The 69,303-nt window shown below is 49.0% G+C and overlaps 3 protein-coding genes and 1 long non-coding RNA gene across 10 annotated transcripts in view; 2 read left to right on the forward strand and 2 right to left on the reverse strand.

The window, feature by feature from the left end:
* TBC1D9B (TBC1 domain family member 9B) overlaps positions 1 to 12,660 on the forward strand; it is a 41,662-nt gene extending 29,002 nt beyond the window's left edge. For 2 of the 3 annotated variants that reach the window (XM_024764792.1, XM_024764802.1), the window contains 11 exons: positions 737 to 1,022; positions 2,758 to 2,887; positions 3,018 to 3,116; positions 3,892 to 3,960; positions 4,967 to 5,207; positions 5,622 to 5,687; positions 7,363 to 7,434; positions 7,698 to 7,748; positions 9,512 to 9,571; positions 10,152 to 10,258; positions 11,363 to 12,660. In XM_024764792.1, the coding sequence (XP_024620560.1) occupies positions 737 to 1,022; positions 2,758 to 2,887; positions 3,018 to 3,116; positions 3,892 to 3,960; positions 4,967 to 5,207; positions 5,622 to 5,687; positions 7,363 to 7,434; positions 7,698 to 7,748; positions 9,512 to 9,571; positions 10,152 to 10,258; positions 11,363 to 12,049 (1,868 nt within the window). In that variant the 3' untranslated portion in view covers positions 12,050 to 12,660. The remainder of the gene's footprint in view (positions 1 to 736; positions 1,023 to 2,757; positions 2,888 to 3,017; positions 3,117 to 3,891; positions 3,961 to 4,966; positions 5,208 to 5,621; positions 5,688 to 7,362; positions 7,435 to 7,697; positions 7,749 to 9,511; positions 9,572 to 10,151; positions 10,259 to 11,362) is intronic. The other variant, XM_024764799.1, reaches the window with a different exon arrangement.
* A 3,482-nt stretch (positions 12,661 to 16,142) lies between these two features.
* MRNIP (MRN complex interacting protein) lies at positions 16,143 to 34,200 on the forward strand. Of its 4 annotated transcripts, none has more exons than XM_024764730.1 (8): positions 16,143 to 16,484; positions 18,552 to 18,611; positions 24,583 to 24,671; positions 28,855 to 28,930; positions 30,243 to 30,400; positions 31,662 to 31,749; positions 32,024 to 32,125; positions 33,469 to 34,200. In XM_024764730.1, exons 1-8 carry the CDS (start codon positions 16,419 to 16,421, stop codon positions 33,952 to 33,954), a joined length of 1,125 nt encoding a protein of 374 aa, XP_024620498.1. In that variant the 5' UTR covers positions 16,143 to 16,418; the 3' UTR covers positions 33,955 to 34,200. The 4 variants fall into 4 exon arrangements, with proteins under 4 accessions (XP_024620498.1, XP_024620513.1, XP_024620521.1 ...); XM_024764753.1 differs by having other exon boundaries at positions 16,415 to 16,484; positions 18,552 to 18,874; positions 33,469 to 34,123; XM_024764738.1 differs by having other exon boundaries at positions 16,415 to 16,484; positions 18,552 to 18,823; positions 33,469 to 34,123.
* SQSTM1 (sequestosome 1) lies at positions 34,146 to 46,550 on the reverse strand. 2 transcript variants are annotated; one of them, XM_024764711.1, is made up of 8 exons: positions 46,287 to 46,550; positions 44,121 to 44,216; positions 43,040 to 43,269; positions 42,803 to 42,944; positions 41,920 to 42,000; positions 36,480 to 36,694; positions 36,016 to 36,211; positions 34,146 to 35,010 (listed from the first exon to the last, which is right to left on the reverse strand). In XM_024764711.1, the coding sequence occupies exons 1-8, from the start codon at positions 46,489 to 46,491 to the stop codon at positions 34,853 to 34,855; spliced, it is 1,323 nt and encodes a 440-aa protein (XP_024620479.1). In that variant the 5' UTR covers positions 46,492 to 46,550; the 3' UTR covers positions 34,146 to 34,852. The 2 variants fall into 2 exon arrangements, with proteins under 2 accessions (XP_024620479.1, XP_024620488.1); XM_024764720.1 differs by lacking the exon at positions 46,287 to 46,550 and adding an exon at positions 46,023 to 46,192 and having other exon boundaries at positions 34,149 to 35,010.
* Positions 46,551 to 66,101: 19,551 nt separating this feature from the next.
* LOC112413348 (uncharacterized) overlaps positions 66,102 to 69,303 on the reverse strand; it is a 19,935-nt gene continuing 16,733 nt past the window's right edge. Inside the window, exon 3 of the long non-coding RNA XR_003005959.1 lies at positions 66,102 to 66,340. This is a non-coding gene — a long non-coding RNA (uncharacterized LOC112413348). The remainder of the gene's footprint in view (positions 66,341 to 69,303) is intronic.

Consider the following 69,303-nt stretch of genomic DNA (forward strand, 5'->3'; position numbering starts at 1 on the left):
ACCGCTGCGGCCTCTCCCGTTGCGGAGCACAGGCTCCGGACGCGCAGGCCCAGCGGCCACGGCTCACGGGCCCAGCCGCTCCGCGGCACATGGGACCTTCCCGGACCGGGGCACGAACCCGCGTCCCCTGCATCGGCAGGCGGACTCTCAACCACTGCGCCACCAGGGAAGCCCTGGTTTGGTTTTTTTTTGTTTGTTTTTCATTTTTTACTTTTTCTTATTATTTTATTTATTTATTTTTAACATCTTTATTGGAGTATAATTGGTTTACAATTGTGTGTTAGTTTCTGCTTTATAACAAAGTGAATCGGTTATACATATACATGTATCCCCATATCTCTTCCCTGTTGCGTCTCCCTCCCTCCCACCCTCCCTATCCCAACCCTCTAGGTGGTCACAAAGCACCGAGCTGATCTCCCTGTGCTATGCAGCTGCTCACTGTTTACTTTTGATGCCCTAGAGAGAAATTAGTGTTTCCCAAAAATAAAATCTAAGTATAGTGGAAGAAATTGTTCTTTTTACACAGCGATTTGGAAGTAGTAGAAAGGAAACTTACATAATTTTTTCCATTCTTGTTTTCTCCACCCCACCTGCCCCCCTCCAGCCCTCAGTTGTAAGCAGAGCTGGCTGGGGACCAGGTGAGCTTCTTGCAACTCAGACCCTGGGGTCCCACATGAGGGCCTGCCTGAGTCAGGGGTGTGAGCTCACCATTCAGACTCCTTCGTTCTCTCCCTAGGGGCCCTGGTGGACCAAGGCATTTTCGAAGAGCTCACAAGAGACTTCCTGCCCCAGCTCTCCGAGAAGATGCAGGACCTGGGGGTGATTCCCAGCATCTCGCTCTCCTGGTTCCTGACCCTCTTTCTCAGCGTCATGCCCTTTGAAAGCGCTGCGGTCATTGTTGACTGCTTCTTCTACGAGGGCATCAAGGTGATTCTGCAGGTGGCCTTGGCCATCCTGGATGCCAACATGGAGCAGCTACTGGGCTGCAGCGACGAGGGCGAGGCCATGACCGTCCTGGGCAGGTGACTGAGCTGGCCTCCCTCCTCCTGCTGGGGAGCTGGCCAGCACTGACTGCAGCACCCCACCCCTCCCCAGCCCTATGTGCTTCTTGGTCAGCATCCTGGGACTGTACCTACCAAGTGCCCAGACAGGGCTAGACCTGGGGATACTCCAGGGGGGCGGAGAGAGCCTCCTTTCTGGAAGGAGACAGAACAGTACTGGAGTAGTAATAAGTGCTGGGAGAAGGTAAAACAGGTAGTGGGCCAGAGCACACTGGACTGGACGGCTTGGTGGGCAGGAGGCAGCTGGAACAGCAGGGCCTCCCTCCTCTAGCGAAGGTTGGGTGTCTGTTATTCCCACAAAGCACTCCTGGTCGTGCCTTTCCCAGCTCAGTAGCATCACTGTCGCCCCGTCACCTAGACAAGGGCCCATGTTGGGCCTACTGTAGCTGCTGAATGAGCTGATATCCACCAGGCACACCTAAGGCCCAGGGTCATCCTGGCTGCCTTGTCCTCTGTCAGTCCACGCATCCCATCCTCATGGACTCTCTCTGGGGTCCAGCCCCTCCCCTCAACCCCTACAGCCTCAGGGCAGACCCATGACACCCCTGCCAAGGGCCCTGTGTCTGTATCGTCACAGTTTTCCTTGTTCCAGTCTCATCCACCAGCATCCCACAGGGCTCTTCCTGATCAGAATCTGACCCTGTTCCTCCCTTGGGATATGGGCACTCCCTGTGCCACTGGTGGTTTTCTGGACAAAGGATCTAAGTCCCCCAGCCTGGCCTTCAAGACCTTTATAACCAGGTGCCTTCCTAGGGGGTCCTCACTGTGGCCCAGGCCCTGAGCTCTATATATACAGCCTTGCCAGCCCACGTGCATGTACTTGCCCAGCCTGGAATGCTCCTGGCCACCCGGGACAGCCAAGGACGCTGCCACCTGCCTGCCGAGCCAGCCCAGTGCTGACTGGGAACCTGTAAGGGTCCCAGGCTGGCAGAGTTGTTGCTTCTCTGCTATGGACCATGCTAGCTCTTTGTCCTCAGTGATGACAAGATACTCAGCCCATGGCCAGAGTCGGCAAGTGGTTTTCATGCCCATTTCCCACACCAGACAGATGGGTCCCCTCCTCAGCAGCAGGGCCTGACCAGGAACGGTGCCAGAGCCAGTGGGTGTGTCCCACCTGAGTGTCAGGCCGAGCCAGAGAGCCTGGGAGAGTGTGAGGTCCTGGCTGGCCTAGTCCAGCCAAAGTCAGGCCCTGTCCCGAGGCTGTGTTCCTCGGACACCCCCACAGCAGGGCTCCTCCCTCGCCTTCCTCCTGGGACACTCCTTTGGTCCCTGATTCTTCCTGGCCAGGCAGGGAGTCCTCACATCTGGCCCAGTGACCCGCCAGATGGAGGAAGCATGTCATCCCTCCAGCTGGGACAAACCTCTCTCCTGGTTTGGTAGGGTCTGGACTTGTAAAGGTCCCCCCCGCCGTGAGACCCCAGTGGACAGCCTAGCTTTCTCAGAGTTAGTGCTCAAGCCTCTCAACTGCCTCCAGGGGGCATCCCTGATTTGCCAGGGTACCCATCCCTGATTTGCCTCTCTCCCTCCTCCCTGCAGTGGCTCATCTTTCTCTCTCCTGGAGGATGCCTGACCCTCAGCACACTCACTCATTGATTGGGAGTCTGGGCAAATTAGGTCTCTCCACATCACTTAGCCATGGGTAAGACACCCCTGTCACCTGTGGGTGATCTAGATTTCTGTCCTTTAATCCTTACAGATACCTGGATAATGTGGTCAATAAGCAGAGTGTCTCTCCTCCTATCCCACACCTCCATGCCCTGCTGACGAGTGGAGATGACCCTCCTGAAGAGGTGGACATCTTCGACCTCCTGAAAGTGTCATATGAGGTCAGCACTCACTGGGGGCTTCTTGCCCAGACCACTCCCTTGGGCCGTGTGGGTGCAGTTGGCCATGGTGGGTGGCTGTCCTCTGCTCTGTGGTTCCACCTTATCTCACTGAATCACCTCTGACTGGTAGAAATTCAGCAGCCTGAGGGCCGAGGACATTGAACAGATGCGGTTTAAACAGAGGCTGAAAGTGATCCAGTCCTTGGAGGATACGGCCAAGAGGAGTGTGGTACGGATGGGCCCGGGCTTCCATGGCCCCAGGGTGCAGGCTGGGAGCTAGGGTGGGGATGGTGACCAAGTGGGCTGCTCCTGCCGAGCCATCTCCAGACTTCCCTGAGGAGCAGGGTGCAGAGTCCCCTAGCACTGTCTTGTGTGGGACTGAAATCCAGGAGTGAAGGGGCAAATTTAGGGAAGTGGGGAGAGGGCTGGGTCACAATTTTCTGCTTGTGGATTGGTCACAGGGAAGCTTCTCTGATGCCTCAGTGCCTAAAGGCTAAGCATGATCCCACTCTGGACTGAGCCCTCAGGCCTGGCTTTAACCCCTGCCCCTGGGTAGCGACACTCAGCCACCCAGCCCTCCATCCACTCAGCCCGCTGACCTCTGCTGCAAGCCTTTGTCCTCCTGTCTCTGGAGGGAGAAGTAACTGCGAAGTTCTAGGTCACCTTCCAAAGTGCCAGTGCCAGGGCCTTTCGAGGGATCCAGATAGCAGTGTCTTGATCACCGCCCCTCACCCTGTGTCCCTGACTGGGTGTTCAGAACAGAAAGGCACCCCCAGTGCCCACCAGGAAGGAGCTCAGGGAGTGTGAATTGAGTGACAGGATGGGTGATGAGGGGTAGGAGTGTAGACCACACTTTCTTTCCTGAATGGACTACCCTCATGTGCTCGGCCAGCTGGCAACACCAAGAGGGCAGTTCGTGTCTTCGCCCTCATCCACATGGGGATTCTCTCAAAGAGCAGGAACTTGAGAATTCATTAATACATCCTGTTTCTCTTTCCTTCTAGGTCCGAGCTATACCTGGGGACATTGGTTTCTCAATTGAAGAGCTGGAGGACCTTTACATGGTGTTTAAGGTGACAGCCAAGAGCAAGGGAGGACCACTATCCCATCCTAGTCCCCTAAATTCATCCTCAGGGTAGCAGCCTCCTGCCAGGAGAGAAATAGGTTTAAAAGCATCCTCAGATGCAGTTACTACAAAGTTCACATGGTAGAATTTAATCCTTCTTGGAGTTTAGGCAGGACACTCTTTTAAGTGGAAGAAAATCCACTCAAGTCAGCTTATATAAAAGGGAATGCATTGGCTCATGAAACTGAAAAGTCTAGGAATGTACAGCTTCAGGCATGACTGAATCTAGATGTTCCAACATCCTGTCAAGCTCCCCTACCTCAGATATCACCTGGACTGCTCTTCCTACAGAGTGGCAGGACTGTTGTCAGCATCTCCAAGGTCATCCTGTCCACTCAGTAACCCCAGTGAAAAGAAAATTTTTCTTTCCAAGTGGTTTTAGCAAAAAGCCTAGGGTTAATTGTTGGAATGACTCAAGTTAGGTGCTGTGGCTACAGGAGGGTGTTTGCTGCTGACCCAAAACTGGGCCACGTGCCCACCCCATGGCCTGAGGGTGGGACAAGAGGGGCTCTCCAGGAAAAGTTCAGGTGCTGTTAACAGAAGAAGGGGAAAGGGTGTGAAGAGCAGGCAGAAACAGCCATGTCTACAATGCCTTTCTGATCTCATTGTCGGGTCCCATCTGCCCCTCCAGCTGCCTCTGGTTCAGCCCCCAAGATAACCACCCTGCTATGGCCTTAAGGTCAGAGCAGTCCAGCCAGTGCCACCTCTCACTCGCTGTGGCCGCCGTGGCTAGCAGTCCTAGGGCCCTGTCTTGACTCACACGGCTATAAACTAGGGACTGATGGTACCAACGCAGGAGGTTCTGCGAGATGCTCTGTGTAGCTCAGTGCTCACTATCCAGGGCTCTGCAGACTTGGATGGAGGAGGAGGGTGAACACACCAACCAGCCTGGTAATCCTAAGCGCCCAGGGGCCAGGAGGCCAGGCCATCTCACCAGACTATGCCCCCTGCAGGCCAAGCAGCTGGCGAGTCAGTACTGGGGGAGCAGCCGCCCTGCAGCTGTGCGTCGGGACCCCAGCCTGCCCTACCTGGAGCAGTACCGCATCGACACGAACCAGTTCCAGGAACTCTTTGCCAGCCTAACACCCTGGGCCTGTGGCTCCCACACATCCGTGCTGGCGGGGCGCATGTTTCGGCTCCTGGATGAAAATAAGGACTCGCTGATCAACTTCAAGGAGTTCGTGACAGGGATAAGTGAGTGGCTCCGGGGCCTGCAGGGGCCTTTCCGTGCCCACGCCCTTTCTGAGGAAGCCTCCAGATGCCAGCCCTGGCCAGTCTTCCCACTGCAGCGAGCTGAGGGCAGCCTGGAGCCCTTGACCCTTGATAAAAGAAGTGCAGTTTTCCCACTGGAGATACATGGAGGTCCAATGGGAGCCCTCCCTCCCCTCCCCTCCCTCAGTCCACTGCTGGAGGCCGGGTCTGCAGGTCCCAGAGAAGGGGCAAGCCAGAGGCCTGGTGCTCACCCCCAGGGTCCTCTCCAGGAGGGAGTCAGGTGGTGAGGAGGGTCCCACCAGAACCCATTGGAAGGGGAGGTATTCGAATATGGACTGGCCGTGGGACTCTTGTGCCCTTTTGCCAGCGTGCCTCCTTGCTGGCCTTCCTCCACAGGTAGGATGTACCATGGGGACCTGACAGAGAAGCTCAAGGTGCTCTACAAGCTGCACTTGCCTCCAGGTGAGAGCCTTCCGTCCCACTCCCCAGCAGGGGCTTCTCATGTGTCCAGAGCTGGAGGTGCAGCATTCCATGGCACAGGCTTCTGTGGAGTTCTGGGCCTTGCGGCAGCTAGGGTCCCAACATAGTGGAGGCTCGCCCGTCCTGACAGAGAGAGTGGAGGAGCCAGAGCATGGGGGCTGAGGCCCAGCCCAATCTTGGTCTGAGAGCAGGGCCATGACCTGAGTGACCTGGGAGGGAATGTGCGGGAGTCTCAGGGAGGAGTCTGCCCACAGGCAACGGCCCAGATGGAGCATTATGCCACTCAACTAGAACACCCCCTCGTGAGGGGGACTCACAGGAGTGGATATTCAGGTTTGAATCTCTTGTGTTCATTAGCTTATCCTTAAGTCTCTCAAGGGTTCCTGTTTCTCACCAGAGGAGTGGCCTGGGGGTGCCAAGGCCAGGGAGCCCTGTTGTATGGCTGCTCTCCTCTGGTTTCTCTAGCAGTGCCGGGCCTGCTGGGACACTGACAGTGGATTGTCCGCAGTAGCTGGTCCCAAAGCAGGGGCTCTTGCTGCTTCATGAGCCTAGCTCACCTGGCTCAGCAGGGGTGGCCACTCAGAGTTGTCCAAGTGCAGTGGGGGAGGGCTTCCCCATTTTCACAGGAGGGAATTGAGATGGGCTGGTGAAAATTTGGCCCCAGGGGTTCTGCTCTGGGGTGGAGCTGTCCTGGGTTCCTGCTGTTGTTCATGACCTGCCCCTAGGAGTCAGCAGCTGCCTCAGAGTTAGCCTGAGTGATTTTTCATCCCAGAGGCTCTCACTTGATTGGCCTGGGGCGGGGTCCAGACTGTAGTTTTAAAGCTTCCCCCAGGGTTGTTCTCTGCATCCAGAGTTGGAGAAACAACTGCTCCTGACACAGATATTCTCACCTTTGGCTGGTTGTTCCCTGTAACGCAACAAGGAACACTTCCATGGAAAGACTGGTATAGGCCACCTCTCATTCTGCTGAGAGAGAGGCCTGGGCTGGGCAGACCCCACTGTGCCGAGAGCCTGTCCATGAGGGCACATGTGGCCAGCGCTGCCACTTCCAAGCCGCCTCTGCCCGCCTTGCTTCATCTAGGGCTCTAGTGGCGACCCACACCTGCCACCTCCCCTTGTGCCACACACTGTTAAAACTCACTCACTTCCTCCCCCTCTGTACAATGGGGAATAAGCCCCCTGCACAGAACCAAGTGGATCCGACACCCCAGAGACTACTTTATCGCAAAATGAGGCAGGCCAGTATGTGCTGGTGTGGAACAATGCCCAAGTGTATAAAGTGAGAACAAGTCACTTGTGCCTGGCCTGTCCCTGCATATGTACCTGCAGGAGCATAAAACATCCCAAAAGAATCCTCTGGGCTGCATCATCGTGGGGTAGGAGAAAGGATGGCCGCTCAACCATCTCCCAGCTGCACTGACTGGATTTTTATCTGGGATATGTATATATTACATTTTCAAACACAATGCACGAGTCAACCAGAATCAGTCGTCAGCTGTTAACACTATGACCATCCACCATATTGGTGGGGCTGGGAACTGTGGAGCACACAGTGGCAGGTGCAGCGAGAGCCCTTGTCCAGGACTCAGGGAGGTTTCGTTTGGTGAGAATCATGTTGTTCCCTCCTGCCCTCACTCTTCTTTTGCTCCGAGCACAGCCCTGAGCCCAGAGGAGGCTGAGTCAGCCCTGGAAGCGACCCATTATTTCACTGAGAACAGCTCCTCAGAAGGTGAGCGCTCTGTATACCACTGGCCTCGGACCCTGTGCCAAGCAACACTGCTGTGGGGCGCATGCAGGTGGCCTACGGCCCTCCATGGGCTCGGGGAGTGTGCTGCGTGGGGAGGTGCAGAGTGAGAGCCAGGGGAAGCTGCCTCTCTCTCTAGGGCCAGGCCCCCTTGTGGTGTTCTCACTCCTGTTTCTCTTGTCTCTGCCATCCCGGACCCGGGCTTCTCCCTCCCTCTGCCTCTGCTCCTCCTCTGCTGTCCCTTCCAGCATCTCCTCTGGCCTCCGACCTGGATCTTTTCCTGCCCTGGGAGGCTCAAGGTCAGTGCCTGGGGGGCAGGGGCGCCCCCTTTGCACTTGGCTTCCCCAGGGCCTTGGGTTTTATCTCCTGAACTCTCCCCTGCATGGTCAGGAGGCCTGGAAGCATTTAGTTCCAGAGACGCCTCCTGTGTGGCTAAGTTCCGAGGAGGACCCAGAGCCAGCCGTGGACTGGGGTGGAGAGAGGCAGCTGCTGTGCTTGCGTGTGGGCAGTAAATGAGGACACACAGTATAGTGGGTGTTGCACAGGCACTAGGGTGTCACCTCCCCAGGCACGTGCAGAAAGTATTCTGTCATCATGGTCATAGGAAAAACACAAAATGCTATCATTGCAAAGCTGTCATTGTGAAACAGACAAAGCACAGATGAGCAGAGGTGGAGGAGAGTGGTAGATGCTTTCTTTGGAAACATTTTCATGTTCCACACAACTTTTTTGTTGGGGAAAAATACGTATGTTGAGTGCCTATTAGAAGTCATCCCTGTGCTACACTTAAAACCTGTTGGGAGTACTGGGTACAGGGTGATGGGGCATTCTGGGCCTGGGATTTGACAATCAAGCTGGTGGTATGTAATACACCTAGAAAACCAACCAAAACACCACCCTATAATTTCTCATGGGGGATAGGTAATAACACACCAAGGATAATACACACTCAAAAGTGAAAGTAAAAGGTACTATCAAGGTATTATCGGGCTTCCCTGGTGGCGCAGTGGTTGGGAGTCCGCCTGCTGATGCAGGGGACACAGGTTCGTGCCCCGGTCCGGGAGGATCCCACGTGCCGTGAAGCGGCTGAGCCCATGGGCCATGGCTGCTGGGCCTGCGCGTCCGGAGCCTGTGCTCCGCAACGGGAGAGGCCACAGCAGTGAGAGGCCCACGTACTGCAAAAAAAAAAAAAGATATCAAGACACCCAAAGCAATCCTGTTGACAGTGCCAAAGTCTTACTTAACTTGACTATGAAGCTTGAGGACCTTGATTTCAAGTATACAAACTAAAGAAACAGATGTATCTTCTGTTTTATCAAGGATGCTTTAGGCTTGTCCCAGGCACTTCCAGGAGACGCCAGGGACTCGGGGTACAGATCCCTGTCCTCAGACCTCACATAGCCTCCAGGCAGCAGTCCGTTCCCTGGTGAGAAGCCTGAGCCTGGAGCGCTGTGCCCTTCCCTGCCACCACATAGCTGCCAAGGGCCATTCAGAGCTGGGACACTGCCTTTTCACCTGAGGTCCCCCCACCGGCCACATTCTCTCAGGGAACAGGTCTGCAAAAGCTGGGCAGCCTGCTTGCCCCAAGTTTATGGTCACCATAAGGAGCACAGTGTATGCAGACTCCAGCAAATATGTCACTTTAAGAAATACAGTGCTGAGTGCAGGATTCACGTACATAAAATTCCTCATCAGCTAGTGTGGCAGTTGCAGGTTGAATTGGTAATTAGGACTCCCCTGAGTTTGACCTTTATCAGCAGAAACTATAGAAATCATTGGTCTCAGACTTCTTGCCCATAACGTGTGCCATCGTTCACTTAAGAACTGTATGGTATGACTTGTATTCTTTTGAAAAGAGGATGTGAGGGTTCAGTGGCTCTGTGGTTCAGGTGGAGTGAGACAGCCCTTCTCAGAGAAGGCAGAGAAGAAGCAGCATCCAGGGCCCAGGGCCAGGTCCGCTTCCGCAGGAGAGCACAGACTAGACCGACCACTCAAGGACCTTAGTGGTTTGGAGTCATAACAGAAGAATGTTCTTGTTCTTTTTATTCATCCCATTGTCCAGAAGCACTACAGCAGGAAGAGCAAGAGGGAGCTGGAAATGACGTCCAAGAAAAAAGAAGAGGTGTATATTTAGGCCAACATCTGCTGATGCTGGTAGAGGTCTCAGGGTGGGTGGGGTCTGGTTGCCCTGTCACTGCAGAAGAGCCCCGTACCCTGGGGAGATGGCAGATGCATGCCTGACACCACAGCTCTCCTTGAGGTGAATGCCCAGCCCATCAGCTGTCCAGCTGTCATCAGCCCCAGGCCTGAATCTCCTGTAGCTGTGAACACCCCCAGCCATCACCGCCTCCCTCTGGGGGTGCCTGCTTCCTGCCAGGACTCCTCTAGGTGCCCAGCTGGCCTCTCCTCATGCCACCCTCTCTCCAGCCTCCACATGGTTCTGTCACCATCTTGGGGAAGACAGATTGGGGCCATCCTCATCAGCTTAGCTCAGACCTACTTCAGCATAACTTGGGAGACCCATGAGTGTTCTAGGGTGTTTTTTCCATCACCACCTCCCCAAATGCCGGGGTGTTTTGTAATAGGGCCCAGGTAACTCCATGCCAGACAATACTTAAACCCACTTACCCCCTGCTACCAGCCCCCAGCCCTCTTTCTCTCATTTGACAGATGGAGATTAATTTTTTTCTCCCAACTCGCAGAGGAGAAGGGAACCAGCCCTCCTGACTATCGGCACTACCTTCGAATGTGGGCCAAGGAGAAAGAGGTTCAGAAGGAGACGATTAAGGATCTTCCCAAGATGAACCAGGTAGGCCCAATCAGAACACACAACAGATGTTTCTGGAAAATTCTGACCAAGGCTGAGCCCTCCCACCCAGCACCTCACCACCGTCCCAGCACCCCCTGGAATGTAGGGATTCTCCTGCCTACCTTTAGAACCTCTAGTCAGGCAGCAGTCAGGGACTATTCTAGTAGGACAAGGGGTCAGTTGCTTCAGGGCCTTGTCCAGAACACTCTGCTGGTGATGACTTGCTTTGGTTTAATTGGTATCCGTGAACCAGAGGAGCACTGGGGAAGGTTAACCTCAAAAGGCAGAGACTCACACCACCATTTATGAGACAACACCACAGCACTTCTGCTCCCTCCCATGCCCCACTCGGAGCTGTGCACACACAGGCCCACTCAACCCACCACCCAATGTTTGTTTGCTGGTCTCTGCATCAGGACCGTGGCATCTTGCCAAGGGTCTTACAGCCAGGACCACAGACATCTAACCAAAGGCAGTTGTTGAGCTGCAGCCTGACCACGGTCTGCTGTGCCCGAAGGAGAACCTTGCAATCTGGGTGATCTCTCATCCATAGCCTGAAGAATGGGGTGCCCGTCGAGGGAGGTTTCATCCCATTCTCAGGCCAGGAAGCCTAAATATGGTTTCAGGACCTGGAACCTGACCTCTTCACCCTTCTCAACCAACCCAAGTTACCTTACCTTGTCATCACTCTCTAAAGAGCTTCATAAAGGAGAATTGAAGGCGCTTCTGATTAAAGATATAAAAAATTCAATGTGATTCTAAAACACAGTGAAGAAGTACCTGTAGTCACTGGATTTAGAAAGATATGATAGAAATAGGTCTGTCTCTGCTAACAGAATGGACGTAGAGACAGGGAGAGACTCCAAATGTTCCTATATGTGCTGAAAGAATGGCAGCTGGAAAAGAAAGCCCTTTCCCTCTCTGCACCTCAGTGTCCTAATCTGTGAAATGGACATATCAAGACACAGGTATACAGAGACAACTAATGGGACAACACCCTCACACCAATCATAATGGCCAGCACTGTGAGTCTGGATGATCTGAGGGCAATCTGACCCATTCTTTACCATCTCCCTGCCCTTTTTCTGTTTTTCCCCTTAAAAGGAGCAGTTCATAGAGCTGTGTAAGACGCTTTACAACATGTTCAGCGAAGACCCCATGGAGCAGGACTTGTACCATGCTATCGCCACGGTGGCCAGCCTGCTGCTCCGCATTGGGGAAGTGGGGAGGAGGTTCTCTGCATGGTCGGGCAGAGAGTCCAGGGACAGTGCCCCTGAGGAGGGCGAGCCGCCAGCCCCACACCCCCCTCAAGACGTGGCCCAGGAGCTTCAGCCGCCAGCTGCAGGGGACCCCCAGGCCAAAGCGGGTGGAGACACCCACCTTGGGAAAGCACCGCAGGAGAGCCAGGTGGTGGGCGAAGGGGGCGGCGGCGAGGGGCGGGGCTCCCCCCCCCAGCCTCTGTCTGACGATGAAACCAAAGATGACATGTCCATGTCCTCGTACTCAGTGGTCAGCACGGGCTCCCTGCAGTGTGAGGACCTGGCTGATGACACAGTGCTGGTGGGTGGGGAGGCCCACAGCCCTGTGGCCACCACTCACAGTGGGGGTGCCGTTGATACAGACTGGTGCATCTCCTTCGAGCAGATCCTGGCCTCCATCCTGACGGAGTCCGTGCTGGTGAACTTCTTTGAGAAGAGGGTAGACATTGGACTCAAGATCAAGGACCAGAGGAAGGTGGAGAGACAGTTTAGCACCTCCAGTGACCATGAACAGTCTGCAGTTTTGGGCTGAGGGCTCCAAGGCCTGGGGGCTGGCCTCTCTCTCCTCCCTCCCTCCCATTCTGTTTTCTCTTGAAGGACACACCCCTCCAGTTCTCCCCAGAAGCAGTGAGTTGTAAATGGAAAGAAGGCTGAACAGTCGCAGTTGGGATCTAGGCAGGGGCTCCCCACCCCCTCGTTCTGCCTTGGACCTCCTGGCCCCTGCATAGTGTCAGGGGCTCTCTGATCTGCCTTTGCTTGCCCTGCACTGTGGCCAGGCCACACCCTGTCCTCCACCTCCTCTTCTGCAGCTGCGTGCTCTGGGGGCTTTCCTGCCACTTGGCGCCAGGTAGGGGGGTCGAGTGCCTATTGGGCACCAAAGTGGTGAGAACTTCGAGATGCTCTCCAGAAGCCCTTGAGCCTGCGCTTCTGGCTGGGGGACATGGGCAGAAAGCATCTGCTGCACCAGGGTGGGTGCCGCCTGCACAGGCGTTACTCTCAATTCTCTTTCAGCTCGTCATCCTCACCATTAACCTTAAAAGCATATCCCTCAGGTCCTGATATATTTCCTTGTATTCATTTCAGTTGGCTAAAAATCACACTATGCTCAATGCCTTAATAAATCCCTGAAAGAACTAAAAACTACACTGTGTATAGAGAATTAATGTGACCCTCAACCACTGCTTTGGCCTCCTGGCTTCTTCCCAGGCAGGTATGAGGCCCAGGCCATATTCCAGAGGTTCCCAACACTTAGTCTCTCACAGGAGGTGGGGGTTCAAGACCCCTAGGGAGGATGGGGACATGGAAGCTGCTGATGCAGGCTGGGCAGGGCCTGTGAAGACCTGCACCAGCAGAGGAAACCTGCTCTGCAGGTATAAACAGCCTGGGTCCAGGTGCAGGACATGTGTGCTCAGGCCTGGGCTGCAGCAAGCCTTTGGGTTCAGAAAGCAGACTGTGGGGACACGGGCAACAGGCTGAGCCATGAGGACCCCTTAGCTTTGCAACAGGAGCTGATCATCATGTCCAGCGTTTGCCCCCAACACAGGACCACTCTTATTTGTACTAAAAGATAACATCTCTGTGGCTGTTGTTTGGTTTTAAACTTAATAGCTTTATTGAGGCAAAACTTACATACCATAAAATTCACTTGTTTTAAGTTATAATTCAATGATTTTTTAGTAAACTTAGAGTTGTGCAAACATCACCACAATTCAACTTTAGAATATTTCCATCACCCCAGAAAGACCCCTCCTGCCCATGTGCTGCCAATCCGTGTACCTTCCCCCAGCTCCAGGGAACCACCAATCTATTTTCTATCTCTTTAGATTTTATGGATGGTTTTAAAATAATCTCCGTGATTTTACCTTGTTTACAGCTGCTGAATCACTTCTCGATAAGTGCAGCAAAATAACATCAAGGAAACGGAACAGCTGTTTTCTTTCTTAATGACAACAACAACAAAAAGTAATTTCCTTTCTAGTATTTACACAAACTGACTACATGCTTTCTCATAAATTAATTTCAAAGAATTTATTGCTAGAAAGCCTACATTCTTGGGACTTCCCTGGTGGTCCAGAGGTAAAGATTCCGCCTTACAATGCAAGAGATGTGGGTTCGATCCCCAGTCAGGGAGCTAAGATCCTACATGCTGCGGGGCAACTAAGCCTGCCACCACAACTACTGAGCTTGCATACCTCAACTAGTGAGCCTGTGTGCTGCAAACTACAGAGCCCACGTGCTCTGAAGCCCACGCATCCTGGAGCCTGCGGGCCACAACAAGAGAAGAGAAAACCCGCAGGCCATACTAGAGAGATGCCAACGCGCCGCAACGAGAGATCCCGCATACCTCAACAAAGATCCTGTGCTCCACAACTAAGACCTGATGCAGCCAAAAAAAAAGACTATGTTCTTGGTCATAATAAAATTAAGTAAAGATATACATAAAAATTACACAAAATTGGCAGAGTCAAATTGATTGTAATCAATTAGAAAGATTTAAATGACTTGGAATTTTAAAATATTTATTTGGCTGCATCGGGTCTTAGTTGTGGCACGCGGGATCTTCTTTGGGACATGCGGAATCTTTCGTTACAGAGCGCGGGCTGTTCGTCGCGGTGCACGGGCTCAGTAATTGCAGCATGCAGACTTAGTTGCCCCATGGCATGTGCGATCTTAGTTCCCTGACCAGGGATCAAACCCTTGTCCCCTGCATTGGAAGGCAGATTCTTAACCACTGGACCACCACCAGGGAAGTCCTGGAATTTAAATAAATGTTTTATATGCCATGTAGAAGTATAAATTTGAGAATATACCAAAGAAAGTAAACAACATAAAAGAGGACATTATCCTTTTTACGTGATAAAAGAAGGTACAAAAATGTACAATAAAATAGTACTTTCATCCATTAATTATTTAACCTCGCATGATAAAATGTTTAACAAGAGCAGTAACACTAAATAATAAATGGATAATAAAAATAAAGTTTTAAATATATTTGTGTTCTGTAGTAAACATAATTGTATATTTTAAAACTCCTTACCAAGTGATATGTTGTACCAAACCATTCAAGTCATTCTTATAATTTCCAAGAAAAAAAATACGTATATGAATTTTTAAAGGATTACAGAAAGGAGGAAAAAACAGAAAAGTAGAAAAACAATTTTTCCTTGTATTTAAGACTACTAATTATTTTGGTGTTTTTTCCCTATATTTGTCTTTTTCAAAGTTGAACTCATACCACGTGTGAAATTTTTATTCTTCTCTTTTCATTAACCACAAAACGTTCTTTGTAGTTGCCAGAAGCTCAGCCACAATGAGACACGTAGAGATAAACAAAAACCACCCAAATGAGAACAGGGACCATTTATCCAGAGCTTGCTATAGAAAAGAAGTCAGCCACCATTACTTGCGTTTGGCAGAGACTAAAATGTAGTCAGAAGAGTGGGAAGGCCTTATGGTGAAAGCAAGGGAAGGCTTCAGGTGTGCTCTGATTAGAGGCTGCTAGGGGGGAAACAGGCTGGCTAACCTGAAGCAGGATGTTTTCTGTAATTGGTTTGGGGAGCATAATTGGCGTTCTCTTGGTTGGTCCTGAGATGAAGTGGGCAGGTGCAAAAGGGAGGGCAACTGGCAGTCATTGCCCAAGTCCTGACTGCTGCAGAAGTTGTGGTTTGGGGTGTGATGAGGGAGTCTGGTCACTCTCTGTTTGCATATTCAGTCTCAATCATAATTTTTTAAATTAATTTGGTTTTTTCTAATATATGCTATTGTGCAAAATTTGGAAAATATTAAAAATTTTAAACCATTTATAACCCTTGCCCGTGCACATCTGGAAATAAATAATGCCTGGTTTTACCTGATATCATGTACACTTTGTAACCTCCTTGCTTCCCAACAATACACATGCCAACATTTTCACTCCAAACTCTTTGTAATGGACCTGCATAATGGTCCATTCTTTAGAATACTTATTTCCATTTTTTCCTGTTATACTTAACACTACTGCATAAACAATAAATCTGCGTGATTCAGATTATTAGAATAGAGATAACTGCCAGATTGTTTTTTCCTTTTACCGTTCTATCAGCATCCTTGTCAGGATTGGGCGTTTTAAATTTTCTTTTAACAAGATTATTTATGTTGTCAGGCACGTGGGAATGTCTTGGCGGGCTGGCGTTAAGGTGAGGTTGGGACATGAGGGGTGCAATATTTTTCCTCTATGCCCAGACTGGGACTTGGGCTCCACCTTTTAGAGCGGGTCTTCCTCCGGACTGCAGTAAGGACTGATTTCGTTTTCAACCACCAGGCGTCTCCGTTTCCCTCTCTGAGAAGCGTACGGTTGGTGAACTGCCTATTTTCCCAGGATTCTCGGTGCTCCGGCTCAAACGTTAACTAACCACCTCTGACCAGAGGTCCTGAAAATGCCTACCGTGGGCCCCAAGGAGTGGGCCCGAGCAGGGAGGCGTCCTCCGGCTCCCTCTCCCCGACTTGAAGAAGCAGAAGAAACTGTGCCAGCAAAGGCCGGACCCCCAGCGGCGGCTGGAGACCCAGCCCTTGCAACTTCAATCTTCCCAGGGAGCCCAGGCAGAAACGCTGGTTTAGATAGAGGCGGGAACTGCTTCGGGCTGAGACAGACAGCCAGTGACCTGACTGACGCAAAGCCCAAACAACGCCCGACTCAGCAGCAGTGATACGGCCCGAGTCCTGAGGTGGCCCGGGGTCCCAGCTGACAGCCAACTAACGCTAAGCTTTCCGGTGGCCCAAGAGCGCATTAGGGGCGAAGCTCGAGTGGGCCGGAGCGCAAGGCGCACGCTCTCCTCAGGCCAGAGGGTCCCGAACGCCTGAAGCGGGCGGAGCCAGGGCGGACAGGGTAGCGCGGCGCACGCGCGGCGGCGACGGCCGTCGCAATGGCGCCTCCGCAGCGGGTTAGGGTGTTGCGGTGCTCCTGTTGCCGCCTCTTCCAGGCGCACCAGGTGGGGCCTCCTCCTCCTCAGAGCACGGGGATGGCGGGCAGGACGAGGTGGGGTCGCTGGGGGGGCCAGACCTCCTCCCCCAGGCTGGGCGAGGTCTCGTGCGGTTGCGGGGTGTATCTGGGTCCCGGACAAATGACGATGTCTGTCCTGAGAACTAGGTTTTATTGATGTCGCTTCTCGATAACGTTGTTCTGGGCTTTTTTCGTTTTTTGCTTGGTGGTTGTAAGATTCGCAGAAACCAGCCAATGGTTTCTGCCGAGGCGGCCTCGTGAATTCTATCTGGCCGGTGGTCGGGCACACCAGGTTGAGGGTAGAGGATAGCCTCCTTTATGCAGAGCCTAGCCCCCAAAATGGCTCCTTCTTCATTTAAATACAAGGGAAATGATAGTTTTAAAAGCTGAGGCACGACTGGGCACCCCTGCTGGCACTCTTTGGCTCTGACCGTAGTGAGGGCCTCGACGCGTATTCAGAGTGTAAATAATCTCGCACCTTTAAACAGGATAATCGAAGTTTCTAAAACGTAATGCTTCCCTGACTCAAAACGTAAAATAGGGGATGTCACTTAACCTGTTCTTTCCTGAATCACGTTCCGTCTCCCTGCTTGATGCCGTCAAGGTTGTCATTGTATCCGCTTCTGGTAGTCCCCTGCTAATCTGCTGTGCCCTGAAGAAGGGTAGCATCAAATTGCATACAAAATGTATGTACAAACATACAAAATATATGTTTAAAAGCCAGTAAGAGGCTGGGTATGCACCTGGAAGTTCGCTGTGACTTTGTAAGGGTCATTTTAGGGGCTTAGAAACTTTTTACTTCATTTTTTTGGTTCTAGGAGTTGAGAATAAATGGGAATCATTTCCACTTTTAAATTATTATATATATAATGTAGTTCGTGTTCTCATGGTCACTTTCAACTCTGAAAAGTGATTTGAAGCCAAGTGGGAAAAGAGGGTTAACAGTTTAATTCCAAGTCGGCTGTGTATCAGGCAGTTTCACACATCTCATTTAATTTCAACAGCTTCTGAATTCTGTATCTTCATTCCCCAGAGCTAGCCAGTTACTGTGTGTCCTTCCAGAGCTTTTATTATTTTTTAATGCATTTCTTACTTGCCTATGTACCTGTAGAAGATACACAGTATTTTTATGGTGTTTGAAGGTAGATGCTGAGAAGTAGAATCTTAGGATATACCCACTTAAATTTGTAATAGATGCTGCCTGTCCTCCTTAGAATCCTTTTAGGTACTTCCCCAAAAGCCCTGATGGTTTTTGTATTAGGATCATATTAATCATGTTAATTTTTATGAATCAACCGAGACATCTTTGTGATGTTAAGCATGGCATTTCATTCCGTCTCTTAAAACAGTTTTGGTGTCCCTTGATAACATTTTCTTTGTTGCCTTTACAAATGGATTTATTTCTTTAATTATCTCTTCTAAGTAGACGTTTGCTTATAAGCTATATTAATTTTTGAAGATATATTAATTTTCTACCTAGCCCCTATATTAGATTGTCTTACTGGTTTTAGTAGTTTTTCATTTAGTTATCTTGAGTTTTAAAGAAAGAAATCATATCATCCATAAATAAGGATAGTTTTTTTTCCTTTCCATTTTCATACCTCTTGCTATGTCCTCTTTTCCAATTCCATCAGTTAGTACATCCAGAAAAAAGTGGTAAATAATAGTGCAGATCCTTGACTTGTTCTTGACTTTCATGGGAATGCTGGTGGTGATTCTGCAGCTTTAGAGCTAGATATAAGGCATTTTATTATGTTAAGAGAGAATCCATCTAGTCAGATTTATCAAGAGTTGAAATATCATGGAATTTTTTTTTTGAGAATCACATATAGTAGAGATCTAATTTGATTTTGTTTCATATGGATAGCCAGTTTTCCAGAACCACTTATTAAATAGTCTCTTCTTTCTTCACCTTTATAATATACTAAATTTTCATACATGTGTTGGTTTGTTTCTGGACTCTTTATTCTTTTCCACTGATCTCTTTATTATTTCTGATCTAGTTCCACCTGTTTCAAATAATTACTTTAGCTATAATTCTGAAATTTCATTGTAGGTGAAAAAGAGTCTCAAATGGACATGCAAAGCTTGTGGAGAGAAGCAGTCATTTTTGCGGGTGAGTCCCAAGCAGCAAAGTGTCTAATACCCATACCAGGAAGCAGGTGGGACCCAGCCCTGCGGAAACATATTTCTCACGGAACCCAGTGTTCCATTATTGGCTCAAGTTCATTGGATATAGCGCTCCTGCTCTCTAAGATCATCTTCCTTCAGGAAGCGAAATGAATGGAGCAGTGCCTGGAAAGTTACCTTCCTTTTTTTATTCAGTCAGTAAGTATTTACTGAGTAACTTCTGCATGCAGGCATGGGACACAATGGAAGGTAAGACCATGTTGTTAATTGCCTTCACCGATCTGCTGTTGTGGAACAGGATGAGAAACTAAAACACACACATGTAATTTAAAACTAGACTGAGCAAAATGAGAGGAAAGTACAGGGGTCTGTAAGAAGATAACTGAGTAATCAGACCTAACTGGGGACGGGCAGACAGCTGTTGGTAGATGCAGGGGTATGAGAGGGGCCAGGCAGGTTGTGAAGGTAGTCAGGAGATGAAAGAGCATGTGGACTGAGGGGAGCATGTTGTAAATGCTCTTATTAGCCCAGTTTTTTCACCCAGCATCACAGTTCTTTTCAAGTCCATACTTAGCGACCCACTTGATCTCTATCACAGGGTCCTCATTGAGCCCCTTGTTCACCTGCTCCAGCCCTTGATGCCACCTCTCCAGCCTCATCTCATCATTCTCCTCTTTCAGCCATAGGGGCTTTTCCTTCTGACCTTGAAACAATCCAAATCTGCTTCCCTCTTAGGGCCTTTGTGCTCATTGTTGGGGCTTCCCCTAGTTAATCTCATTACCCTGATCAGAAATATAGGCAAGTATGTTTATGTGAGTATTGTCCATCTGAGACTGTAAATTCCATGGGAAGAGAGGGTTTGCCTATTTTACTTATATACCCTTTTTTAAAAAATTGAAGTATAGTTGATTTACAATATTATGTTAGTATCAGGTGTATAGCAAAGTGATTCAGTTATACATATTTTTTTTCTTATTTTCCATTATAGTTTATTATAAGAAATGGAATGTAGTTCCCTGTGCTATACAGTAAATCCTTGTTGTTAATCTATTTTATATAGTGTGTATCTGTTAATCCCATACTCCTAATTTTTTTTTTTTTTTTTTCCATACTCCTAATTTATTCCTCTCTCCCTCTTCCCCTTTTGGTAACCATAAGTTTATTTTCTATGTCTGTGTGTTTCTGTTTTGTAAATAAATTCACCTGTATTATTTTTTTAGATTCCACATATAAGTGATATCATATAATATTTGTCTTTGTCTGACTTGCTTCACTTAATACGATACACTCTGGGTCCATCCTTGTTGTTGCAAATGGCAATATTTCATTCTTTTTTATGGCTAATATTCCATTATATATGTGTGTGTGTGTGTGTGTGTCTATACACACACACACACATACATACACCCCATATCTTCTTTATCCACTCATCTGTTGATGGACACTTATATACCCTTTTTTGTATGTTTTGCTGATGTACTCTTGGCACCTAGCACAGTGCCTGTCACATAGTCATTGCTTGCTCAAGTAATGTTTGTTGAATGAGTTAAGTGACAAACCCCACACTGATGGGCATTTAGGTTGATTTTAGTTTTCATTGTTATGAACAACTCTGCAATGAAGCTTCTTAAAAATACCTCTTTCTTCACTTGACCAATTATTTCCTTAGGACAAATTCCTAGAAGTTAAATCAGAGGAATTCTTTTGACCAAGGTTCTTCTAGTTACAAATAATAGGAAAAAAACACTTCAGTAAAATTTAAAATGTACTGGCAAGGTAATGGGGTATCTTGGGGGGATCCAAGGAAGGAGCTTCATTCTTGACCCCTTGAAGAACCAACCCCAAGAACTGAAAAGCTGCCAACAACACAAGCATCATCTTTTCCCTCCCTTCTCCTCCCTTCACCCAGTTTCTCCCTATACCTTCCTCCCTCTCTCCCTATCTCCTCTCCTTTCCTTCCTCTCTGTTCCCAGTTCAAAGTAACATACTCCACTCACAGACCACAGAATCTCATTTCAAACCAACTGGAATAGCTGAGTCCCAATTATAAACTCCTGGGAGAAACAATCTGATTGACCTGGTTGATTCAGATGTCCACCACTGGTCCAGTCAGTTGGGATGGGTGGGAGTGGGGACAATTTGGTCATCTGTCAGTAAGTGTAGCTGCTGAGGCCTACCTTGAGATTGGGTCTCAGAAGGCAGGGGCTGGCTCATAGCTAGTGACTTCTGCTTGTTTTAGATGTCAGCATGTATTTCTGAATTCCTGAGGAAGCTTTGCCTTCCTCTCAGCACCCCCATGCTTGTGCAGTGGTATATGGCTTATGACTGACTAGGCCACAGTAATGAACAGACACCAAAATTGTGGTGGCTTAACGCAACAGAAGTTGTTTCTCTTGCTCTTGTAACACTCCTGGGAGAGATTGAGATCAGCAGGACAGCTGTCCTTGGTATGGTCATCCGGGGACCGAGGCACCTGTAATCTTGAGGTTCTGTTATTCCCTGAGGCTTGTCTCCCACTGCCTCTTGCCCCGCAAAGGAGCAAGATCAGGGAGGAGCTACCCAGGAAGGATCTGGAAGTGACTTACATTCCACTGGGAAGAACCTAGTCTCATGGCCACACCTGACTGCAAGGAAGGCTGGAAAATGTAGTCTAGTCTGCTCCCAGATGAGGGGAGAATGCATTTCAGTATTCAGGCAGCAGTCTCTGCTATGCAGGAGAGCATGCACCCTACCAGTTATGCCAGACATAAGTTGTCAGTCATTTTAGAATTTTGTTTTTCAATTTATTGTGTGGATGTATAGTTGAGTTACAATGTTGTGCTAATTTCTGTTGCGCAGCAAAGTGATTCAGTTTTTTATTTACATATATGTGTGTGTGTGTGTGTGTGTGTATATACACACACACACACACACACATACACATCCTTTTTCATATTTTTTTCCATTATGGTTTATCACAGAATATTGAATGTAGTTCCCTATGCTATACAGTAAGGCCTTGTTGTTTATCCATTCTATATATAATAGTTTGCATCGCTAATCCCAAACTCCCAATCCATCCCTCCCCCAGCCCACTCCCTCTTGGCAACCATAAGTCAGTTATCAGTCTTTTTAAACTTTGCCTTTCCCCTCTCCAGTTCCTTTCCTCCCATTCTCACTTGAACTTTCCCCAGACGGGATTTCACTCCCCACCAGTCCACTAAAATTGCTCATGTCAAAGTCAGCAGTGGTCTCTGTGTTGCTAAAAATAATGGTTGGTTCTCAATCCTCAAGTGACTTGACTTATTGGTGGCATTTGTCAGAGTTTGTCACTTCCTCCTCCTTGAAGCATTGTCTTCACTTGTACTTCTAGTCATCCTGCTCCTGGTTTTCCTCCTATCTTCCTGGCTGTGTTTCAATCCTCTTTGCTAGTTTTTTCCCATCTCCTCATCTTCTAAACCTTAGAGTGCTCTGGCACTCAGTTTTTGGACCTCTTGTCTAGCTACACTCATTCCCTTGGTCATCTGAGATGAGACAATCTGACAATTCTCAAATGTCCATCTCAGACCCCAGACCTGCCCCTGAACTTGTGTATGCTTCCAACCACTTACCGCTCTCCTGGATATCTAAGAGGCATCCCAAACCTATATCCCAAAACGAAGCCCTCACCTTACCCTCACCAACCTGCTCTTCCCACAGTCATCCCCAACTCTTAAGTGCCAAGTCCCTCTTTCTAGTTGTTTGGACTAAAAACCTTGAACTCATCCCTGACTTCTCTTTTTCTTTTACACTCTTCATCTGACCCATCAGCAAATTTTGTCAGCCCTACCTTCAGGATATACCCAGACTGTGCCCACTTGCTACCACAGTGGTCTGAGTTGCCTCAGTATTTGCTGCAACCTCCTGACTGGTCACCTGCTTCTGCCATACAGTCTTAGCACCACAGCTGCAGGGTCCTACTGAAACATATGCAAGATCATGTCAGACCTCCCAGGTTAGAGCAACATTCATGCTCCTACAGACAGGGCCAGGTTGGGACAGGGGACCCCTTTTCAAAAGCAGGGAAAAAAATGCTATTAAAGGTACTAGAATATTAAGCTTTTCCTTTCTTTCATGGTCTCCTGACTTTTCCTGATGTCTTTTATTTACTAGTTTTAAAATTTACTATTTAATATCTTCCTGTTTCAAGAAAAACTAACATTTAAAATTGTGCAACACCATTTATATTGTGCAACACCAGTTATAAATGCAAAGAGCATTTAGTACATATGTGGAACATATGCAGAATAATATAAGAGCATTTGGTGTATACGTAGAATCATCAAAATTGCACAATTTGTATTTTGTAGCTCATACATGCCTACATATTTCATTCCTACCAGAACAGTGGAGATGTTGCACAAAATTAACTATTTTTACTTCACTGCTTGATACACGCACATTCTACCCATACTCTCAACCTTTAGCTCACTGATGAGTAAGGAAGTACTGAGAGGAAAAGGAACTGGGAAAGATTGCCCTATCTTTCACTTTTTTTTCTGTGTTATTATTTTCAGCATAGGCTATTCCAGGGAGGTAACAGGAGTAAGAAAAGATATGACACGTTTCCTTGGTTGTTCATGTTTTTTAGAATACCCTTGCCTCCTTTCTGCAACTGAAGCAAGTTCTGATTCCAGTGGAAAGCCTGGCCTCTCAGGCTGAGGTTGCCCCCCACGTACTTTTGTTGTACTTTACTTTGTGTTGCTGTAAAGAAAGTTCTAATGAGGAAAAAAATAAGTAATATATGTTCTCTTTTTGGGGAAAAAAAAAGACTTGTACACACCATCTGAACTTGGAGTCTCACTGAACTCCCACACCTTGTGAGTTCACTGCAATTCTGTGCTCCTCAGTCATCAGGCATGCTGTATGTAAAAGCAGTGACGAGAAACAGTGGACACATTTGGTGTCCACGACTCACAAACATGCTTCATTATCTCATCAGACTTTACTTACACAATAAAAGTTCAATGATTATTAAGAATTTCAAGATGGAGACAGCAGAGCAGATCTCATGCCTATAAGGCTGACTCTGCCTGTAACGGGGCCTACACTCTCAAACCTCATCTCCTACCATCTTCCCCCTAGACCATTCAGCTCCAGCCACTTGGCCTCCTCACCGTTCCTCCAAAATGCCAGGCTCAGGGTCTTTGCACTCCTTTCCGTTTCATTGCTTCTGCTGAATGTTCTTCCCCTATGTATCTACATGGCTTGTTTCTGCCTATCTTCCTCTTTTGTGCTCAGATGTCACCCTCTCAGTGATCCACTCCTTGACTTCTTGAACACACATATAAAATTGTCTACTGTGTCCACACTCTGCCCCACCCCGCTTCATTGCCTTACTTTCCTCAGAAGCACTTCTCACCATCTGATGGACATATAGGTGACTTATGTGCTTATTATCTGTCTATTCTCACTACAGTGTGAGCTCCATAATGACAGTAGTGTTTGTCCATTCCTGTATTGTGTTGTCCTTACCTAGTTCAGGGCCTGGCATATAATAGGTGCTTAATAAATATTTATTGAACAAATGAGTGACTGCTAAGTGAAAAAATGTATCTCATCTATTTTATATTATTTTGATTATGAATGAGTGAGGTGTATCATTTCATATGTTTATTGGCAATTTGCGTTACTTCTCTTCTGAATTTCTTATGTTCATTAACCAATTTGTGTGGGATTTTGGGTTGAGTTTAGCTTTGATATATAAAGTTCAGGGTGATGGTGGGCAGCCAGATAGACTGAAACTATTAGTCCCTGAGACTGTTAGTTTGTAAATCACTGCAGAAACAGCAATCATTGTTTGGGTTCCTGCATGGTGCTTTGGGCCTTGCGAAGTACAGTTTTATCCTCCCTGGGTTGCAGCTCTAATGGATCTATTTCTCAGCATTCTATCAACACTTTTTAAACTTGATATTTTTGTTTGTTTGTTTGTTTCTCAGGCTTACGGTGAGGGCTCTGGTGCTGACTGTAGACACCATGTCCAAAAATTAAATCTGCTGCAGGGACAGATTTCAGAGATGTCACTCAGGTATAGTAATTTGAGGGAGGCATGGTTATCTTGCCCTGTTTTTATCTTGATTGGATGGTGGAAGTCTATGACGGAGAAATTCCTTAGAGTTCCATGTCTTACAATATGGCAATTAGATATTGAACAATCTTCCCACTGAAATTAATTTAAAATGCCAGCCACCGCTTTTTGTTTTTTGGTGTTTTTTTTTTGCGGTACGCAGGCCTCTCACTGCTGTGGCCTCTCCCGTTGCGGAGCACAGGCTCCGGACGTGCATGCTCAGCGGCCATGACTCACGGGCCCAGCCGCTCCGTGGCATGTGGGATCCTCCCGGACCGGGGCACGAACCCGTGTCCCCTGCATCGGCAGGCGGACTCTCAGCCACTGCGCCACCAGGGAAGCCCCCAGCCACAATATTTTAAGTGCACTGAAGAGATGACAAGAAGGTAAGTAACCATCAGAGGCCAAAAATGAAGCAAAAGCCAAAATCCAGAGAATAAGCAGCTGGGCTGCTGAGGCGATTGAAACCTGTTGCCCTTCAGCTTCCATGCATCTGGGAGGGAAGCAGGAGACAAAGACAAAGCCGAGGGTCTGTTCACTGTGGGAAGGTCCATAGGAGACCACCACATAAAGCTGAGTCCCCAAAGGACTACACCCTCAGCATTCAAATGAACTAGAAATGCACCCCCTCCATAGCAGGGACCCAGCCTGTGTTGACCTTGGCACTGACTGAAGAAGGGAAATACTGCTCCAGGATTTTATAAGCACAAGGAATCTGTCACATGGCCTTTAAGCCTTTTACACATGCTGTGTGAAAAGTCTCAAGCTGAGAGCTTATTTTTAAATTGTCCCAGGAACAGAGGTAAATGCAGCTCCTTTTTGGAGCAATACATCTTCAACCCAGGTATCAAAGAATTCCCACATATAAAGTTCCAAGGAGCATATACCCAAAGTTAAAAATCATTTAACTTAAGGAAGTATGTCACCATGAGCAAAAGACAGCAGAAATGACAGAAAAGTCAGACCCAAAAAGAGTTCAGAATACATAATATTTCATGTTTAATATATTTAATGAAATTAAAAGAGGGGGGTTGCTAATATGAGGAGCAAGAGACTTTTAAAAATAACCAGTTTTTTAAAAAAAACAAAAAGTTTGTAGAAATGAAAAGTATAGTCATTGAAATTAAAAGTTTAGTGGACCATTAAACAGATCAAGTGCAACTGAAGAGAGAATTAGTGAAATGGAAGACCAATCTGAAGAAATTAATCACAGTGCAGCACAGAAAGACAAAAAGGTGGAAAATATAAGTTCAGAGACATGAAGGATACAGAGAAGAGTTCCAGCAGGAGGTAATAAAGAGAAGGGGACAAAGGCAATATTTGCAGGGAAATGAACAGAACATTTTCCAGAATCAAAGGGCTTACATTCTTAGATTAAGGAAACACAGTAAATCCCAATCTAGATGAAAACATTGTGTATGTAGGAAATCCTAATGAGCCTATCTATACAAAAGCTACTAGAACTAATAAGTTAATTTAGTAAGATCACAAGGATACATGGTCAACATACAAAACTAAATTTTATTTTTATATAAATGCAGTGAACAGTTGGAAAATAATTTTAAAAATCAAATACCATTTATAATACCATCAAAAAATAAAGGGGCTTCCCTGGTGGCGCAGTGGTTGAGAGTCTGCCTGCCAATGCAGGGGACACAGGTTCGTGCCCCGGTCCGGGAAGATCCCACATGCCGCGGAGCGGCTGGGCCTGTGAGCCATGGCTGCTGAGCCTGCGCGTCCGGAGCCTGTGCTCCACAATGGGAGAGGCCACAACAGTGAGAGGCCTGCATACCGCAAAAGAAATAAAAAATAATAAAATAATAAAATGAAATAAAATACATAGGGATAAACATAACCCAAAAATGTGCAAGAAATTTTCAGTAAAAACTATAAAACATTGCTGAGAGAAATTAAAGAAGATCTAAATGAAGAAATATGACACGTTCATGGATTGGAAAACTCAATATTGTTAAGATGTCAGTTCATCCTAAATTGATCTGTAGAGTCTGCCATTAGGTTCCAATCAAAATTCCAGCAGTTTTGGGTTTTTTTTTAAGAAATTGACAAACTGATCCTAAAATTTATATAGAAATGCAATTGCCAAAACAATGCTGATAAAGAACAAAACTGGAGGACTTCTACAGCCTGATTTCAAGATTCACTATAACACTATAGCAATCAAGATTATAGTGTGATTTTGGTGAAAGACTAGATATATAGATAACATCAGAAGGCAAATGAAGGAACTTCCCTGGTGGTCCAGTGGTAAAGAATCCGCCTTATGCAGGGGACATGGGTTCGATCCCTGGTCAGGGAACTAAGATCCCACATGCCGTGGGACAGCTGAGCCTGTGCACCACAACTACTGAGCTCACACGCCTCAACTAGAGAGCCTGTGTGCTGCAAAATACAGAGCCTACATGCCCTTGAACCTGCGCGCCACAGCTAGAGAAGAGAAAACACGCACACCACAACTAGAGAGAAGCCCACGTGCCACAACTGAGACCCAACACAGCCAAAAATAAATAAAATAAATAGATTCAATGAAGGATGAAAGAAAAGGCAAATGAATAAACAAATAGTGGTATTTCCGTACCATAGAATACTACTCAGCAACAAAAACAACATGGGCAAACCTCAAAAACATTGCTAAGTGAAAGAAATCAGACACAAAAGACCACATACTATAGGGATGAGTGGTATTCTGGGGAGGGGGAATCACCTACAAAGGCATATAAGGGAACCTTGGGGTGATGACAATTTTCTATATCTTGCTAATTATATCTCAATAAATTTTTTTTCTATATCTTGATGGGAGTAATAGATTCAAAGATAAAATTTACCAAACTCATCTAATTGTACACTTAAATTGTTACATTTTAGTGTATATTAATTATAAATTATACCTCAATAAGTTAATTTTAAAAGACAAAAAAAATCTGCCCTTAGACACAACAACATAATGAAATTGCAGAACATGGAAGACAAAGGGAAGAGTTGAAAAGTAGCTGGAGAGAAGAGAGATCACCTACACAAGAACAGTAGACACCCAGCTTCTCAGGGGTAACATTAGAAGTGAGAAGACAGACCATTAACCTTCATATTGCTGAGAGATGTTCTGGAGTTGATGGAGTTGAGTTCCTGAATCATAGTACGGTGAGCAGAGTTCTGGCTAGTAGCTGGTAGGACACTGCTCAACTGGACATTGGAGTATCGACCATGTGGCACAGTAGGCAGTTCATATGCGTGATCTTATTTCATCTTCCTCATCACCCTGTGAGGATAATTGGCTTCTGTTTACAGATGAAGAAACTGAAGTAGAGGTGCCCACATTTGGTAGAGTTGGGGTTCTCATTGTAGTTCTCTAGAGAGAGCTCCAATCTGATCATGTGATGTAACAACCCTGTCTGACATGGGTGGATGTGGCTTTGGTGCTAACCTTCAGTCCTTGCACTATGAATGTTTTCACTGGCCATCCAGCCCTACTCGAGGCTGCAAAGGTTCCAGCTCCTCAGTCTGCTTTATGTGGTAAAAGAGCCCTGCTGTCCCTGGGAGGCTGGATGAAGTCACTATGACACATCAAGCTCAGTAAAATGCCTTCTCTTGTAGTGTTTGAGATATAATACAACTGTAAAGACACTCATATGACCCTATGCAATGGGGACATCTCCATTGCTAATGGGAGGGACTCTGTGCTGTCAGAGTTCAGCTGACATTAGTCTCTGTGTTCAGGCACTGAGCAGGGCACATGCACACGTATTGTCTTATTTATCTTCACAGTGACCCTTGCAATATTATCCCCATTTGTAAATAAGGAAACTGGGATACAGTGATATACCCAGAATCACAGTCAGTGACAGCCAGTCATTGGCAAAGCCATGATGCAAACTCTGGTCCTCTGGGTTAAGAGTGCCACTTCTGCCCTGTGTCACTTTTCCTCTTGCTCCAAGTAACAGATGGTCCCTCTGCCTTCTGAACTGCTGGAAGATTACAAATCACATCAAAACAACAGAGATAAGTTCTAAGTTCCCCTAAACAGGCTTTGATATCCACATCAAGTTCGTGCATCTTGCCGTTCCCATCTTCATTGTCCTTCATCTTCCTGGTCATTTTACAAAAGACAACTGTACAATCTTTCCCTAAGGTCTCTGGAAGAATCCATAAATGCCGATGAGGAGGAAAATGCATGTCCTCGGCAGGCTGTGCCTGCAAGCCTGCAGGTAAGCCAGCAGCACCATCTCGGCCCAGATGCCTGAGCCAGCTCTGTCACAGAGGGGGGTTCCATTTATTCATTCATTCCTCATTTCTTCAGCAAACGCTTGTTGATGTTACCGAATGATGAGCACTTGGCTTAAAGCTACAGGGAACTCAAAAATGAATAAACCTATCCCTTTCATATGTGTGGAGACAGCAGTGTAAAATAATTACAATACTGTGAAAAGAGCTTTTTCTTCTGGCCACTTGGTGAATTCTTCTGAACTTAGCTTGAACTTCACCTCCTGTGCTTCTCCCCTTGTCCCACAGCACTCTCAGCGCACTTGTGGTAGGGAAGGCATGCTGTTGTAAAGTGCCTGGGTTTCCATGTTCCCTTTCTCCAGACTGAGCCCCACAGCAGGGCTCACATCCAGTTGTTCATTCCCAGGGCCTGGTTAAAGTAGGTACTCAAACAGTGTTTGGATGGGCAGTTGCATGTAAGAGCTTGAGTGACTGAGTAGGTGACGCCATTGGTACATCCAAGATGCCATGGGTACATGGAACACTGTGTCCTGCCAGGGACGGGGGGGAGTGGGAACAACTGACAGGCTCCCTGGCAGAGCCCCACCTCTGCTCACAGAATCACACTGGCAACGCCCGCTTTCCAGGTGCTCTTCATATTTTTATTACATCAATAAATAGGGGAGATGCTGGTAAGCACACTAACACATCAGCTCTTGCGCATTTGGGTCTATACTTCCAGTTTCTTTACTTACAGACTTAATCTTTCATCATTCCTTCTGTAAGAAACACTTGTTTGCATCCTGGAATTTTCACTTACATCATATCTTCTATGTTGCTATATAGCTTTCAATTCTTTTCATTTCTAAAAAGTACCTACAGGGACTTCCCTGGTGGCACAGTAAAAAAAAAAAAAAAAAAGTACCTACAGAATATAGTGGATATGACAATATTTATTCCCTTCTTATTGGGCATTTAGGATGTTCGCAAACTTTTGCTACTATAAATATTTGCTATTATTTGTAACACTTTGAACATCTTTATGCCTTTGTCTTCATTTGGAACTACTGGGCCAGGGAGTGTGGACATTTGCAAAGTTCTTGGTAAAGTTCTTGTGACCTGCAGCTTTCCCAAAGTGTGTGCCAGTGTGCTCCAGTCAAGATATCTGTCTCCCATTACCTTCCAATCAAATTCCTTTGCTGGTGACAGTGTAGACATGGGTCCTGAGGCCCTTAGGCCTCACAGTTGCACTGGAGATTTTCAGTAAAGGTGTCTGCTTTCCAACTCTGAGAATAAACTTACTTCCCAATCCTGTAGGAAAAACTCCAGCCCTCAAAGAACCGCTGGCTGAAGTATCTGGAAAGGGACTCCAAAGAACTGCAGCTGGAAGAAGGAGGAGTGTGTTTCAACAGACAGCCCTCATCCAAGAGAGAGAAGCCAGACCCTCCCTTCAGTACAGGCCTGCCTAGAAAAAGGTGCCAAGCTAGTAGCTAATCCAGCCCTCACCCATGCCCACCTTGCTGACCTATGGTTGGGGGTACTGACGAGCAGCTTCCTGTGGTCAGCAGGAAGCCTGACGGATGTGAGCCAGCAGGCGCCATCACCGCAGGCCCTCTGGCGTGGCCAGGTACCAGGTGCAGCCAGTGCAGAGGTGAGGGCTAGGCAGGATTCCAGTGGGGGTGCCTTTTATGATGCTCACTGAATTCTGAACATCTAGACTGCACTGACCTCAGGGAAGAGCTTAAGGGCAAGGTTGAGAAAGTGAAGTGGGGCCAGAGAAGCCGACAGGCCTGGGAACCTTTAGCTGAGAGCAGGAAAGACCTGACTTTCATGGGTCTCTTCTCCAGTCTTAATCTGCATTTCAGTGAGCTTTCTTTTTTTTTTTTTTTTTGAAGATTTATTTATTTATTTTTGGCTGCATCTGGTCTTGGTTGCAGCACTCGGGATCTTCACTGAGGCATGCAGGATCTTTCATTGTGGCACCCAGGCCCTTCATTGTGGTGCACGGGCTTCTCTCTAGTTGTGGCATGTGGGTTTTCTCTTCTTTATTTGCAGCATGCAGGTTTTCTCTCTGTAGTTGTGGCGCGCAGGCTCCAGGGTGTGTGGTCTCTGTAGTTGTGGCGTGCGGGTTCCAGAGTGCGTGGGCTCTGTAGTTTGCAGCGTGTGAGCTCAGTACTTGTGGCGTGCGGGCCTACTTGCCCCATGGCACATGGGGTCCTAATTCCTGTGTCCCCTGCATTGGAAGGCGGATTCTTTACCACTGGACCACCAGGGAAGTCCCTCAGTGAGTTTTCTGAGAGACTGCCTCATCTAGATTAGGATGGCTCTTCCAGGGCAGATGCTATTGGGAGGTAGATTCCAGTTCAGAATAAGAACTTTCTAGCAACTACAAGCTATAGAGCAGAGAAATTGACTGCCTTAGATGTCATTAGACAACCTGTTGTTGGCAGTGGGACAGAAGCTGAGCAGCCAGTTGGGAAGCTATAAGGGATGGCAAGGTCCCTACCTGTGCTAGGTGTCAGACCAGGTGACCACCAAGTCAGACTAAGGGTCACTGCTCAATGGTAGAACTGGGTTTTTTTTTTAATTTTTATTGAAATATAGTTGATTTACAATGTTGTGTTAATTTCAGGTGTACAGCAAAGTGATTCCGTTTATTTATATATATCTCTTTTTGAGATTCTTTTCCATTGTAATTACAAGACTGGATTCTTGACAGCACTTTTCCTCTGCCAGGAAATGGAGCCAGAGCACAGTCCAGCCTCCATGCAGCCCTAATATCCAGGACTCCAGAAACTGTGAGGTCACCTTGAAGTCCCTGAAGGTCAGTGATTGAGGACAGTGTCCCAGTGGCCATTGAGCAGACGCAGGATTTTTAAATTGTTTTGTGGACAATTAAAGTATCAGACTTACATCCCCTAAAAGCCCAACTTCCCGCATGGGTGTCTTGTTTTCTGTGTCTTAAGCCAACTCCTTTCTCTGGCCTGCACTGTTTCCCTGCCACGCTCCTTCTGTCACTGATGTTAACTCGGGGTCAGAAGGGCAGCTTGATGCCTTGGAGGCAATCAAGGTTGATCAGTAGGGCTTTTCTGCATCAGGACCGTTCCCTTCATTCTGCATGGAGTACCGGGTCTTTGTCAGACTGTTCAGCTTGGGACCTGCCCTGGGTTTCTGAGGAACTGTCACCTTCATTTATCCAGGTGGGTTCTTGTGCATTTGAGGCACTCTCTTCACCTAGGACCTGCTCTTGTTCCTGATGCTTCAAACCTAGACCTTCCAGGCCGCAGAATGCAGGTTTTGCTTTATGCCACAGGCACCCAGGCAGAGGAACTCTGCCAAGCATTTGTCACTGCCATGCCCCAACATAGGCCAGGGTCGTCCTGGCCGGCTTCAGACAGTAGGGGAGAGTGCCCGTCCAAAGCCAAGAGGCAGTGATCAAACCCTGGTGTTGCTACTAACTAGCTATGTGACCCCCAGGTAAGGATGTGGCCCTGAATCTCTAAATTATAATGAGTGTGACAGTTACTGATGTACCAGTCCCAGGGCTAAACATTTTTTATGCACTAATTCTTACCACAAGCCTGTTTTGTTTTGAAGGTGAAGAACTAAGGCTGGTGAAGGTTCAGTTGAGGTCAGAGCAAATCAGTGGCAGAGCTGGCAGTCTCGAATCACTAACAACTGCCCACAGAGCCTCTTCCATACTGCCTGGGGGTGGTGATGCAGGGTCCCTCCTGTCATTGCTTGCAAATTCCTTTGTAGGCAGTGAAATCCAATTTTTTTTTTTTTAACTTTAGAATTTTTTTATACATCAGGTTCTTATTAGTCATCCATTTTATACACATCAGTGTATAAATGTCAATCCCAATCGCCCAATTCATCACACCACCACCCCACCCCCCGCCACTTTCCCCCCTTGGTGTCTACACATTTGTTCTCTACATCTGTGTCTCTATTTCTGCCCTGCAAACCGGTTCATCTGTACCATTTTTCTAGGAGTGAAACCCAATTTTCAATGCATCCTCGTTTTCTGAGGTAGAAGGGAGAAGCCAGGCCTCTGTCACTGTCATGTCCCCTGGGGTATTCTGTGCAGCCACTTGTACAGCTTCAAAACCCTGAACATGGTTCTAGAGAGACCTTCCCAGCTGCCTGGCAATAAGCACATGGTCTTTCCAGGTGGTCTCTAGGGCCCTTCCTGCTTGCACCCCTCAGGCACTCCCTCACCTGATGCTAAGGTCCCCATGACATACCCTGATTACAGGAGAACATCTTCCTTTTTTGGGAAGCCTGGTCATGGAATTTGGCAGAGGATTTGGAGTGACGGAGAGGGCATTTATTTGCTGTGCTTTGCTAAACCTCAAAATCAAGGCATGTCCCTAGCCTGCCAGGCTACAGAATAGTAGACAGCACAGAGCAGAAAGTGTCAGCACCCAGAGGTACAGTCAAGGACTAGTACAGGCACAGGACCTCCTCTCCTTGTCCCTTGAGCCTGCTGGGCATTCTTCTGAATGGAGAACATGGCCATCATCTTGTGTTTCCACCTCAGGACCACACTGGCCTGACAGGGAAGGTCAAAGAAGGAAGCAGTCGTGAGGACTGGGACACCAGGGAGCTCGTCGTTCCTCAGGGGGAACCACCGTGTCCTGCCCAGCAGGTCAGGACCGTGTCTCCTAAGTGGGAACAATTTCTTCCGCCACTTGGAAACAGCTCACATTTGGACACGGAGCCCCTGACCCCCCTGCAAAGAGGCCCCAGGCCAGCTCGAGCAGCACGGACTGAGCAGGGGACCCCCAGGACCCAGACCCCAAGGGAAGGCCTCTGCAGGACCCTTGGTGCCCTCCAGCTTCCTCAGGCTACACACACTCCCACGCCTGGGCCCAAGAGGCTCTGCGGAAAAAGCCCCGAGCAGTCAGGGGGCACAGGCCCTTGGGCAGAGGGTGGGGCCTTGGTCAAAGGGATGCAGGAGCCTTCTTCACTCCTGCGGCTGTGTGACCTCTTTAAAACCGGAGAGGACTTTGATGACCATCTGTGAATTGAAACTAATGTGTTACTAATGTAGACATATTTGTTAAGTGAGCCCTTCTCCACTTGATCTCTGTGCCACTGGAAACAGGGCTCCCCAAGTTGCTTTTAAATAGTAGGACTAAGGATGACTTATGGGAACTACCAAGAACCAACAATAAACATGACTATCAAACAGATCATCTCTCATCTCACCATCTCTGATTAAAGTGCTTATACCATTTAATTAAGATTGTTTACAAATATAACAGAATGGCTACAAAGCGATTTTCTTACTTTAAAAGCAGTTGACACATTGGGAAATGAGAGAATTACAGTAGTTGTGAAACAGGCAGTACTCAGTGAACAACATCAGTTCCCCTGTCAGCCCTTCTTTATTCCCAGATGTTTAGCCAAAGTCCTGAGCTGTCCTACCCTCTAGTAATCACTACAGCACAGCCTCATCCGCCCCAACAGAATGTTGGCTATACTCTAGCCAAATTCGGAGTATATCAGATTTCTAGCAGAAAATCAGTTACATGTCAGGGTACTATAGTCATTTTAAAAAAAGCAAAAAAGCAGAAGGCCATTAGGCAAGGTCTGTTCTGGACTGCTGGTGTAATCCTGCAGGGAGAGAGTGGGAATATGATGCAGTGTGGCCTCTGCGTCCTCCCCAGCAAGGAGTCTCTCACTCTGCCCTGGGGGGGCACCCCCGGCTGCAAGGAGGCAGGCGCCCACAGGAAGCTGGTTGGAATTACCCCCTCGTGTCACTTGTTCTACTGCCCTAAATGGCTTTGTGCGTCCCCACCCCCCAGATTCTGGAAGAAGAATGCAGAGAAACTGGCCCTTACAGAGGCACTGGGGTTCTATACTAGCTTAACACAACTATGAGAGAAGAAAGGGGACACAGAATGGGTGAGCAGACTTTGTCACAACGGTGGTGGGTGTTTTGAATACTGGATGGTGTCTAGGGCAGCCCCGATGTCATAATCCTTGGTCTGTAGGAGCCTGGTGAGCCAGCCGCCTTCATCAGAGAACCCCATGGATAGCATCTGGGAGAGGGACTCAATCAGCCGGGGGTCAGCTTCTGCCAGAGAGAGTAATGACAGCCATAAGGAAGAGTCACTGGGCCCCAAATGTGACCTGTTATGTGGCAGCATCCTGTCCAGCCAGCAAGTACCCAGGGCCTGCAGGGCCTGGCCCTTTTACAAGGTCTTAACCCTCACAGGGACCCTCCAAGGCAGGAACTGGCAACCTTTTTCTATACAAGGTCAGAGAATAAATATTTTAAGCTGCTTTGCAGGCTATTTGTCCCTGTCACAACTACTCAACTCTGCTGTTACAAGCATAAAAGCAGCCAAGCAAAATGTAAACAAATGATCATGGCTGTGTTCCAGTAAAACTTACATTTATGAACACAAATTTGAATTTCATCTAATTTTCCCATCTTGACTTTTTTCCAACCATTATAAAAATGAAAAAATCATTCTTGGCCCATAGGGCATAGTTTGCCACTCCCTGCTTTACGGCAGAGAAGATAAATACTGGTAGCCCAAGGGCTAAATTTGGCCCATAGAATGGATTTCCACTTGAATACTGTTTTAAAAGTCATTGCCATGTGACAGTGATGAACCAGAGCAGGGTGTGAGTGGCCTCTTTTATTCAGTGTGAGTTCTCCAGGCTGGCACACTCTCCACCCGATCCTACTGCTTCCACGCCACCTACTTTACACGGTGGCTTCCTGCCTGGCTCCTACCGGAGCCTTGGCTAGGACCCCTGCTCCAAGGTCAGCACTTTCCATGAGGAAACAGTGAAGATGGACCCCGAGTCCACTTTTAGTAGGGCCAAAGCCAGCGCCACCACCACATCACATCTGCCTTCGTAATTCTGGGTCTGGATGTTAAGTTTTAGAAAGCTGAGCTTACTAAGGCTCAGTATAGACACAGAGGACAAAACCAACTCCCAATTTTCTCTTACGTCAACAGACAAGCCATGCAGTACAGAACATGATGTCTTTCTGTGTTGCTAAAAGCAAGTGATAGGATGCTCTGAACGGAAAAGAGAGAAATACAAAATACTTGAAATCTCTTGCCTGGTGGCAAATGTGGGTACAATGCAGCTTCCTTCAGCCCTGTGGGTCCTTCCTGGGAAGGGTCCAGAGAGCTTGGCCCTTCAGATTCAGGCATCTGTAAAGACTGGAGTTCACCTGTAGATGGGTCCACCTCTTTTGAAGACAAATGAGTCCAGTCATCATCTCCTCCTGAACAGTTATCAGACTCCATCTGTTCCTGGAACAAAACCCCCCATGAGCACAAGGACAAGGACAACAGGCCACCTGACCACAGCCTGGGAGAGTCAGGGCATGGAGGACTGGAAAGAGGCTTTTGCTTTACAAAGTTCTAGTGGAGGGTTCACAGAACAACTTAAATGCCACCGACACTCTGCAACAGAAATGGGTCCCTCTGGCTGTGTGAGTGCCAGGGAAGGGCTGTGCCTGGGGTGCTGGGATAAGCTCTGGGCGGCCACAACCTGGGGATGGCGTGGGAGGGTGCTTGCCTCAGGCTGACCCCCTGACTCCAGGGCGATCTTGTTCACTTGCTCCACCAGAGACTGTGCCATGCCCTCCACGTCCCCGTCTGGCTTGCTGGGGTTGGAACAGCAGCTGCTTGTCTGAGAGCTACACTTCTCCTCTGGGGTGGAGCTGCCTGGGGAGGTGGGTGTCAGGCGGCTTCTCTTTCCTCCATGTTCCACGTCAATATCGACTTCAATGCCTGGAAGCCAAGGAGAAAACAAAAACTTGATTAATAGCTAGCATCCCAGGTGAGCTTCAGAGCCAGAAAGTCCATAAACAGACCTCCTTTTCCCCTAACCATGTAGGACAGCGGCTGCACAGCAGGCAGGGCCAGGCCCTTGGAACAGGGTGAGAGCCAAATACCACATGTGGCCAGTACCACCTGTGCCACAGTGGTGAGGACCACATAAAGCATCACACTTGTGCGCAGGGGCCTAGTGATGTGAAAAACATGCACACTGAACACACGAATTTTGTTTAGGCAGGCAGACAGCCCGTGCAAGCTCTGTGCAAGGCCCATGAGGCTGCAAGCACTGGCTGGTGTGTCTACCTCCAGTCTCTCACACTCTGGGGCACATGCTCACTGAGGGGAAGGGAGGGGACAATCACCAGGGCTATGTTTTTAATTATTTTTAATTTCTCAAAGGGCATGCCCATAGCTTAGAGTCAAACAATTCTAAAAGACTATAGAATGGATAAACAACAAGGTCCTACTGTATAACACATGGAACCATATTCAATATCCTGTGATAAACCATAATGGAAAAGAATATGAAAAAGAATATATATATGTATTACTGAGTCACTTTGCTGTACAGCAGAAATTAACACAACACTGTAAATCAACTACACTTCAATAAAATTTTTAAAAAAGACTACAGTCTTCTATAGAAGATTCCCTGCCCCTCGCCACACAGCCTGGCCCACTCCCCAGAGACAGCTGTCAACCCACAAATGCTCTTTCTTTCTTGACTGCTCAAGTTTCCTGCTTATTTTTTACTCTGGAAGATCAACACTTTACCACCCCTTCTCCTGTCCTTTCACAAACTCAAGTTTTGGTAAAAACAGCATTCAGTGTTTACATTAGTGCCACTACATAAATACTGTTCTTTGCTGGGCCAAGTACTGGCCTTATTTACTCTACAGTCTGTTTCTGTAGCAGTAACGATGTCCTCCTTTATCATTTGCTAACTTCCCCCTTATTCTCCCACAGCTTCTCTATAGTGTTTTCTACAACACAGGTTAAGTGTATCAGATACCGCATCCGTTCTGTTTTTTTCCCTGAAGACCACCCCTGGCGGGCATGGAGCTTCCAGCTCCAGCCTGGACAGGCAGCTCTCGGGGCCAGAGGCACAGCTACACCCTTCCTTCCATCCTGGCGACTCCTCTTGTCACTCTTTCATGTGTTGGGTACCATTTTCAAGCACCTCTTTCTTCATTCTGGGCTTATTTCTTCATTTTGGCCAGAGAAAGGGAGTTCAAGCCCAGGTAAGATGATTAAGACCCTTGCATTCCTGACAACTTTGTTCTGCTCCCACACGATCATTTTAGTTGGGTACAGAATTCGAGGTTGAAAAACCATTTTAGATGAGCCTTTTGAAGTCACTTGTCTTCCAGCTCTTGCTGTGCTCCTTGAATTCCCAAGCTTTTATAGCAACCTGGAGAGTTTCCAGAGTCTCTGTCCCAAGGGTTCTGACACTTGACAATAACCTTTGGTGTGGGGTCTTTTTTTAGTCATTGTCCAAGGCATTTGGGGTCCCTTTCGATCCAGAGGTTAATGTCCTTAGTGCCAAGAGACTGTCTTGTATTCGTTGTTCATTCCGTCCCTACAGTATGTTCTCCTTCTGGAATTCCTTCATCCTATATTGGACCTCCAGGATTAATCCTCAAATTATCCCATCTTTTCTCTCCTTCTGCCTCTATTTGTTTTGCTTCTAGAATATTTCCTTGAGATGATCTTAAAATCTGAGACTTCTTTTGAAGTTGTCTTTTTTCTATTTTTTTTTTTAATTTCCAAGAACATTCTTATTCTGTTCCTTTATGTTATCATTTTTATGGTATCCTGTTTTTCATGGATACAAATACTTTTTTGTATCTCACTGAGGATGTTACCATTCTCTTCCCTATTAAGTCCTTCCTCAAGTTCCTTCTTTCCCGTGCATGGAGGTTTTCCCCAAACTGTTGGTGATCCATAGCTGTCTGATCCTAACGAGGCACTAAGGAAAAGATGATGGGAAGCACTCTCCATGGGGCCAGGGCTGTCATTATCTTCCAACTGCAGGCTGACAGGGTGCCCAGCCAGGTACTGGGATCCTAGGTGGCAGAGCTGTCAGATGCTCCTCTGGTGCATTCAGCCTCTCCTGAGCAGGGACTCCCCAGCTTCTGCTGGACTCTCTCATTCATGATGCCCAGTTTCAGGCTGGTGCCTCACCCTGCCCTGTGTCCCTAGTGTCCCCACCTCTGAAGCTTCCCTGGGTCAAGTGCTCCAGCAATTAAATTAAACACCAGGTCTCCTGCAAGGGTTGGCAAGGGCCAGCATCTGGCTGACTGGAACTTTGAAGTCTCTACATGATCCTTAATAGGCGTCTTCAACCCCTCCCCTGGTTCCCTGGCCTTCTCTGGTCCCTGCACAGCCAGTCTTGCTTCTCAGTGGCATCTCTATGCAGGTGCATAGGTTTCTGATGCCTCCACTCCGTTGGTTACTGTTCTCCATCCACTTCCCATCTTCCAAAGTTTGATAACTTCATTTTATCTTGTCCTCTATTACTTTTTTCTCTTGTTCTTTATCCATGATGCTTTATATTTTTTCGTTTAATCCCTTCACTATTATTTTAGTGGAGTTTGAGGAGCAAGCAGAGATGAAAGCAGGCTTAGCTACTGGTACCCCGTCTGCAAAATTTAAATTGTTCTTCTTCCATTTCCCCCACAGCTTTTCATTAGGAAAAGGTTCAAGCAGTCAGAAAAGCTGGAAGAACAGTACAATGAATACCCATATACTTTCTCACTTTTCTAAATGGGTGAATGATGTGACACTTCTGTAAATGGATCATTGAGATTTTTGAACTAGGGTTTCTCCAACTTAATGATAATCTGAGACTTCAGGGCTTACAAGACTGTACCAGTCTCTGCCATGCTGTCCCCAAAGCCTCTGTGTGGGGGCATTTATGGAAGACCCCATGACGAGGAAGGGCCCTGCTATTTTACATCCTAGGTGTCGGTGACTGTGACCTCCACCCTGGGCCTCACGATGTTGCTCAGCTGGCTCTCACAGCACCTACCAAAAAAAGGCCTCAGGTTTGCACTTTAAAGCCACCGACTCTCTGCACACATTGCCCTCTGGGAGGTGTCAGTGGTTACATCCCCTCTGGGCCCATGCTCTGGGAACAAATGGTCCCTTGTAGGCAGTTAGCAGAGTAAGTCATCCTGTTAGTTCCTCATAAGAAAGGAAAATGCCCATAACTCCAACAACAGAGTTTAACCCATTCCTCGAATGGCTCTTGTCAATGGAAATTACTCAAAAATTATTTTACTGGGGCTTCCCTGGTGGCGCAGTGGTTGAGAGTCCACCTGCCAATGCAGGGGACACGGGTTCATGCCCTGGTCCAGGAGGATCCCACATGCCGTGGAGCGGCTGGGCCCATAAGCCATGGCCGCTGAGCCTGCGCCTCCGGAGCCTGTGCTCCAAAACGGGCGAGGCCACGGCAGTGAGAGGCCCGCGTACCGCAAAAAAAAAAAAAAAAAAAAAAAAATTTTACTGAAACTTTTCTTGTACTGTAGGGTTCCAGGCTCCTCCCTAGTTAGTAGAAACCAACTCTATCCACTTCGAAAGATCTGAAAAGGCCTTAATCCTTATCCCAAAAGACCTCTGAGCACTTGTGTCCTGAGTGGGGAATCCAGGTCAAGTTCTGAAACACTTCACAAGCTCAGATGGGTCTCGGGATGGAGAGCAAGCGTGACGCAGAGTCTCCTGGGAAGCCTTCAGAACACACAGACCACAGGCCCTACCCAAGACCCACTTACCGAATCAAGGGACCTGGGACTCCGCACTCTTTTAAAGTCCCCTGCCTGAACCTAGACTTGGTATTGTGACTTCCCAGGTCATCTCATTCATTCTTTTAGTGAAAAACTTTGTTCTTCAGAATAGTTTTAATAGTTTCCATACACCAAATTATATACCAAAAAACCAAAAAAAAAAAAACCCCAACCCTTTGTTGGTGATTCTGATACTCAGCCAGAACCACTGTCCATTTACTATCTTCCAGAGAAAAACTTCCCATGGCCCCTAAGTAGCAACCCATTAGTTGGAATTTCTTAAAATTCTACTATGTCTTTCACTTATGTCTTAAGTGAGTGGCAGGGTTTAGGGATAACCTATCTCCCAATTATTTCATCACTACTCCACTGTTACCCTCCTTAGAAAGCATTAAATATAGCAATTCTTTTTCCTCACTCTCTCAAGAACCTTTAACTCCAGTACAGAAACCATGTGTGAATTGAGCTATTTCATGTAGCAGCAATACCAAGATGTCACTGTTGCTTCAGAGCTACTTCAATGAGTGTGAACAGAAATGGTCTCAGTTTGGAAGCAATGGCAGTCATGCTCTGTGAGCCACAAGGTGGGTGGCGGGTGGGGTTGGGCACCCTCCTACAGCATTCTTTCAGACATGGACACAACTTTTGGACAGACCAGGTGGGCACTTTCTGCCACTGCAGTCACAAAGATGAGCTCTCTTCTAGTCCAAGATCATGGATTCATCATAATCACCTTCATCAACTGATTCTTGCTGCCAAAACACAGCAAGTGCTTTCTAAATTCTTGGAGCTTTTGGCCTCAGGCCGGGCACGCTATGGAGGCTCATCCACCCAGACACCTACCCTAGGCCTGCGCACTGGGAACCTGGCGGCACACAGAGAACCTTCCTCCCTTACTCCTTTCTCTCCGGCACTGGCACAAGACCAGCACTCAGGAAGCACCAGGAAAGGTTGGGGGTTGCAAAAAGGGAGGAAAGGCAATATGGCATCTCAACTAACTACTCACCCAAGTCCTTGAAGAAACCCCAAGACTCACACTAGGAGAAATACAGACTGGTCTTCTCCCAAAGGACAAACAGGCAGAAGATGACAGGCCAGCCCTGCAACTGAGCCTGGGCACCCTCCCTAGTGGGATTACTCCAACCAAACGTTGGCTGATTCCACACTCCATGTGGAAAGCTCAAGAATCTGTCAGGGAATGCAACTTCAAGTGGCCTGTGGTGCAGCACTTGGCAAAGTTTGATATGTGGCAACAAATCTTTACTGGTCTCAAGCACACATCAGCTGCCGCTCCTCTGCAGTATCCCAAGTGAAAGCCACAAAACAGCCACCTACACACTGGTTACCAAAATGCTCTGCTGACATCAAAGGACGGACAAGGCAACCACTTACCCAGAGGGCTGAGGGCAGCTGCCACACTCTCCCCTACATTCTTGAGGAAATTCACACTGGGATCCTCCGATGGACCAGAAGCTTTGATTTTAAAAAACAAAAACAAAGATACACTTAATTCAAAGCATGTCTCTCAATGACTGATACCTGTTGCAGTCCTGTCACCTTCATCCCAGGAGCCCTCCCCCGGGGCCTTGTCCCAGCAGCCTACACTCCAGTGCTTCCCTCTCTCCCTCCCTCTCTAGGCCACCTCCTGGGCCCCTTCGTCCTTCAAACCACTTCCCCTTCTGCTCCCCCTTCATCTGTGTTCCTGGTGCCTAGGTACTCCGCAGGGGGCTCAGTACATACAGTATAAAATATTATTTACTCGAATCAAACATCCCCATCTTTGTCTCTAAAGATAAAGTGAATCAAAGGACACAGTAAGATTAATAAAATCAGAATAAAACCAGAATCCAAAAGTTCAGAATGCAAGCTATATGTAAGTTTTTGACTTGGGGACTGTTTTAAAAGACTCGTGCAAATTTGGCTCTGACTTTCCTGACAGCTAGCATAAAAGAGAAGGGAGTACACTGCGGAGATGCAGGTGCTGGAGGGGGCCTCCCGTCTATATGTGAGGACCACCTCAGAGGGCAGCATGAGGAGATGGGCAAGGGCAGATGCATTAGTGGCCTTGGGCACTTAGGCGCCTCAGTTTTCCCACCTGTACAATGGAGATAATGCTCCACACTTTGCTGGGTTTTGTGAGGATTAAATGCCAGGAATGGCCATGAAGTGCCCAGCCCGGCCATAGGCACACAGGATTTCAGGACACAGGGAAGGCCCTCCAGCTCTGCCAGCCCTCACATCTCGCCCTTCCGAGGCCAGCAGACACAAGCCTCACCTGATTCTGCAGCGGGGCCAGGGTGGGCATCCCCCGCTCGAGGAGGACGTGGGCTCCAGTTCCCCGGTGGGCCCATCTCCCAGCCAGGCCACCCAAAGTGCCCGTGTTTCAGCTTCCGCAGCCAGCGGCTGTGAGAGAAGCCCTGGGGAGGGGTAGACAGAGGGGCAGGGTGATGCCAGGTCAGGGGGCTCCTGCCACCCTGCACCCACCCCGAGCCCACAGGGAGGCCCCACTCACCTCAGAAGGGCGCCCGAAGGGGCTGGGGAAGGCAAGCTTGCTGTGCTCCCTGTGCATGCCCTTCCCCTCGCAGACAGAGCATAGGTCGTAGTCAGGACAGACGCTGCACTTGTAGCGGGTCCCCACCACTGGCCCGTTGCAACCATCACAGATAACGTTGGGGTGCACCATGTTTCGGGGCACCTCCTGAGCACACGGGGGTCGGTGGTCCCGCCGGCACTCCTTCTTCTCTGCAGGCAGGGCAGAAAGCCATGACACTCTTTGTGAGCCACGGAAGACTCCTGCTTGTCAGCACTATGGGGCCATCACAGTCAGCAGGTCCCTCATGCCACCCTTCAGACACCGAATCCAGGCGAATTCACTTACTCAAGTGACAACAACAACACAACCTCAGAGCCTGCTAGGAGGTTCTCAATCCCTGCGCCTGTGACCTGGGGATGAGTGGCCCAGGCAAGAGCAAAGCAACAGAGAGTTGTATCTGCATGGCTTTGGCCTTGCCCCCCACTAAAATAAACCCTCAGCTCGTGAGCACAATCAAGAGTGAACCCAGGGACTTCCCTGGTGGCGCAGTGGTTAAGAATCCGCTTGCCAATGCAGGGGACACGGGTTCAAGCCCTGGTCCGGGAAGATCCCACATGCCATGGAGCAACTAAGCCCGTGCGCCACAACTACTGAGCCTGCGCTCTAGAGCCCGCGAGCCACAAAGACTGAAGCCCGCATGTCTAGAGCCAGTGCTCTGCAACAAGAGAAGCCAGTGCACCGCAACGAAGAGCAGCCCCCGTCGCTGCAACAAGAAAAAGCCTGCGCACAGCAACGAAGACCCAATGCAACTAAAATGAAAAATAAATTTATTAAATTTATTTTATATATATATATTTTTTTTTTTTTAAGTGAACCCAGAGACCCTCCAACCTCACCCCCTGTGGTGGGCATGTACTCCTTTTTCAGGCCAAGCACAGCGATGACTATGGCCCTGTCTTAAACAGCCTTCAGTCTCCTCTCCCCTTCTTTAGGGGAACGTCTCCATAACCTCAAGCCAGTTGTACTCAGCAGGAACACCTGGCTTCAGGCTGCCCCTTACCTTTAATGTAAATACGGAAGATGTCATCCTTCACATATGACATTGCCATCTTCAGTTCCTCGTCACTGGAAAAGGCAACCAAGTCCCCGTCCTCATCTAGATTGTTTAAAAGACAGCAAGTGAGCACCCAGGGCCTCTCAGTTGGACACAAGCTGCTGAAAAGGGCTGAGGTCAGTGCAAAAGGGGCACTTGCAGGGCTATAAACTGAAGCCCACTTGTCTGAGCCAGGGGAAAGTAGGGCTGAGGCCAAACTGCCCATTCACTCTGCCACTGCCTGGAGAGCAAGTACTCCAACCTGGACCCGGGGCACACACGAGAGGCAGAGTACGTGTGTGCAGACGCAGCAATGGTAGCACCTGGCCACCTGCCACTCTGCCTCTGCACTAGCTGCCCCATCAGAAAGGTGCTGTCTCCATCTACATCCAACCAGACCCAGCCCCTCATCAACTGTGGGAGATCCCCATCTGTGACCTGCTCGTCAGGGGTCCAGCACCTCCAAAGGCCTTGGATCTCTTGTGTCTTAGGAGAGTAAAGTAGAATGCATCTGCCTGCTCCCTCCCCCAACAAAGCTAAAATTACGTATTTATATGTAGTCTCTAGTTTTTAGATGTTGGCTCAAATGGTTTAAAGCATCACTATGCAAGACAAACCACACCATACATCTGCAGGCTGGTTCAGGTCTATGGGTCACCAGATACAACATCTACCATAAAAACAGGGGCTGTGTCAAAAGGTGGAAACAACCCAAATGTCCATCAACTAATACACAGCACAACAAAATGTACTGTGTCCATAAAATTGAAACTTTCCCAGTCCCAAAAAGGAATGAAATACTGATGCATACTACAACATAGGTGAACCTTGAAAACATTATGCTAAGTAAAAGAAGCCAGTTACAATAGACTACATATTTTTACAGGAAATGTTCAGAATAGGGAAATCCATAAACAAAGTAGATTAGTGGTAGTTTAGGGCTGGGGGTATGGGATAATGGGAATGGGAGGATAGCTAAAGCGCAGTTTCCTCATAAGGTGATGGAAAGGTTCCAAGATGACTGTGATAACGGCTGCACAAATCCGTAAATATGCCAAAAACTGTACACTTTAAATGGATGAATTCTATAGTATGTGAACTGTAGCTCAATAAAACTGTCATTTTAAAAACAGGTGGAAGAAATCCAAAAAAGAGGGGATATATGTGTATGTATGCCTGGTTTACTTTGCTGTACAGCAGAAACTAACACAACATTGTAAAGCAACTACACTCCGGTAAAAATTTTAAAAGTAAACAAACAACGATCTACTCTGAAAATCAATAAATTTTAAAATTTGGGGCCCTGGCAAGATGGCAGCAGTCCTGAGGAAGGTCCTAGCACGGACCCACCTACCAGCAGGCCCGCCTCCGTCCCACTCACAACAACCTCCCCCAACCCCACCCCCAGCAGCCACCAGTCTTGCCAGCGCAGCTAGAAACTGAGCTGGCTCGTGGGCTCTGTCCCTACACCAACACTTCTCAAGAACGTTTTCATCTGGTCCCTCTATCCACTGCCAATGGGATAACGTCTGGACTCCGCCTGGTCTTAGGCGTTCTGTGGTCTGTCCCCGATCTCCCCTCCCAGCCGCCGGCCCGGAACTCGCGGGCCAGGCCGCACAGCTGAGTCCTCCTCCCCAGCCAGCCCTTCCTCCTAGTCTGCCGGCCCAGGCTCTTCCGGGTTATTATCACAACCCCCACCTGGCACTAGCAGGCCCAGACTCGGCAGCAACAAGATGTCACTGTAACCTGAGTGCCCCTCTGACCACCCTGTGCCTGCTCGCGAGCCGGTGAGGACGCCCCGGTGAGCCTTCGCCAAGATCTGCAACATCATGGCGGGCGGGGGTGGGGGTGGGGGAGGAGGTCTCTTACGCCGCCAGGCCTGAGATCCGCCCGGAGAGCCTGGCAGCGCCTGACCCTACTAGGGCCGGCTGTAGTCACCACTCCTCGTCACCAGGATGGCACCCGAAGCCGAACTAGGGACCCACGCGGGCCGCCGTCCACCCAGCGAGCAGCCAGAGCAAACCCCCGCAGACGCCACCAGGCCCGACGAGAAAAAAGAGACAGCCACCCCGCCAGCAGGGCAGGACTGCGTCACCACCCCGCGCCGCTGCCTTAGGGCGCCCGGCCGCTCACCGCGGTAGTGAGCCTGGAAGCCGCCGGGCCGTAGTACGGGGAACAGGGCGGCCACCCGGCTCAGCAGCCGCTCGCAGGGCCGCGGGCCAGCTGTGGACTCAGCTTCCGCTTCGGGCTCCGGGCTAAAACAGAAGCTGAAGCGGCGGATCTCGCGGGCTGCGTCCTCCTTGCCCAGAAGGTAGGCCTTCACGGTGAGCGACGCCATCACCGCCGGTTGGGAAGCAGGAGTGGAGCCGCTGGGGAACCGCTCAGGCGTGCGGCTTTTGTAGGGCACTCTGGGAGCCCCGCCCTCCCCACTTCCTGGGGGCGGGGTCTGAGCGCGCCCGGTCCAACCCTTGTCGCCAGGCCGTCGCGCGCGAGCCACCCTGCGGGAGCCCCAGACTCACTACAGCCTCCTCGCCGCCGGGCCCCCTCATTGCCGACCCCTTTCCTCATTGCCCCTAATGCATCAGGGACCCCAAGAGGCCGGCCCCGCAGTCCGACATCTCGGTCTGGCGCCCGCCTCTGCACCTAGGGAAAGGGACCGGCCAGGGTCCCGCCCCAGATCCCTCGCAGGTCTGGTCCTGGCCGTGACTCAGCAGAGCAGAGCCCAGGCCGCCGGGAGATGGCCAGTGCAGGAGGGAGGTGGACAACAGAGGCCGGAATCCAGGAAGTTCCTAGGCGCTCAGCGAGCACCGCCAGCTAGAACAAATTGGCTCCCGAGGTGCTGTCCTGACCTTGTCACTCTTGGCAGCCGACCCCATTCGAAGCCATCGGCTTTTCAGGTGGCAGCCCACTCCGCCATCCCCAGCATCCTCCATGACTGTCCCTTACTGAGTTGAGGGACAGACCCCCAACTGAAACCTGAGCACCAGAGGAGCTCCCAGTTTGATAGGGGGTAGGGTTGAGAAGTGCCAGAAGGGTGCAGGATCTTCCCATCCCCACCTGACTGGAGGGCCTGCTAAGGCTTCCTGGAGTCTCAGTGGCCACCAAGTGTTCACTGCAGCCCAAGAGACTCCCCATTGGTGCCTGGACACCCACTAGTCAGCCGGTGGTGCCCAAGGGCCTGAGGGGTCTCAGGTCTGTTGGCCTCATGGCTAGCCCAGTATTTAGCTCAACAGCCCCCAGCTAGGGACCAAGAAACAGAGGCTTTGGGCCTCTGTTGCCCACCTCCCTCCTGCGCTGGACATCTCCGGCTTTATGTGACAAAAGTGACCTGTTCAAATGGCCTGGGGGAAGGGGGTTGTTGCGGGTGGGTGTCTTAGAAGAAGGTAGGCAGGAAGGTTATGTCACCCTGTGAATCCTCCCAGATATGGTTCTGTGAGTAGAAAGTCAAACCTACTGAGTCAAATTCATGCTTTTTCATGGTAGGGTTTGTGGAAGCAGGTAAAACTCAAGGGATGGGAAACCTGGAGACCACAGGAAAGTAGGTTGGATTTGGTTAATCAGGTGCAAGGGGGACTTGGTTGTGGAAGCACAGCAGGGACCTGTCCACAGGTGTGGCTTGTCCTTCGCAGAGAGCTCCAGAGCAGCCCTGTAGAGAGGACAGTCCCCTCTCAGGCTTCTCTCTGCATCCCTGCTGTAAGCCTGTGAAAGTGACCCTATCTGCCTGCTGCCCTACAGACAGGGTCAGGGGACAAAGAGGGAACAGCCTCAGTGGCCCACAGGTGCCCCAGTGTGACTCAGCAGCTTGGGAGCCACTCAGCCCTGGGCAGGCCAGGCCAAGAGCCCAGCTTCCTGACCCCAGAACTACATCATCCCCATCTGAGAGCCTGGGGGGTGCACAAGGAAAGTCCTGTGGCTCTAGGGAACCTCAGGTTTCAGGAAGGACTCCAGGCACAGCCTCTGTCTAAACAGGCAGCTGAGACGGAGGCTGCCCCTAGGAACACATTTGCTTTCTTGCCTTTTGGCTCTGTTTGGGACCGTGGTGGGTTTGCAGGGAGGGATGGAAAGCTCAGGGAGAAGGGGGTTGGAAGGAAATGGGGCTCTGGGAAGCAGGGAGACCCCTGCCCCTGGAGAGCCCAGGTTCTGGCCTTCCCAGCATGCCCCACTGCTGAGCCCTGCCCTCCCCCAAGGCTTGCTAGAGGTAAACAAGGCTGCAGCTGGGGAACTCCCTTGCAGGGCCCTCTCCGCCTGCACTTGTGGTCAGATGGTCTGGCAGGCAGTGAGTCAGCGTCCCATGACCAGCTGTCATAACCAGGGGATCCCCGGCCCCCTTGCTGCCACCCATCTCAATGACATCAGGCAGCCAGGCAGCCGAGGTGAGGAGCTGTTGCATGGGTCTCTTCAGGACGCAGGGGCCAAAAGAGCAAGTAGAGGCCAGGGTGGCAGGGAGCTGGCCACCAGACCCTGTCCCTATGATCCAAGACCTCCTTCCCACATCTGATTTCCTTACCCTCCCAGGGCTGCAGGGAGCTCCCTGCCCACTGACTCCCCTCCCTACCCTCCAGGACATAGCATGCACACTCCGCCAATGGGAAAGCTTGGTGCCTGAATCAGGAGACCCACTATCCACTAGCCCTGCCACTGTTGGGCAAATGACCAGCCTCTCAGTTTCCTCACCTTTGAAATGGAACTGGAGTGGGACAATCTGAGTCACCGTTCCCTGGTGATGCCCCCTAGGTATGTTAGTTGTTGTTTGATTGCCTTTGGGGGTGTCAGCTAGGAGGGGGGGTGTCAAGCAGGAGACTACAGCCAAGATTGAGGTGAAAGAGTGGGGAGCACAGAAGAGACCTTGAGTCAAAAGGTTCTGGAAGATGAGAGGAGCAGGGGTGCCTGGAAAGCCTTCTGCTTTTATTGCTCTCTGGTGTGTTGTAACCACCTCCTCAGTTCTCCCTTCCAAAAATAATCCTGATACCCACCAGGGTTCTGGGCCTTCCCCAATCAACAGAAATTGACTAGAGGCCAGACAAGAAATTCAGGCAAGCCTTTCTTGGGACGCCTGCTGCAGCAGGGGGTAGCAAAAACACATCATAGGTTTCCTTACTCACTCTGTCTCTGGGGGGTGGGGGACAGTGAGCTTGTTTCTTATATGGGGTGAGGGTAGGGGCGTGTCCAGGGGCCAGGCCAGAGGGGTGGCTTAGGGGGTGTGCCCACCCCTCTGGTGGTGGTGCGTGTAGCGGGCACGTGCAGTACCCTGCTTTTGCTGCCAACACCCTGTTTTTGCTCCCGGCTCTTCAGAAGTGGCAGTTGCGGTTTTTTTGGTCTTTTTGTATCTTGTTGTCCATAATTTGCCCCAAATGCATATGTGAGCAGTTATTTTAGTCCCTTATAGTTTCTTTGTGTTTCCTTGCTGAAGAAGTTTGTCCAGGTGCAGAAGAAGTTTGTCCAGGTGCAAGCACTGCAGCAAAGAGTCACAGGTCCCAGCCTGTCTCAATCCCATTCCTTGACAATGGTTTCCTGAAGTTCCCTTTAGTTTATTTTCTTTGGGGTGTGGAGCCAAGCCTAGAGGTAGGTGGTGGGGCAGCCAGAGACAAGGCTACCACAGGTCACAGGCTGAGCTGCTCTGGGCCACCATTTAGATTGAAGATCACAGGGGATCAAGCCTCTCCCCACCCCAACCCCAGGCTCAAGGTTTGAGTTTGTTTCTCCATGGGGAACAGTGTCATGGGTAGGGTGCCTTCAGGACACACTGCCCAAGGACCTGTCTGCTATTCTCTTCCTCTCCCTAAGGAAGAAGGCACATACCCTCTCCTTGGTTCCTAACCAGTCAAATCATTCCACCTGGTGACTTTTTCCTGGCTCCTCCCCTTGCCTGGACCACTTTCCCCACTGCCTCCAGTCGCTGCTTCCAGTGGCAACCTCCCACCCTAAATGCCATCTTCTCAGTGGGGCCTTCCCTGAGCACCCCCTCAGGAAAATCCCCAGGCACTGGACATCACCTCATTTTAGCCCTTCCTGCAAAAGCCCACAGCCCAGCCCAGAAGGCTGAGGGCCTTCTGAAAGGGGGGCTTCTGAAAGAAAAGGAGCTCAAAGAGTCACTGGTCCTGGGGATATAAAGCTATGGAGGAGACATGGTTGGAGAGTTAGGTAATGCCAAGTTGTGGGCTACCTGGGAGACCCGGGGCCCTCCTGCATGGCTGCTGGAGGGCATGATTGGCCTTTCTGGGCTGGGCTGCTCGCACTAGAAGGGGGAGGGGGGACACGGCAGGCCCTGCGGGGGTCATCGAGGGGGCGCGGGCTGAGTTGGACGTTACCATGCTGTGCGCAGGGGACCGTGGAGATGGCTCTTACCTAAGCTGAACGGGGAAAGGGAGGCCAAGGGAGGCCCAATGCCGGGCCACGTTTGTAAATACGTATCCGAAAGCTCGGCGCCCAAGATCAAAAGAAGCATGAGGGCTTCCCTGGTGGTGCAGTGGTTAAGAGTCTGCCTGCTAATGCAGGGGACACGGGTTCGAGCCCTGGTCTGGGAGGATCCCACATGCCACGGAGCAACTGGGCCCGTGGGCCGCAACTAGTGAACCTGCGCGTCTGGAGCCTGTGCTCGGCAACAAGAGAGGCCCGCGCACCGCGATGAAGAGTGGCCCCCGCTTGACACAACTAGAGAAAGCCCTCGCACAGAAATGAAGACCCAACACAGCAAAAATAAATAAATTAATTAATAAAACTCCTACCCCCAACATCTTAAAAAATAATCATCATCATCATGAGATCAGACGGGCGGCGCCAGGGACCTCTCCCGTTGAGACCCCTGGCCTGCGCGCCTGCCCGGAAGGAACCTGCGACCCGGAGCGGAAGCGGCCGGGGTTCGGGCCAAGGTGGGGGCGAGGGGCGCCGCGGGCCGCCTGGGGGAAGGCTGATCCGACCCCGGCAGCGTCCGCCAGCCAGCGCCTTCCCCTCCAACATGTGTCCTTGGGCTCCCGGCGCCGGGCGGTGTCCTTGCCTGACTGAAAAGCCGGCAGGGGCTTCGGTTTTCCCGCACGATAGGGAGCGCACACCTCGCTCTATGCGTCAGATCCGCTGGTCAGAAGTGGTCTGACCAGGCCGCCGGGTCGCAGGCCCCCTAAGACACTTAACGAAGTTAAGTAGAACCTGCCTGCTCCTGCCTGGGGTGGGGGGTGTAGCGGGGCTCGGACAAGGGTCACGGCTGAGATCCGAAAGCCCCGGCCCTTACCGGCCTCTCCGGTCGGTGGAGACCTACCCCTGGGCGCACAGGGCCCGGGGCCCCCAAAGCAGAGGACCAGCCTGACTGCGTAAGGTTCTGGAAAAATCAAGGGAGGAGCCATGAGGTGTGGGGGGGAGAGGAGCTGTGAGGAAACCACGCGGCGACCCCTGCCGGGAACTGGTGCCCCCAGCGGGTCCAGGCCGGAGACCCGCAGGGGTGCCTGGTCCTTCAGGACGGGTGGACAACGGCTCAAGGCAGAGGGGGAGGAGGAGGCGCGGGAGAAGGTGCGGGGGCTCCCAACTGGGCCCGGGGCAGCAGAGGTCAGCGTAGCAGTCTCCCAGGAGCGTCACACCCAGGCCCAGCAGTGAGAGGGTGCCCGGGGGACGGGAGCCGCTTTCCCGACCTGGTTGGGAGTTTAGGATCACATGGAACGGGCGGCCGCTGCCGGTCAGGCACAGGGCCCTTTCCCTCCTCTCTCCGTCGAAAACTTTATGGAAAGTTATCTGGCGTTCTCTCGTGCTCCGAAGTCCTGGCGCACGGCCCCTACGGCCAGGCTCCCGGCACCCACCAGTGCTTCTCTGGGAGTGGTACTTAAACGGTCGCCACCGCCCCCGGCCCTACACGCCCCGAGCACGCTCTTCTCTCTTGCCGCTCGGCCTCATGGCCGCGGCTGGCTCTCGCCACGGCCCTGCACGCCCTCTGCTAATGGCGCGGGCTCTGGGCACCTCCTTTGCTCAGCCTGGGTGCCCGCGCCTGGCATTTGAGGGAGCTCAGGTAGCGTTTGCGGGGTGCGTGGGGGTCATGCGAGTGTTGGACGTAGCGCGTATTCCTTATCGTGTAACCCTGACTCTGGAGAGGCGGCGGCGCGGTCCCCCTCGGACCTCTTGTAAAACCGTATCCCGGGTGCCCCCTTCCCATGACGGCCGCGTCGCGCAGGAGCCACCAGACCTGCCCACAAAAAGAAGGGGCCACGAGCACGGGCTCTGCGGGGGCCGCGGTGTGGGGCTGCATTGTTCCAGTCGCCCTGTCATGGTGGCAAAAGGGTGTGTCCCGGGGCTTCCCTGGTGGTGCAGTGGTTGGGAGTCCGCCTGCCGATGCAGGGATTCGCGGAAGCGACTGGGCAAGGGGAAGGCGTGCCCTGGCCCTGGCGGCTGAGGCAGGGTCCTCAGCAGCCACGCTGCCTGGCGCCCAGTAGTTACTGTCTGGCAGGCCCTGAGCGGAGGAGAGAGTAGAGGACTGGAGAGCCCACAGAGTCTGAGCTTCTCGGGGTTGTGCTAAAGTTGGCAGGATGGCAGCCACTGCGACCTGGTTAAAAGCATGTCAGGTAGGGAGAAGTCCGCAGGGCATGGGTCACAGCTGCTGAGAAGGGCACCCCCAGGGACCCACACTCTTCCACCCTCAGACTGCAGTTCTAGAGGAGGAGCTGAGGTTCCCTTAGACAAGACTTCTGGAGAGAGAAGGAGGCTAAAGCCCCTCCCCACCCCTGGATTTTGCATTCCCTAGTCCCCTTGTTAACACCTGGGCTTATGGACTCTTTAATCAATAGAAATTGATAAGAGGCCAGGCCAGAAATTCAGGCAAGGCTTTATTGGGACTCCTGCTGCAGCAGAAAGGAGCGAAAACAAGTAAAAGGTTCTCTTGCTCCCTCTCTCAGGGGAGGGGGGGAGGGGGCATGCAAACTGGTTCCTTAAATGGGGTGACAGTAGGGGCAGATTGGTGTGTCACTCTGGAGGGGTGGCTTAGGTGTCTGCCCATTCCCTTGGTGGTGCTGTGTGCAGGGATCATGCCTGGTACCCTGTTTTTGCTCCAGGCACCTCAGAAGTGGCAGTTGGGTTTTGGCCTTTTTGTATCTTATTGTTCATAATTTGCCCCAATTGTGCAAGCATGCAGTTTCTTTTAATCCCTTATATTTTGTATTTTGTTGCTAGAGAAGATATTTGTCCAGGTGCAAGCACTGCTGTAAAGGGTCCCAGTTCCCAAGTCCCAGCCTATCTCACCCTCACTCTGCTCAATTTCCATCCCTTTTCTAGATGGAAATTTTCCTTTGGGGAGTCATTTCTCCCCTGCCATTGTGGGTAGGGTGGGGTATGCACGTGACCCAGGCTTGGCCAGACAGAGCATTTGTAGCCCCCTGGGTCAGGGATGGTCATGGAAATGCCCACTGGGGCCACCTGAAAGCAGGAGCTTGCCTGTAAGCTTCTGGGTCCCTGCAGGCTCAGTGCCTGGAGCCTGGGCAGGAACTACCAGACCCTCAGGCTTTGAAAAATATACCTTTATTAAGTCATAGAGACTTGGGGTTTTTGCAGCAGCATAATTAAACCCATCCAGACTGATTATTATCCCCAGTTTACATGTCGATGAAATGTGCACAGAAAGGATAAAGTAACTTGCCCAAGGTCACACAGCTTGTGTCAAGTGGAGCCAGTATTATGAACCCAGGCAGGCTGTCTTTCTAGTCCACGCTCTTGACCTCAGTGATTAAAAATCTTCTAAAGAATGTCCTGAACCCATCTATTATTTATTTATTTATTTATTTGCGGTATGCGGGCCTCTCACCACTGTGGCCTCTCCCGTTGCTGAGCACAGGCTCTGGACGCGCAGGCCCAGCAGCCATGGCCCACAGGCCCAGGCACGCGGGATCCTCCCGGACCGGGGCACGAACCTGCGCCCCCTGCATCGGCAGGCAGACTCTCAACCACTGCGCCACCAGGGAAGCCCCCCATTTACTTTTCATTTCCAATCCCTGTCCCCCATTCCAGACAATGTCTCTCCTAGCTGCCTATGTCAGGGCAGAAAACCTTTTCCTCTACCCTCTTAGATTCAGTACTTGGGGGCTGTGAATTAAACCAACAAAAGACCAATGAGCAAGAAAATGTTTTTATTCATGTACTAGAAAGTTATAATTTGGGGCTTATATACCAATTTAATGGGGGTAGCAGAGAGGGAAGAGGGGGAGAAAGGTACTTATGTGGAAAACACATGACTTTTAGGAAGGACAAATGAGTCCTTAGGAGAATATCTGGGAGTTTTGTGACAACGTCTATTTGGGTTATCAGGTGAAAAGAGTCAATCTGTTGCTGAATGCAAGTTTGTGTGCCTGATGCACAGTGAGGCCAAACAAACCAAAACGTTGGGGTCCAGAGCAGAGAAAGGTTTATTGCAGGGCCACACAAGGAGAACACATGGCTCCTGCCGAAAAAACCTGGAACTCCCCAAAGGGTTTCAGCAAAGCATTTTTAAAGGCAAGGTGAGGGAGGGGCGTGGTTGGTTGTTGCAAACTTCTTGGTGCAGGAATCCTTTGTTCTTGTACCTGTCCACATAGGTCAGGTCACAACGTTCCTGTAAACCTCCAGCAAGACAAATGTTATTCTCTGTTCTGCAACTTTTTATCTCTATATGAATGGAAAAGTGTTATACCCTTAAAGGTCAGAGCCTTGAGAATGGGCTATCTTGTATATTTCAGGCTATAGGCAACATTCTTTACTCAAACGTTAAAGTAAAAGAAACATCTAATATAGAGTCAGATTTGTTCTTTCCTATTACAAATCTTTCCCTACCTAGTTGCTCCCAGGGAGGGGATTTAGGATACTGGAATTCTTTGGGGAGGCTCTGCTTTTAGGCAGATAAGGGAGTTCCAGGAGAAAAAAAACAAAAACTATTCTCGAATGCCTTCAGCTCAAAATAATTTTTATGTCACAGTGGCACATCCTGGACCCCCTTCTCTACCACAGCCCTGGCTGGTCTTCCTGCTTCCTCTTACTTTCTCCAGTTCCTTCTCCATGCCTGCCAAAGCAATCATTTCAGAATGCAAATATGACTCACTCCCACCACAGCCCCCACTCCTCTCCCTGCTTTGGATGGATCCCACAGTTCCAAGGGTAAAAACCCAAATCCCTGACGAGGTGTGCTAGATGCTAGTGCTCTGCTCTGCCCCTGCCGGTTCCAGGCCTCTTCTCTCACTGAGCTCTACCCAGGCTGGCACTGACTGCTTATGCTAATCAATCCTGTACTGAGGCAACTCCTTTTCTCCCCTGGGTCATACAGCTAACCTCACTTTCCCAGGGAAGCCCTCTGTCCTTGTGTGGTAATTCCCCACATTATAAGCTTTCTGAGCCCCATGGACCTTACCTTCCCAGCACTGGGCACAGTGGCTGCAGATGGGACTCTGGCAGGGTAGGGACTAGGTCGATGTCCGTGCACAGTGCTTCTATGTCACCAGTGACTCAAGCATGATCTGGCACAGGTGGACGCTCAGAATATTTGTTATGAATGAATAAGGAAATACCGTTGAGACAGGCTGGGACCTGAAACCTGGGATCCTTTGCTGCAGTGCTTGAATCTGGACAGACATTTCCTCCAGCAACAAAATACAAAGAAACTGTAAGGGACTAAAAATAACTGCCTGTGCATGCAAGTTGGGGCAAGTTATGAATAACAAGATACAAAAACCCAGCTGCCACTTCTGAGGAGCCAGGAGCAAAAGCAGGGTACCACACATGACCCCTGCACACAGCACCACCCAGGGGGTGGCAGACCACCTAAGCCACCCCTCAGGCCTGACTCCTGGACCCGCCCCTACCCTCACCCCATATAAGGAACCAGCTTGCCCCGGCCTCGGGAGCAAGCAACAGAAACTGTTAACTTGTTTTCACTCCCTCCTGCTGCAACACAGGTCCCAGTAAAGCCTTGCCTGGATTTCTTGTCTGGCCTCTTACCAGTTTCTATTAATTAAGGAGTCTAAGAACCCTGGTCAGTAACAGACTTTGTGGAGACTCCACAAAGGGACATTGTCTCCCTCCTGGGAGAGGATGTGGGCACCTCCAGGACCACTGAATGCAGCTGTCACCACACCTGGTAAGTCTCCCTTCCTGGTCCCTGAGGACCTCAGGACCCTCACTCAAGCAACGTTTTGCCCCTCCCCTTTGTCCTTTTACCCTCACTGCTTTCCCCCTCCCCTTTGTCCCTTTCCTCTCCTGATATCTACTTCTCTCTCCGTCTTCTCCTCTCTCTGTCCTCTCCTACTCCTGGCCTATCCTTCTGAGTGGATGTTGCACAGCTACAGCATCACTCCTCTCAGCTCGTGAGACCTGCTTCCTCTGGCTGGCAATGGTTCACCTTGACTGGTGACAGAGGTCGGAGAGGCTCCCCTCACACCATGCAGATCTTGGTCCAGCAGGCTCTCCCTGAATGGGAGATTTATGAGAGTGATAGAAGTTCAAATCATATCCTGTAGTGGCTAGAAGTCTTATCGTCACAATATGCTCACCTTTATTTTCCTGCTGCCAAGAGAAGTCCTGTTGGGAGGGAACAGGCTGAAGCAGCAGATTTCTATATACTGGTGTATGTGTGGGTGAGAGTCTCACCTGTGGGTTGGAGTCCCACAGACGACTTACAACTGACTGGTTTCCAGGCTTGAGCACCCTGGTGGGCAATGGACAGGGTGCTCCCTCCTTCACTGGTCCTTTCTGGAAGCACACAGTCTGGTGCCTGAATAGACACCCACAGGGGGCAGGTTGAAATGGCAATCCCTCTCTTTTTTTCATTCTTTTCTGTCCCTCCTCCCTTTACCTCTCCCTTGGTCCTCATACCTATACTCCCATCCCTTCCATCTTGGAGACTCCCTGTTGGCTCACCTTTTTCATGACCCCCCCCCCCATACTTTTCTGTTTTGTGTTCCTAACTCTGGCTGGCAGAAGGGCCAGTTGAGAGAGGAGCTGGGCTGGACAAAGTCCTCCAGAGGCCACCTCGCCATAACACCATGTCTTTGTTTCTTGTTTGTGTCTTTAAGTTTCTGTCATTGGTACATGTTGACTCTCAGTCAGTAAATGTAAAAGGATCTTTGTCTTATGTAGTTTTGTCTGTGCAACCACTCCTGCAAGTCTCTGCCTCATTGTGGGCATGGGTCGAGCACTTAAGCCTTGAAATACAAACACAGCTCACATTGCCTGAGACTCCAGCCTTGGATTACTTAGTAGGACTTTAAAGAAGGGAGAGGGGGAGAAGGGAGCTTGCATTTCTCTCCCCTGCTTTTAAAATGTAACTGTTCTGCCTGAGCTCTCAGGAACTATCTGATCCATCTGTAGTCCCCAAGACTGAGGAGGAAAAAAAAAAAAGAGGCCTTTTTAAACTCAAGCAGGAAAACTGTGGTCTCTGGTGCTGTCTGTCTTTATGAAAAATCAACCTGTAAATGAGCTATATTTAATTGGCTTAAAGGAAATTAAGCACTTATATAAATTCTCAGAAATATAAAAGAAACTCACCAGAATACATTTCAGGTTCAGGTTCGTGTGATCTGGGAAATACTCAGTATTGAATTATTATCTGGATTAAAGTTAGCTTAAACTTGTAGGTTTAATTAATATAGACCTGTCTTTAGAGTCATCAACATTAAGTATAATACTTTTATTGTACCTAGGGTTACTGAAAGTCAATAAGTGCATATTGTTTCTGTTATAAAATTTGTCAACACGGAAGATAACCGGATATGATTAAACTTTTAAGTAAATGTAACTGAGATAAGAGCTTTTTGGTAAACTCCATAGAAATAATTATATTTTGGAAATGTGCATCTAAAATAGTTTCTCCAAATTTTGATAACTTGAAACTAAATTAAGTTAAATAATAGGAATTCATTGAATATCCAGGCCATTTCAAATAAGATAAAATATTGGAACATTAATTGCTATACAGGTCTAAATTTACCTATTTTTCTCTTCCAAGAGGGAAATTAAATGTTTGGGTTTATTAGACACATGTCTTGTACCACACTGAGGAAAGAAATAGTGCTTTGGGAAGATGCATGTTTCTAGAGGTTACGGGATATTCCAATGAGAAAATGCTGGTATGACAAACAGTTTACAATTACTTGCTTCTTAGTTTTTTCTAGAGATTAAGACTTTAGGGCTTCCCTGGTGGCACAGTGGTTAAGAATCCACCTGCCAATGCAGGGGGACACGGTTTGAGCCCTGGTCTGGGAAGATCCCACATACCGTGAAGCAACTAAGCTTGTGCGCTGCAACTACTGAGCCTGTGCTCTAGAGCATGCAAGCCACAACTACTGAGCCCACGTGCCACAACTACTGAAGCCCATGCGCCTAGAGCCCGTGCTCCGCAACAAGAGAAGCCACCACAATGAGAAGCCTGTGCACCACAACTAAGAGTAGCCCCCGCTCACCACAACTAGAGAAAGCCGGCGCGCACAACAACGAAGACCCGACGCAGCCAAAAATAAATTAAATAAATTTAAATATAAAAGAAAAAGACTTTAAGGTTAAGAATTATAAGGAAAACATTTCAGTATGCAAGGAAAATGGGAAACATGTTTTCAGTAAATGAAGGTATGAGGAATGGAAATGCATTTTGTTAAAAGGAAAAAAACGTGATTTTGTCCTAGAGCTGGTTGTTTCTAAATGAAAAAGAAAATGAGGGACAGAATAATATATGATACATAAAGTTGGAAAAGGTTTGCTGGAAAAGGAACATTGGGAAAAGAATTTTGTATGTGGTCAGGATTTTCTAAGATTGGATTCAATTTAATTAGGTAAACGGATTTTAAGAGTAGACTGGTACAGGATTTGGTTTCCCTCTCTCCTAAGAGAACAAAGTTTTCTTGGAACCCTGCTTTTGATAACAGACTGTGAGAATTTCTTTGCCTTTAAATAATTTGTTCCCTGTTTGCCCTTTGAAATCTTTTGTCACTTTGGTTAAATGAGTATTAAAGTGACCTGTGATCCTATCTGACCAAGTGTTTTAAAACTTTTTGATATTTTTGACAGACTTTCCAAATAGCAAATTCTAATTAAAGTTCTTTTGACCTCCAGCTAACTTTGGGATGCTTCAAGGGCCCCTGGAGCAGCCCAAAGATGGACTTCCTAAAAATCTCGTATGTTCTGATAAAGTGTTATCAGTCATAATTCTAGTTGTTATGACCAAGTTTCTTTGTCAATTGCATTGTGAACAGGTGTTCAACTGTGCCTTAATTTTAAGCCTTTTGCCATTCATAGACAGTTAAGCTGATGGTTCGCAAAAATGCTTCATCTTCAAGAAGATTCACAGAAAGAGCTTTTTGACAAGTACAGGTTTCTCATAACTTTCATATCATACCACTAAATTGGGTAAATGTGATGGTCTTATAAAACTGCTAAATGGGATTGCGTGAACTGATGGATATGGTTACAATTTTTCAGTTTTGTCTGAGATATTACTGGCTTTTATTCTGTGTTTTCCAGATATAAGGAAATGCTTCCCCTCAAGCTAATTATAATTTACATCAGTTTGGTAATTTACACCCCAAAGTAGAATTGAAACATTTATCCTTCCCTCTACCTGATCCCTCCAGAAATGGGAAACTCAGAGGTTCCCAGCAGCTTTATCAGGTAAATAAGAAAGGCCAGCTTCTAACAGATGCAAGAATCTCAAAGTATTTGGGGGAGACCTCAAAAAGGGAGGAATTCATCCAAATCTGTAAGGCAAAATCTGTGATAAGTACTTGGCATTGCTTTCCTGGCACTGAGCGGCCTTTTAAATGTTTAGTCTGAGATTCCTTATGAAAAGTTCCAGCACAATCAATTTAAAATAACCTATATGATCAATTACACTTACATAAGTAATCAAGTTTATTGAAATCAGACTTAATTTGCAATCAAATAAATTGTAATTTGGCTGTATTTGGGAAAAACAAGGGTAATTTTAGAGAGAAAAAGATTGTGTTTCAGTGGACATCAAATTCTGATTCTGTTTTGAGGTCTGTATTTACTAAGACGACTTCCCAGATAGTTCTTTGTTGTCATGCAACGTAATTGTAAGGTTTAATTGAACTATTATTTTTTAAATTGGGTTATAGTTGCTTTACAATGTTCTTAGTTTCTGCCGTACAGCGAAGTGAATCAGCTATATGTATACATATATCCCCTCATTTTTGGATTTCCTTCCCACTTAGGTCACCACAAAGCATTGAGTAGAGTTCCCTGTGCAATACAGCAGGTTCTCATTAGTTGTCTATTTTATATATAGTAGTGTATATATGTCAATCCCAATCTCCCAATTCATCCCACCCTCCCTTTCACCCCTTGGTGTTCATACAATTGTTCTCTACATCTGTGTCTCTATTTTTGCTTTGCAGATAGGTTCATCTGTACCATTTTTCTAGATTCCACATATGTGTTAATATACGATATTTGTTTTTCTTTCTGACTTACTTCACTCTGTATGACAGTCTCTAGATCCATCCACATCTCTACAAATGACCCAATTTCATTCCTTTTTATGGCTAAGATTCCATTGTATATGTGTACCACATCTTCTTTATCCATTCATCTGTTGATGGACATTTAGGTTGCTTCCATGTCCTGGCTATTGTAATTTTTTTTAATAAATTTATTTATTTTTGGCTGCATTGGGTCTTTGTTGCTGCGTGGGCTCTCTCTAGTTGCAGCGAGCAGGGGCTACTCTCGGTTGCAGTGCATCGGCTTCTCATTGCGGTGGCTTCTCTTGTTGCAGAGCACAGGCTCTAGGCACACAGGCTTCAGTAGTTGTAGCGTGCAGGCTCAGTAGTTGTGGCACACAGGCTTAGTTGCTCCATGGCATGTGGGATCTTCCCAGACCAGGGCTCAAACTGTATCCCCTGCATTGGCAGGCGGATTCTTAACCACTGTGCCACCAGGGAAGCCCTAAAGTCTTAATCTCTAGAAAAAACTAATTAAAAAAAAAAGAAATAATTCCTTAGTTTGGACTTCCAAAGTCCCCGTAGAGTGATAATGGGCCCTCTTTTATACCTAAAATCACACAGGGGCTCACAATAGCCCTAGGGATAGACTATAAGCTACACACTTCTTGGGACCCCCAATCTTCAGGGAAAGTAGAGAAAATGAACCATACTTTAAAGAAACCTTAGCAAAACTCTACCAAAAGACTCATGCACCCTGGACCTACTTGCTTCCTATTGCACTCCTCAGGGTCCATGTAGCCCCCAGGAGTAGTCTGAGTCTTAGCCCATTTGAAATGACCTATAGGAGGCCTTTTCTTACTACTGACATTCTGCTAGATAAGAAAGTGAACCAGACCCTGAGATATATATTTTTTTAATATATTTATTTAATTTATTTATTTTTGGCTGCGTTGGGTCTTCGTTGCTGCACGTGGGCTTTCTCTAGTTGTGGCAAGCGGGGGCTACTCTTCGTTGCGGTGCGTGGGCTTCTCATTGCGGTGGCTCCTCTTGTTGCGGAGCACGGGCTCTAGGTGCACGGGCTTCAGTAGTTGCAGCACGTGGGCTCAGTAGTTAAGGCTCACGGGCTCTAGAGTGCAGGCTCAGTAGTTACGGCACACAGGCTTACCTGCTCTGCGGCATGTGGGATCTTCCCGGACCAGGGCTCGAACCCGTGTCCTCTGCACTGGCAGGTGGATTCTTAACCACTGTGCAACCAGGGAAGTCCCGAGATATATTATTAATCTAGGACAAGTTCAGAAAGCAGTAGAGGACTATGCCAACAGGCACTGCCAGCTCCCACTAAAAATACAGTGGAAGGGACAGTTCCTTCAAAAGTAAACCCCGGGGACCAAGTTCTTCTTAAAACCTGGAAAGAAGTGTCCCCAAAGACCAACTATGGCTAAAATGGAAGGGCCTCTATAAAGTAATTTTAGCCACGCCCACTGCTGTCAGATTTCAAGGGATAGCTAGTTGGGTACATTTGTCCAGACTAAAGCTTACCTCCAAAAACCCCAAAGGTCACAACAGAAGGACACTACACCTGTGAGCAGTGGAAAATCGGAGATACCTCTTCAGAAGACAGGCACCATCGACAGATAAGTAAAATGATGTGGCAGTTTGGACTCCTATGTGCCATCCTTGCTATTGTAACTCTGGCTTGCCTTCTACCACTTTGCTCAGCCACCCCCACCAGGGAAGCAGCTCCTTTGTCTGCCCTGGGTTTAAGGGAAACAGTCCACTACAGAAATGCTCCTCCTATTGACTGTCTACCTTACTAGTCCCTGTAACTAGGGGATAATGGCAAGAAAACTCACTTACCAACATTTCCAGAATCATATCCTAAGGAGAGCATTTCAAAGAATGCTGGATGTGCCATCAACACCCCCAGCTGGCTACTGGCCCTCCTCTTGCATTTCCCCTGAACCTGCTGGTTCCAATGGTAATTAACAATCTAAATCAGGGACAATTACCACCCCCACGACCTCTGCTGGTCACACTTGCACCTTCCAGGGGGCTATTCCAGTGCTTTAACCTGACTCCACCATACAACTGGGCGTGAGGGGTGGGGGCATGCTATGTTAAATTGCACAAATGGCTTTTGTTTCACATGTCCCAAGATATAGTTACACCAGGTATCCTGCCTCTTCTATAGAGATAAATTGTATCTACAACCTTACTCACTGGTGCCCTGTTTCAAATTATGGCCCCATACCCCTAAACAACACAGAAGGGGAATGTGAGTGGTGGAAAGGAAATGTCGTATCCACCTGGTCAATCCAATTCAACCCACCTGTGGGATTCTTTGCTGTCGAGTGCAACCCTCTGATGGTACCAGCAGGATCACGCATGACCGTCTTGTTAAAAATATCATAGAGCTAGGGCTTCCCTGGTGGCGCAGTGGTTGAGAGTCCGCCTGCCGATGCAGGGGATACGGGTTCATGCCCCGGTCCGGGAAGATCCCACGTACCGCGGAACGGCTGGGCCCGTGAGCCATGGCCGCTGAGCCTGCGCGTCTGGAGCCTGTGCTCCGCAGCGGGAGAGGCCACAACAGTGAGAGGCCCGCGTACCGCAAAAAAAAAAAAAAAAAAAAAAAATCAAAAAAAATCATAGCGCTTTATACGCTTAATTATCAACATAATGGTCTGCTGTCCCCTAATTATTCAAGTACTAACAACAGTTATCTCCTTCAAGGACTGTCCGCTCTTAACAACTGTGAGACAGACATCCAGGTCTGCATCCCTGAAGTGTTTGTTTTCCTCTGCAGATACCCAAACCAGTATGTGTTATGAAATTATGGCCAGGCCCTGTCCTTTTTCCAACCGAGCTATGGCCTATAAATGCATTGATAATGTCCACTTCATAGGAGAGTACACTCTAGGGACTATAGGAATATGAGGGATTTTTTAAATCTATAACAGGACCACTCCAGCTCACCACTGAACCCAGAGAGCACTAGGAATGATCTTAGCAGGGGCAGGGCTGGCCATAGGACTGGCAGCTCTATGGGGAGCCTTTACCTATCATGAAACAACACCAAGTAATCTCACCAGACAGCTTGGTTATATGATGGAACAGACAGGTCAAGCCTTAACAGGACATAAAACCTCTCTTCTTTCTTTGGCTAATGTAGTTCTTGACAGTCATCTAACTCTTGACTATCTTCTGGCAGAACAAGGTGGAGTTTGTACAATAACTAATACTTCTGCTGCACCTGGATCAATGCAACACGACAGGTAGAAGTTAATATTAAGGAAATATACACCCAAGCAGAATGGTTTCACAGTTTTGGCAGGGGCGATATTGCCTCTACTGTCTGGTCAACAGTTAAGGAAGCCCTCCCAAAGTTAATCTGGTTCCTTCCCTTCCTAGGCCCTTTAGTGGCTATTGTTGTTCCCTTTTTTGGCCCTTGTTTGTTTAACCTTTTGGTTAAGTTTGTGTCTTCTAGGCTCCAACAATTTCAAGTAAGGCTCATGATGGCTCAAGGAATTCAACCTATTCCAGCAGAGGGCAGCCTAAATCCTACACTTCCTTGGAACAGTCAGCGAGGGACTTCTACACCTCTAGGTTAGGGTAGGGTCTGTGCCCCCTGTCCAGCAGGAAGAAATTTCAGAAGAGACCTTTGGCTCCTTTAACATAGGAGGTAGATGGGCCCCAGGCTGAGCAGTTGGAGCTTGTCAGGCTGAGCAATTAGTGCTCCCCCTGATATATCAAGAAAAAGTTAACAGCAGGAGCAGAGAGGAACTAAGCTCTGCTGGAGTAGAAAAATAAGATGACCACATCTTTCATTCTTGAGGCCTAGAATGCTCCCCAACTACACATGCGCAGAAAAGTTTCCTCAGGGGTCAAAAAGAGAGGGGGCACTAGCCCATAATATGTCTCATCAACCTCCCAGAGACCCTCCCACTGGAATCCATCTTGGCTAAAAGATGCGTGTGCACATCGTGGAGAGCCTTGAGTCAGTTCAGATATGGGCAGCAAGCAAGGTGATTGGCCAAAGGGAACAAAGAAGACTGCCCCTACATAAATGATTAAGCCACCCCTTTAGTGCACTCCTCATTAGCAAGGACACCCACACTCTTCTCTGAGTGTGTAGCTCCACTTTGCTTCTGTCCTAAATAAACTGCTTCTTTGTGTGCTCTCCCACACATACTGTGCTTCTGATAAACTCCGTGCCTATTTTACAACCTCAGTCACTTTGTAAAATAATTTTTTCAAAGAAGACAAGAGCCAGGGCTCTGCTTCTAGCCACTAGTCCCTGGTGGTCTTGCAGTTAGGATTCCTGGTTTTCACCCAGGTGGCCCAGGTTTGAGTCTCCGGTAGGGAACTAAGATCTCACTTCAAGCCGCCACACACTGCTGTCACCCCAAGATCACTTTAACCCTTATGAATAAGGGGCGTAGAATCCCTCAGGGGGGAATGAGACAGGCTGGGACCTAAAACTTGGGACCTGGGACCCTTTGCTGCAGTGTTTGCACCTGGACAAACCCCCTCAAGCAACAAAATACAAAGAAAGTATAAGGGACTATAAATAACTGCGTGTGCATGGACAGCTGGGGCAAATTATGAATAACTAATAACAAGAACCCAACTGCCACTTTTGAGGAACCAGGAGCAAAAGCAGGGTGCTGCGCATGCACCCTGCACACAGCACCACCAAGAGGGTGGGCAGACCACCTAAGACACCCCGGACTTCCCTGGTGGTGCAGTGGTTGGGAATCCACCTGCCAATGCAGAGGACACGGGTTCGAGCTCTGGTCCGGGAGGATCCCACATGCTGTGGAGCAGCTGAGCCTGTGCACCACGGCTGCTAAGCCTGCACTCTGGAGCCCGTGAGCCACAGCTGCTGAGGCCCGTGCACCTAGAGCCTGTGCTGCACATGGGAGAGGCCACTGCAATGAGAAGCCCGCTCGCCACAAGTGGAGGGAGCCCGCGCGCAGCAGTGAAGACCCAACACAGCCAAAAATAAATAAATAATGTATATTTAAAAAAAAGAGAGACCCCCACCCTCACCCCATACAAGGAACCAGCTCACCCCTACCTCAAAGAGCGAGCAAGGGAACTTGTTACTTGTTTTTGTTCCCTCCTGCTGCAACACTGAGTCCCAATAAAGCCTTGCCTGAATTTCTTGCCTGGCCTCTTACCAATTTCTGTTGATTAAGGGGTCCAGGAACCTGGTTGGTAACAAGGTCTCTAAGGAAAGACCAGTGGAGGAATGAGGTGAGCCTTTAGGGCTGCCAAACTCTCACTGTGCCAGAGACACCCATCAGCATCTGGAGAAGGACTCCTGCTTAGAACCATGTTTTGAAATGCATAAATAAAGTATGTTGCATTACAAAAAGACTACTAACATTGAAACACAAATATCAAAATATAAAAACATACAAATTTGTGATATAGAAATACCTGTGACTCTTTACTCATTATAGAACAGACATTATAAGTAATGCCTCTGGATTAATAAATACCAGAAACATGAGGCAGTAGTGAGTACATAACTGCTATTTTGAAGTGTCTGCAACACCTGTAGTGAGTATGAAAATACCTGTGATTTCTGTTTGACAGTCGCAAACACTGCTAATTCTGATGGACTTTGCTGCCTCCATCCATAATTGAAGGAAATTCCAAGTTTCAGTTAGAGGTTAGTGAAAATGATTTCTTTTCTCAGCTTTTGGATGGCACCAATTCTGGATCCTTGGACCACAGGTGAAGAAGCTCCGTGAAGATGGATGGAAGGACTGGCCACCTCCAAGTGCTATCCCAGCAACTCTAGAGGAAGGCAAAATGAGCTGAGAGCTGGCATGTAATCCCAACACAAAAGGGCATTTTCACTCTGTGGGAAGCAAGAACAGAGGAGGAAGGGCCCACAGCCTGAGGTCTGGCGAGAAAGCAGAACTTTTCTGTGCCCACTGGGCTCCATCCTTCCTAGCTGGGGGCCAGAGTTGCTGTCTCCAGGCACAAGCAGCTGAACCATTAGCAGGGTAAGAGGCAGAACTCACCTGCTTGGAAGTGCCCAAAGGGAGTCTGGGTTGCAGGCAGGCCCCAAGGAATTCATAACTGCAGGGGCACAAAGAGCAGTGGAAAACTGGCCCAGAGCCAGGCAACCCCCGTTTCAAAGGGAAAAGTTGGGAGTCCAGAGGCTACAATGAGGGACAAGCTAAAGCCTGCCAGTTCTGGGTCAGCAGGGCCTATAGGCGCACCCACCCCTCCCAGCAGTGGACAGAATGAATGCATGCATGCATGCCAGAATTAATGAATCAAGGGACAGTAGGCCTTCCCTCACTGTGATGTCACTTCCGCAGGCCCAGGGTGACGTCACCCCCTTAGGCTTCTCTCTTTCCATGACTGCCTCACCTTTAGCCCCTTCTGGTGGTAGCATCGGCTTTCATTTGGGATATCCCTTCCCTCCCTCAGCATACAACCCTGGCAGATCAGTCAGGCATGGTGCTGACCCATTCTCAGCCAAGTGGTGGGTGTGTATCTCTGAGTGGATGTGTGGCACAGAGGACTCTCTCCTGGAATTCCGAAGGGGCACTGGGGAGAAGGTACAGAAAGGCAGCCTGGCAGTTGGCAAGGTGGTGGGATCTGGAAAGACTACCCTGAGTCTCCACTGCCTGCACCCCTATAGCTGCCCAACTCCAGCCATCAGTTTTGGTGCGTGGCCCCCACCAGCTTACTTACCCTTGCCCCATCTCCCACTCTTCATCACTCCAGGCCTCACACTTTCCAAAGTCAATCACCACCCTTCTCCCTCACCCTGGCCCTGGACAGTCCCATTTCTGACAGAGGCCCAATATTCACCAGATGTCAGGGCAGAATTCTGTCCCCTTCCCAGGCCTCCCCTTTCCTGCTCCTCCCCAAAGCCAGAGTGTGGAGGGGGAGGGGACGCAGATGAACTTCCCAAATTTACAGCACTGACAGACCACCTCCTTAACTTTTACTGTTTAATAATTTTTCTTAAATCAATTTATTTTTAAACTTAAATAGGCATTTAGAAAAAAATGTAAACCCTTTGTATCATAGTCCAAATGAAAAACCATTATCCCTGCCACAAATAAAAGATGTCTGTGAAAACATAAGAACACAAAACAAGACAGTTTACTCCAGAAAGCTCAGACAGCCCAGTCTGTTAACAAAGTCCATTATCAAGTAGAGAGCAGTACCACTGTGTCAGTGTTGGAATCTGGTCTGCAGGAAAACTGAGGCCACTCATTTAATCAGGCCCCAGAGTCAAGCCCTCTCAGCCACTGGCCCTGCCTCACATGCTCCTGGCATAAATACCTCTGCAGAGGTGAATGCCCAGAACCTACCACACTCCCAGGCTTCCATCCTGCCGCCCTGGGCTGGATGAGGAAGATAAATCCCCAGCATCTCCCGGTCTGAACCCACCCAAGAGGCCTCTCCCACTAGCCCCCCCAACCCCCAACCGAGGCCTTACAGCCAATGCTGGGAACCAGGACTCTTAGGAATAGTGCCCAAGCAGGGAAATGGCAAGGGCACTCCCCCAAGTGCTTGCCCAGAGCCTGAGTTAGACGAATCCCTTTCTTGCTTGTACCCCTCCTGGTTCCACAGAGCACTGGGAAAAGCCTGCAATTAGTACAGGTATGAAGGTGTAAGCGTCCTGTGGTCAGGGAGAGGAGGTGCTTGGCCCAGCCCCCATCACCTGGCAGTTCCTCTGCCTCCAGCCCTCCCTCTCCTGGCACCCGGGAGACCAGCCCCACCCTGGGCTGGTGACCGAGCCAACACCCACACACACTGGCCCTTTTACTCCTGAAAACAGCCCACTTGCCCCATTTCGCAGAGCAGGAATGGCTCCTGGTCCTCAGCATGCCTTTATCCAGTAGAGTAGAGAAAGTAACCCCCAAAGGGAGGGGGAGTGAAGTGCCCATAGGCATCAGTGCAGGAAGCCACCACTCTGCCTTCTCCCAGCTGGAGGCAATGCCAGCTCCAGCCACATCTCTCTCCATCCTGAGGAAGGAGACAGATGGACCCCAGGCTGAGCAGCTGGAATCTGTCCCCTGTGGACAGATGCCGGGAAAAAAGATAAGGAGACCATATATTTCTCATTCTTGAGGTCAAGGAGACCTCCCCGACTATACATGTGCAGAACGGTTCCTCAGGGGTCAGAGAAGGGAGGGGGCACCAGACCATAATATGCCCTGTCAACTTCTCAGAGACCCTTGCACTGGAATCCATCTTAGCTAAAAGATGTGTGCACACACAGGGGAGGACCCTGAGCCAGACCAAATATGGACTCAGAGCCAGACAAAGCAAGATGATTGGCCAGAGGAAACCCGGAAGAACTGCCCCCATGTAAGTGACTTAAGCTACCCCAAGAGCGTACGACTCTTTCTCTGAGCCCGCCTGTGTGTCTATCCACATGTAATTTTTGTCTTAATAAACACTTTACTTGTTTCGCTACTTTCTGTCTCTTTGCTGGATTTCTTCTCCAGAGCAGATAAAAAGCCAGGGCCCTACCCCTAGCTACTAATTCCTGGTGGTCTAATGGCTAGGATTCAGCGCTTTCACCATCACAGCCCAGGTTCAATCCATGGTTGGGGAACTGATATCCTACTTCAAGCCACCACAGGCCACGGCCACCCCACAGCCACCTGAGATCACTCCCACTGTTACCAATCAGGGCTTTTGGCTTTCCTTAATCAACAGAAATTGATAAGAGGCCAGAGAAGAAATTCAGGCAAGGCTCTATTGGAGCCCCTGCTGGAGCTGGG

The sequence above is a fragment of the Neophocaena asiaeorientalis genome, unplaced genomic scaffold, assembly GCF_003031525.2.
Source record: "Neophocaena asiaeorientalis asiaeorientalis breed wild unplaced genomic scaffold, Neophocaena_asiaeorientalis_V1.1 scaffold241, whole genome shotgun sequence".
Taxonomy (NCBI): domain Eukaryota; kingdom Metazoa; phylum Chordata; class Mammalia; order Artiodactyla; family Phocoenidae; genus Neophocaena; species Neophocaena asiaeorientalis.

Coding starts and splice junctions, on each gene's coding strand:
- MRNIP (XM_024764730.1), top strand. CDS start 16,419: ATGGCGCCTCCGCAGCGGGTTAGGGTGTTGCGGTGCTCCTGTTGCCGC. Junction 16,485..18,551: donor GCCTCTTCCAGGCGCACCAG/GTGGGGCCTCCT, acceptor ATTTCATTGTAG/GTGAAAAAGAGTCTCAAATG. Junction 30,401..31,661: donor ACAGGCCTGCCTAGAAAAAG/GTGCCAAGCTAG, acceptor TTCCTCTGCCAG/GAAATGGAGCCAGAGCACAG.
- SQSTM1 (XM_024764711.1), bottom strand. CDS start 46,491: ATGGCGTCGCTCACCGTGAAGGCCTACCTTCTGGGCAAGGAGGACGCA. Junction 36,695..41,919: donor AGCTGCCCTCAGCCCTCTGG/GTAAGTGGTTGC, acceptor CTTGGCTTCCAG/GCATTGAAGTCGATATTGAC. Junction 36,212..36,479: donor AGTCAGGGGGTCAGCCTGAG/GCAAGCACCCTC, acceptor GTTTTGTTCCAG/GAACAGATGGAGTCTGATAA.